This window comes from Ipomoea nil, unplaced genomic scaffold, assembly GCF_001879475.1.
Source record: "Ipomoea nil cultivar Tokyo-kokei standard unplaced genomic scaffold, Asagao_1.1 scaffold2662, whole genome shotgun sequence".
In the NCBI taxonomy this organism is placed as follows: Eukaryota; Viridiplantae; Streptophyta; class Magnoliopsida; order Solanales; family Convolvulaceae; genus Ipomoea; species Ipomoea nil.
The window spans coordinates 2,469,496-2,541,584 of NW_017619090.1; the positions used below are offsets into that span (position 1 = coordinate 2,469,496).

Sequence of the window (72,089 nt, forward strand, 5' to 3'; positions counted from 1 at the left end):
CTCTAAAATTGTGAACATAGAGCTTCGAAAATTATGAATGTACAATTATGGAGTTATGAATGTACAGTTATAGAGTTATGAATGTACAGTTATGGAGTTATGAATGTACAGTTATAGAGTTATGAACGTACAATTATGGAGTTATGAATGTATAGTTATTAACATATAGTAATAAAATTATGAACATATACTCTTACAATGAAGTGGTCTGAAATTTAAAAAAAAAAAAAAAAAAAAAAAAAAAAAAAAAGATAACAGTGCCTAACGGCACCCGTGTCCAGCAAGCATGCTGGACACGGGTCCAACGCATAACGATTGCCAACTAACCACAATTAGTTTAATTTTAAAAATTCTTTTATTAGCAATTGTTTGAAAATCTAACGATCTCACCATTCAAAAATTTCAACATTGACAATTGGTGTTACTGACCATTTTGTTTAGTACTCCGTAATTGATAATACTATAATTTTTCAGATCCCAAAAGTAATTAAAAATCTTTTTTTTATCGTAAATTATTAACTTTAGACCACTTTTTGATAAAAATTCTAGATATTCCGGTAATGACGACCTCTTTTTATTTGGACCCCTTGAGTCGGCCGTAACAATAAAAGAAGGGATAAAATGAGACTTGGAAAGGTAATTAAGGTGGACTACTGGCTGATTAGTTTGACTTAACAATAAAGAGGGGAGAAGACATAAAGTAAAACAGTTAATTAAGGTTATATTACGTTAGTATTGTGTTTTGTGAACATGTCATTAGAGCATAATTAAAGACAAAACCGCAAAGGCATTGCCCTTTATATATATCTCTTACCTCGGTTATTTAATTTAAAAAATAAAAATAATTGCAGAGAAATTATTGCGACAGCAATACGTCAGCTGACGTGGTGCCGGTTCCCTCCCGGCTCTGCTTTCAACAGTTGTGGTTTTAAGTTTATACATTTGGATTTATTCCCACTTTAAATGTATTGTATATATATATATATATATATATATATATATATATATATATATATATATATATATAATGGATAAGGTGAAAAGCATTTTTTAGTTGAAAAATAGGGTTTAATTTTATCCATTGATTCAGTCTAAATCAAAGGTTCATAATGGAGATATCTTTTTAAAATGTGATGATATTATGGTAATTTTGTGTAAGTTATTTTTTTTGTTAATCAGCGCATTTTTTTAATATAATCTTGCACAGCACAATGTTGTACCTTCCAGAGCACAATGTTGTGTCTTTCAGAGCATACCGATGTGCCTTCCAAAGCACACTGATGTGTCTTCCAGTGTGCATTGTTGAGTCTTTCAAAGCACATCGTTGAGCCTTCCAGAGCATATTGTTGTGTTTTCCATAGTACATTGTTGTGCCTTCGAAGTGCATATTATTTTACTTTCTAGTGTAGATTTTTGTGTCTTCTAGTGCATATTTTTTAAGATTGTAGGTGGCGAACTTTTTTTTGTTTTAAATAGATTTGTTAATCTTGATCACTAATTACTAATTTGATTTGAATCGTGTTTGTTCGTTTATTATTTATAGTTATTTATGATTTTAATCGAAGATTCTATATTAAATTTAGTCTTTTCAATAATTGTTTCAAATTTTTGTGCATTCCAGTACAAATTTTATCTTTCAGTGCACATTGTTGTACCTTCCAATGCACATTGGTGTGCCCTCCGATACTAATTTTTGAATATCGTAGGTAGCGATTTTTTTTTTTTTAAAGAGAAGTTATCTAAAGCTGGATTTATCCACATGTTTCACCTGAAGTCTTCTTTACACCAGAGCCTAAGCCTATATATACATATATACACATATATTTTTCAGAATAACAAGTATAGGTCAATTAGTCTTGTGTCCGATGTATTTTGATGAACACTTTTGTTTTATGTAGAAATGATTATGAGAATAATAAATACAAAGATTGATCGAATTCCCATTTAATTACAAATGATTAGATACTTTAGTAATGCTAGATATTCTTCATATTCTTCCCTTGCAATTCATCGATCATGACATGATAATATTTAATTGCTAACTAAATGTTGTTTTTAATTAGTGGTGGGTTATCAATTCATGAACACTAAAATAAATAGAAACTATATCAAAAAGTAAAATTTGAGAAAAAAATTAGGAGGAGAATAAAATGTTTTCCTAGATATTTATACAAGAGTGAGGAAATAGGAGCGTGGCTAACAACCGTTTACCGATTTGTGATTGATGGCCACATCCATCAACCCTTTACCTCTCTAGAAAGGAAAATACAATGTGTACTCTTACTTTATACTCCCAACTTTTACTCTCACATACATAATTTTAATTTTGATGTAGACACTTGTATGGGGACGCACATGAAAAAATAGTTTATCAGAGCCCATCACATTAGTGAGTAAATTAAAATGGAGGGAGTAAGATTTGGGGTACATATAGTAGAACTCCTCTAAAAAATGGACCTAACTTGGCTCATATGGCCTATCTAGCAGGCACTAGACCTCTTTGGCTTGAGCTGTTATACCATGGATCAACAAGGTGGACCCCGATCTTAAACGACGTATAAATTGTGTATTCTTAGTATTGGAATGTGAACTTTTAGAATATAAATTGTGTTTCTAGGTCAAAACACAAGGAATTTGTGAATACAATACAAGGTCATCAAATCATAATCTGTTAATATTGTGTGACTGTAGTATTTGAAAGGAACTTGTAAATACAAAACAAGATAATTAATTACATATATGTTAACATTATATGTTCGTAGTATATAATTTGTGAATTTTTAAAAGGTAAATTGTGAACATTTGAATTTGGGTTCAACTTGGTTCCACAAAATAATTTGCGCTTTGGCTTGTGTTGGGCCAAGAATCAATAATTCACCTCACCAACGATGATCTTTTAAACTTATGATAGAGTCTTAGTTGTAATTAATGTTATATTGTTTCATTCTTCCCAAGTTGTAATTAATGTTAGTTGTAATTAATGTATATTGTTTCATATTGGTACTATTGGGGTCATACCCCGATCCATTGGGCCTAGCATACTAGAAACAACTTAGGAAATGAAAAAGTGTATGTGCAAGGTCATTGACAACTCATGAATATGTACTCGAGTAATTGGGTAAGAATATGTACTCGAGTGACTTAGACCTAATTCTTAACTCTATAATTAAAGATAGATGTAGAGAGCATATTACTAAAAAAAAAGTTTAAAAAAAATTGTTATTGTTATTAGCTAAAGATGTAGAAGGTATATTACTAATAAAATAAAATCAATGCTAACATGTCAGAATGTTAACAGTAACATAGATGCATTGTCTTCCGAAGCGGATTCACCTACAGCCTCTATAATGATACCGTCAACCATCATTTATCATTTGTAATGTCATCTATATATCTATCACATATATTTTATTTCCATTTGGAGATAAGTGTAAAAGAAAGATTTTGGCTCTTTGTAGAGGACTAAGAAGCTTTCAGATGGCAACAATAGTGATTGATTGATGGAGTAAATGGGCTCCTATCACCAAAGAACCAAGCATGGGGCAAATACTTAATTAGCTAGTGTTCCCTCTGCTGCAGGGTCGTTTCAATAAAAATTGAAGTCGGTGTATATTTTAATTTGGGACATTTTTTCAAGTAATTTCTATTTCTATATATAAATAATAGTTGTTTAAAAAATTGTATCAAAATATAATATTGTATAAAAATACATCTAAAATTTCATTTAAAAAGTGAGATGCGCTAGCTGTGCACATTTAGACGCAAAATCATCTACCAAACTTTTGATATCAACTTCTTCCAAAAGCTTATTTTCAATAGAGACTAAAGCTATTTCATTGAGTCACTCTTGCAACATACTTGATCGTAAGTAAGATTTCAAACAATTTCAACTTTGAAAAACTCCTTTCTGCAGAGACAACCATAATTGGGATAGTCAATAATATTCGATATGCAATAGTAGCATTTGGAAACCAACCCATCTATTTCAATGAATTCAATATACTCACTGCCCCTATCTTTTCTTTCGATAAAATCTCTTCTAAGAAATTTTAGCTCAATATACAATTCATTTCTATCAATATCACCACACTGTTCACTGAGATTTGGGAATTGAATTAAAAAATAAAAAAAACAGTAATTGCTAATTAGCAAAAGATCCCGATTGAAGATGCTAATTGTTATTTGAGGTTTGAATTGGGAAATGTCATTCTTAATTAACAATAATACTTATCAATTGGAACCGCCAAAAGTATGGAAGGGAATTAAGGGATTAGAAAATATACATACATACATACATACATACATACATACATACATACATATATACTTTTTTGGGGGTTTTTAAAGTAATTGCAAATTTGGCTTAATTTCACCATATCACAAATTGGCTCAATCTCTCTGCACTTAGCCTGAAATCCTATATACTATATATGCATATAGTTTTTTTTTTTTTTAATATGGGGCCTCCAAAAATTGAGGGCCATGTATGGTCTCACATGTTAGACATGCTTAGAATCGGCCTTGCTCTGCTGTATCGAACACTTCTTTTCTTTATTTATGTAGCAATAATTATGAGGATAACAAATGCAAAGATTGGGATCTCCTATAGTCACAAATAATTAGGCATTTATACAAGAGGGATGAATGGGAGCATGGCTAACAATCTTTTATCAAATAATTGTGATTGGTGGGCATATTCATCAGTTTTGCATGTGATTTTTCAATAGATTTCAAACTCCTTCTTACATAGCTTTTCACTTGTCTATTGTAGAGAAAATGACTCTAAATCAACTATTATGACCTTTCCAATCACAAAGTCTTAGTTGCAATTAATGTTGTTTTGTTTTGGTGATATTGGGGTCATACCCCCTGCCCATTGGGTCTCCCATACTAGGAACAACTCATGAAAAAAAAAAATCCCATTAAAAACTTGGGAGCATTGGAAATGACTTGGTAGATCTAGTTCTTAATTCAACTCTTAATTAATCTATAAAGAGAAACTTATTTACAATGCAAAAAAATACTGATTTGCCAGAAAGTTGCAGTAGCGTGAGGCAACCTCCAAAATAATGCTACAACTATCATTTGTCATTTCATATATCCATCATGTATATTTTGTTTCTACTTAATTGGGAGACAACTATAAAAGCAAGATTTTGGCACTTTGTAGAGGACTTTTAATTTTTATCTTCCAAGAGGACATGCTCAAAGTTCTACAATGAGATGAGAAACCTAGAAATATGAGATAATACTTAAAATGGTCCATTGACTATTTCATAATTCTCAAACTGGTCAAAAAACTATCAATTCATCTAAATGATTGTTCATCTATGCAAAATTTTAGTCATTTGTTATTTACACCAATGACTAAATTAAGTAAATTTTTTCTTAATTATATCGATTGACCATTTTTGGTGAATTAGTAGTCAATGATCAATTTGAGAATTATGACATATATCACTGTTAGAAATTATGCAATTTCCGACCACCTGAAAGTGATCTTAAATCAAGTCGAAAGCCTTGTTCCGACCACTTTTGGTATCCGGAAAAACTTTTGTTGCTATTTCCAATCACTTTTTGCTTTCGATTTGATTTAAGATCACTTTTAGGTGGTCAAAAATTCCTTAATTTCTAGCAATGATAGTTTTTGAACACAGAGACTATACATTTATTTACTGTGCACAAGCAGCCCCTCTCGCTTTGAGAGGTTGCTCCTACACTATCACTGGTGAGACTTGATCACTAGACATTCTTCTATATATGTGGACTCAATAGATACTATCATCTTTGTATATGTAGATGTAAAATAATTCAAGGTAGCAAGTAGTGGTGTGTGCTATGGTGATATCAGCCATGTTGACTTTGAGCTGCAGACAGCCACATTGATACCAAATATTTGGAATTATTGATCCCTAGTGATATTACTCTTTTGTCTTCAAAAAAAAAAAAAAAGTGATATTACTCTTTTTTTTCCAAAATGGCAACTTCATCATTGAGCTGCAGTCCTCTACCCCTATCTTTTCCCATCTCTAACTAACTAATTAATATACTATAAATATTCCTATTCTTGTATGTGGCGTGCAACAAATAATCATTCTATATTCTTCAAATTAAACTTTAATATTTACATTTTATAAGAAAAAAGTATAATATATTTTGCATGCCTAAGTATCTTTAATTTATAATGTCACGTAGCTTAACATCAGTTGAGTGGAGATTTAGAGGGTCAAGTCCAGCATTTTAATTGTCATTGAAACATAGTGTTGTCAGCTGGTATGTAAGTATAAGAAAATAAAATTGTGCATTTGGCAATAGATATAATTTTTGATATAGTAATAAACGTTTAATTATGATTGCTGATAATAATTGGTAAGGAAATAAAGGGAGGAACCGAAAGCATTTTGCGCACTTTAGGCTAAAAACGTGCTCTTGTGTAATATGCAGTAAATTAAATCATACAATAGAAGTAAACCACACTAGAATTTAAAGACCCTGTATATGCAACAGGCTCGATTGAATTACTGTTGACAAAAATTAAACTTATGACATTTAGATACGAGAGTCATATTATTTTATCCACTCCACTATACTTTTTGTGACCAATGAATCTATTGTTGACGATATATTAAATTGGGCCAAAGTTGAATACTATTCTTCCATAACCATCGAGAGAGAGAGAGAGAGGGGGGGGGGGGGGGTTATGAAGTACTTAATTGTAATTAGGACTAGTCCTGCAAACTCTATATGTATGTAGGTTATGTTAATTTCAAGCTAGCTACCACATTGGTTGATGTATAAAACAAAAGATGTGTGGAGGTTGAAATGTTAATTAACATTAACATAATTAACCAAACAAAATCCATGCATACGTAGTGTATCCTAATTACAATTAAGTTTCATCACCATATGATCATCAAATATAAAATGAAAACTAAAAGAATAATATAATATTGTGAAAAGCATAGAAAATTCTTAAGTATTAAAAAGCAAGCTCAACATAAGGGTTTTTTTTTTTTTTTTTTTTTTTTTTTTTTTTTGTGTGTGGGGATTTTTGGGTATAGTGGAGCCGTAGATGGAAGATAAAATAATAATAAAGAGAGAGAGTGTGTTTTTTCGCAAGGTTTTTTTTTTTTTTTTTTTTTTTTTTTTGGGTGAAGCCCGGTGGATCCAATCTCGAAAAAAAAAAAAAAAAGTTTGTGTGTGTTTTCTGCACCAGTAGCGCCTAGTGAGCACGTGAGGGTCGCCAACTCTTTTTTTTTTTTTTTTTTTTTTGAGTTACTTCTTTTTTCGTGACGAAAAATCTCGTCAGTTGAGAATTGTTGGGGTTTTTCTAATTGACACTCAAAAAACTTTTGAGTTTGTATTGTGCGAATAGAGACACTATTCCCGACACATAGCGTTGGTACAACTCTCGAAACTTTTTTAGATTGTTCTAAGGTATCAAGTGTTGATCAATACCATATTTTTCCCCATATATAGTACACCCAGGCCAATGTAACAAGTTATACCAAATACTAGGGTTAACATAGTACCCAATACGACATATTATACTTACGTATTTATACTTGATCATACAACACGACACTTTACCGATCAATAGAAATATAATATAAAAATAAAATGCAATATAAGAATACTACATGTCTAAATAATATTATATCATTTGACGTGATGAAATTCATTTTTTTCAGTACAAGATCTGACCAAAAATAATTATAAATATAACATATATATATATATATATATATATATATATATATATATATATATATATTTTTTTTTTTTTTTTTTTTTTTTTTTTCGTGTTATACTAAATTACTAATACGTCCTCCGGTACCTACTCCGATCCGCCGGCCACCTAGGTGTTGACATCGTTGGTTCTTCTGCTTGGTCCGGAAGGGCGGCCATCTCCTTTGGGCAACCTATGCATTATCAGCAACGAATTCACGATACGTTTTCTCCTCATCTCCGTCGCCTTCTTGTCGGCGGCGGCAACGATGTTGTCGGACCTCGTTGACGGCAGCATAAGGTTGTCAGTGTTCAAGGGTCTAGCAGCGGCAGATAGCGATGATTGAGGTACGATGATGACGATGAAGAAGAAGAAGAAGAAGAAGACAAAGAGAAACGTTGGTGCCATGATTTTGTGTTTGGATGGAGACATTAAAACAGATGATGAAGCTAATAAGGTAAAGTAGCTATGATGATGGAGATGAAGATGATGATGAGTTGTGTGCAAGGAATCTTGCAGGAAATTCTGGGGGTGGGAATGGTATTTATAAGGGAATTAGAATGGAGTCTTGGCCTGGGGAAAAAATAATTGAAAAATGTGTTGTGTTACATTCTCGTCAAATTTGTTGGACAGCTAGTTTACTAGTTATAAGGTTTCAAGTTTGACTATTACTTCATTAGAGTTGTCTATTAATCTTTATTATTTGAGCCACTGGACAACCTAGATTAATTTACCTATTTGTGGTCTTTTACGGACTAAAGTTACAATTCCAAAGCATGATTGTGAATTTTTTGTTTTATAAATCAAAGTTGTTAGTTGCAAGCGTGCGCACACACACACACATATGGGGAAGGGTTTAGGTGCGGCAATGACTTCTCGTGCGGTTGTGCGGTTGGATGCACCTTAAGCATTAAAATGGCTCAAATTAAGTATTAACTTCGTGCATCTTAGTTTATAACACTGACACACCTTAAATATACGAATCATGCACCTTAAGCACACAACACACTCACTTTAAGCGCAAAACTCACGAACATTAAGCACAAAACTCACACACATTATTTCACACAACTACTCACATTAAGCACAAACCCCACGCACCTTAATTTTCAACAATTACTTAAATTAAGCACACAACCCACGCACCTTAAGCACAAACCTCACGCACCTTAAGCACAAACCACACGCACCTTAAGCACAAAACTCACGCACATTAAGTCCAAAACCAAGCACCTTAAATTTACTTAGATGTAAAATTACCAAATTGTCACCGTATTTTTTTTTTTTTAAATTTTGATAATCTTGTACATTGATTTAAGCAAGATCAATGACTCAGATTTAACCGCACAACAACATCTGAAACTGCCAATTGCACCAGAACCTAATTCTATATATACTCACCCCTCCTACGCGTATCATTCACATAGTTCTTACCGTATCAAATTGAAGAATAAATTTGCCCTTTATTAAAAGATTCATTTTAATTGAAGTTAAGAGCGCTAATAATTAGATTAGACATATATTATTTTATATATTATAAAATGGACAAGTAACATGTTGGGGATAAATAGTCAAAGAGTTTACCAAGTCATAGCAAATTAAAGCTATAAAGGATCGCGTTTGGTTTCTTCCTAGGAGTGCCCAAGTAACAAAGTCAAATGTAGTGCTTATCTTATTATAGTTTAGTATATGATGTTACACTTACACTACACAATTCAGAGGTTGCGTAGACGTTGTGTCAACACATATAGAGTAATTGAGCAAGTAACGCGCACACACAAAAATATATGTTCGTACACTTTAATTTATCAAAATTTTCACAATTATTATCCAAATGTGCATTTTTGGTAAACATACTTGCCTTGTAACTTTAGTGGTCCTAGTATTAATGTGTCATGACTATTTTTGATCCTTTATCAATAAAATTGTTTAAATTTTTAAAAATACATGGGCATTTCAGTCTTCAAATATGAATTTTTCAAAAAAGTAAAAATAAAAATATAGCGGATCAACACACTTTGTAAAAAAAAAAAAAAAAAGATAAAAATGTTCTTGTATTTAACGTCATTTCAACAATTTTGTTGATGGAGGACCAAAAATGGTCATGTCACAATAATACTAGGACAAAATGTGAATGTTCTAAGAGCATCAATATCAGTTGGGATTATTGTAAGAGTAATTAGGAAATAGAATGTGGGAGGGGAGAGAAAAAAGAAAAAAAAATTGAATTTTAAAAACAAAAAATTATATTTAAACCATACTCTCAGGCGCGCCGCCAGGCTTTGGCCAAGCTATGCGCGCAACGCGCACATCGTTTCCCTTTTTCTTTCAACTTTGCGTAGTAACACTGTTCCAGCTCCTTGCAAGAGAACCCTTCCACTCTCTCTCCTACTTTTGCTGATATTATCTCCCAAATAACTCCTATGGCGCGCTGGTGGTGATGCTCTAATAAAAAATGAGTAAAAGTGGACTATCACTTATAAATATAGGACCAAAAATAGAATTAACTCTAAACAACTGCTATCTAAGAGGTAAAAATTAGCCTATGTTCGTACTATAGTATATATACGTGTTTTTTTTGAATGATTTTTTTGTAATAAAAAATTACGTTCAAGTAATATGTACAATTTTGTTTTTTATTTAGAAAATAAAAATTATTATTTTCATTTTCTTTCTTACTCAGAGTAGTTTTTCATTTGAAATGGAAGTGGGTATTTATTTATGGTCTTATTCGCTAGTTTTTTCTGTTTTTAATTGTTTTTAAGAAAATAAAAACAACCTTTTCAAATGTGACCGACTAACTTTAATGTATATATAGGATAATGGAAATAGAAAACTAGAACGAAAAAGGTGAAAATTAGAGTTAAATAAAAAAAGAAATTTCTTTGAACGAAACAAGTCAAATAATCTCAAAGCCTTGTCTAAGTGATAAGAATCTTGAGGGTAGAGTAACGCCACAAGAGATGTAATTAAAATGTGTCCGTACTATTCAGCAGTGATTATATATAATAGCTTGCAAATCATATAAGAAATGTAACTACACCTTACAATTACTTCTCGTGTAAACTCCGTTTATATATACTCCGTAATAGCTTACAAATCATATCAGAGAAGTAAATCGCATTAAAAAAAATCATATGTCACGAGTTTAATTAATCAAAAAAGTATTAATAAGAAAATCAAATTTGTAATCTTTTTATATAAGAATCATAATTTACTTACACCGACCAATCGAATTCTGAACACTACTTGTAAGTTAGCTGACGATAATTTAGGCAGCCAATTAAGGCCTATGGCATTACAATCAACGACCATCATATAGCTCCGATCCTAAGGGGTTTGGAGCCAATTATGTGCAACATTCTTCCCACTTCCACTCCACCATCATATCTCAGCCGGTCACCGTCACAAACTAATCAATGCCGATGATGCAGCAACCACTGTAGCCGGTGAAATTTAGAGTTTTTAGTTTTTTGGGTTACACCACGAGGTGTCTTGAATAGATCCTAACTGTAAGACACACTTTTAAGTTCGTACCATACTTAGACGGTAAATTATATCGTGCACCGCGCTTTTAAATGACGTCGTTTTGTTTAATGAAAAGAAACGACACTTGTTTCGCGCCGTTCCGTAAAAAGTAACTCTGTTATTCAGTTTCATTTTGTATACACTGCAGTTTCAGTTCAACACAACTTCAGTTTCATTTCGATATAACTACAGTTTCATTTCAATATAACTACAGTTTCATTCGATATTTATACACTCAAATATGTAAAAATGTTCTTTAATTTTATTTTAAATACACTATAGTTTCATTAAAACACAACTACATTATCATTTCGATATAACTAATAGTTTCATTGCACAATATACACTCAAATATGTGAAATGTTATTCAGTTTCATTTTATATACACTACAATTTCATTTCAACACAACTATAGTATCATTTTGATATAACTACAGTTTCACCCATAGGCAGTGTCAGTCTATCGTTCGCACAAGGACGCCCCAATTAAGGGATAAAGATGAGATTCGAACTCTCAACCTCTCTTAAGGGATAAGAGTGCACGGCTACTCACGCCAACAAAACTGATTTTTAGAGTTGAAAATGATTTTTCTAGTTATTTACTAATCACTTTGGGAATGTGAAGAATTTTAATTTTCATTGCTATTATTAATTGCTCACGGATTAAAAGTAGTTGAAAATTCATATCACTTTTTTTGGCAATCGAAAAAATTGATCTTTTAAATTTAATTAAATTCTTTGATTTACAAAAAAAAATCTGCAACTATTATTCGAATATGTTATCCGGGTGAAATCAACCTTGTAACTCAATTAAATGAGTTATCATGGAAGAATGTTAGGTTTATGCAATTTTTTAAACATAGAAAAATCAAATGTGTGTTCAAGTGAGTGTTATTATTTATTTAATAAATGAAAATTAATATTTCATTTGTCAATTTAAAAAAAAAAAAAGAATTTAAGTAGTTTTTTCCTTTGAAAAATAAAGTGGAAAGTTTCTTGAATTGAAATTGCTGTATGTATTAACCAATCGATTCTTGAAAGGCTTGTAAATTAAGGTGATGAATGATATGATGATGATAGTTTAGCCCAATAAAGGTCTATGGCATTACTATCAACGAGCATCACGCTAGTCACCGTCGTAAACTAATCAACGCCGGGGATGCAGCAGAAGGTGGACTTCTTAACCTCGGATTACGTCGCCGATCAACGACGACCGCCCGCCGGTCAGTTTGGTCCATCTTTGGAAGCTCTCCATGCATGTCAATTGAGAGTTAACCTCAGCTCACGGTGGAAAAAACTAGCTTTCTCTTTTCGATAATAGTCATTTATTCATGAATAGTTAAGAATATCTCCAATTGTTTGGTTTTTGCACAACATTTTAAGAAGCCCATAGGAGAGAAAAGATAGGATGGGAGGGAAAAAGGAAAAAAAATAAAAAACAAAACAAAACAAAATCTGGAGAAAAAAAAAATAGTCGCATTAACAAGCTCAGCGGGCGCGTGCCGGCAAATTATACCGTGCACCAGGGCACATCTTTTCGCGTGTCTACTGTTAACTCCTTAAAAAAGAATTTCATGTTTCGAATGTACAGAATTATATAATAGAATACACAGAATTTTATACCTGAAAATACAAAATTTTATAACTGAAAATTTTCCATGTTTCGAACGTACAAAATTTTATAATAAGAATGCACAAAATTTTATACCTGAAAATACAGAATTTTATACCTGAAAACACATAATTTTATAACTGAAAATTCCCATGTTCAGAATGTACAGAATTATATAATAGAATGCACATAATTTTATACCTGAAAATACAGAACTTACCAAAACGACGTCGTTTTGGGAGGCGCGGGGCGTACATTGCTATGTGCGCCCTGGTGCACGGTATAACGATTGGCGCGTGCCATGACTGGGCGCTCCTGGTGCGCCTCACACACACCAAGTGAAAATTTTATGCTTGTTTCTTTCTCTTGTTTGAGGCAAGCTGTTAATCTTGAATATTGTAGTCCCGTCGAGATTTCTTTGAAACTACAACTGCCCTTGCCAAAAGAAACTCAAGGGCCTCCTCTGAGAGTGAGACATTGTATTGTGTCTATGTGAATCTCGTTCAATCCATAAACTATGCAATCCCATCTCCAATTGAGACCACTCGACCGATCTCATCCACTTGAAAATTCGTGTAAAAGTTTTATTTGAATTCTTTAAAAATTTGAATGTCACTTTTTTATTGACGAGCGGCTTCGCATTCTTCATAGCGGCAAGAGGCGGTCTGACTGATGTGGTATTTTGCCGGAAAACCGGGGTCCCACCTCACCACTCCCCTTCCCCTCGCCGGCCCTAAGCAGGATCCAAAGACGTTTAAGTCCAGTTCCAATCTGGATATCTTCGAAAATAAATTGACCCTAGCCGTTCCGATAGAGAAAAATGTGGAAGCTGCTTTACTGAGCTACTGAGGAACGGACTTAAGGAAGCAGACTCTCGTTCTTTGGACCAACCTATGACCGAAAAAAAAGGAGTTCGTCACTCTTTCTTCTTCGTCAATATTGCCACCACTATAAAAATCATTATTAGAATTATTCTATTTTTAAGTGGGGCCCAAATATGAGATAAAAAATTGATTTTCCTGCAACACTCTCAAATTTTTCTCTCCTTCTCTCACTTCCACCTAAGGTATATGGCCTAAAAAATCGTGCAAAAATCATGCAAAAAATACTGATGGAGATGCTCTAATGAAAAAGATGTGAAGTCATGTCAACATGTTCAATAAACATATTCTATATTCATAAATAAATTAGGATATAGGACAGTTCAACTGATTGAAAAATCTATACTTTAATAAGGTCTAGTATGTAGAACAAGCCTAAGGAGCTAACCCAAAGAGCTACTCGGTCGAGTTCTTTTTTTTTTTTTTTTTTTTTTTTTGCTACTTTACTTTTGATTAATTTAAAATCAAGTTATAGTCCCATTTTATTTAGAGAGTTGTTTTGATGCTCCATTGTTCCATTTGATATGTCCAAAATTGATACTTGTTTAAAAAAAAATCAAGTCTTTTTCACTTGCATCATAAGTCATTGATGCAAAATTGATCTACATAACCATTCACTTGAAATGAAATATCCAAGATCAAACACGTTTCAAACTAATACTAAAAGCCCATTTTTGTACTTACCATAAAATGAGTAGATGTAGATTAGTTTTGGCAAATTATGCCCACGGGTCCAAAACGACGTCGTTTTAAAAAAAAAAAAAAAACGCGTCATTTAGTTTTTTAAAAAAAATCGCGCGTGTTTTGCCATTAACGGCGTTAACGGCGTTATTTTTTTTGGATTATGAATGTACAGTTATGCCATTATGAATGTACAGTTATGCAATTATGAAATTATGAACACAGAGCTCTAACATTATGAACTTACAATTATGAACGTGATAAAATTATGACCATGGAGCTTTAAAATTGTGAATATAGAGCTTCAAAGATTATGAATGTACAGTTATGGAGTTATGAATCTACAGTTATGGAATTATGAATGTACAGTTATTAATCGAATTATGAACAAAGAGCTCTGACATTATGAACATATAATGATAAAATTATGAACATAGAGCTCTAAAATTGTGAACATAGAGCTTCGAAAATTATGAATGTACAATTATGGAGTTATGAATGTACAGTTATGGAGTTATGAATGTACAGTTATAGAGTTATGAATGTACAATTATGGAGTTATGAATGTACAGTTATTAACATATAGTAATAAAGTTATGAACATATACTCCTATAACGAAGCGGTCTGAAATTTAAAAAAAAAAAAAAAAAAAAAAAAAAAAAAAAAAAAAAAGATATAACAGTGGCTAACGGCACTATTACCCGTGTCCAGCATGCATGCTGGACACGGGTCCATAGCATAACGATTGATTAGTTTTGGGTAGAATAAAGCCTAGAAGGGTCAGGTCTGAATATTACAAAAAAAAAAAAAAAACAAAAAAAAAAAAAAAAAAACAAAACAAAACAAAAAAAAAAAACAACAAAACAACAAAACAACAAAACAAAAAAAATAACAAAAAACAAAACAAAACAAAACAAAAAAAAAAAAACAAAACAAAACAAAACAAAAAAAAAAAAAACAAAAACAAAAACAAAAATTTATTAATCAAACAATATGTATCATCTTTCGGAGAATCTTTAGATGTGGTTCAATCGAGACTCAACTAGATATTACCCAAGATGCAGATCAAAGCAGTCTGTAAAAGAGGCAAAATGACAAAGATGTAGCTTCAAGAAAATAACAAGACTTGAAGAATAACAAGACTAAATATATCAAATGTTCATGATACCACATTTTCACTGTTTCACTTCCAGCTAAAAGCATATATATAAACAGAAACTGATATACATAGTACAGATTGCAAAAGTGTAAAATTTAGCAGATGGAACAAAAAAAAAATTGTATACCTTTTTGTTTACAACTAAATAGTGTTATGATAAAAATTCAACCAATAATACATATGTGGAAAAGTGGGTAATTCTTGTTACTCACATGATAACTCTTACACAACAACAGCCTCCTTTATGCTGTGCTTGTGCGACACTGCAACTCGCCAACTTCACCATAGCGCAAATAGTTGCAAACGAATTCGGTTTGTATAGTAGTTGCTTCAAACACGCAAAACTTCAAGCCTGAAGATCTTTCCCGGAAGGAAGTTTAGGCGCAGCAATATCGCTTATAACACCGGTGCCATTTTCTAATTGTACTAGCGGCAATTGGTCTTCCTTTTGCTGTAGCAATTGCAGGGAGAGAAGTTAGGAGAGGTCGTGATTTGTATGTGGTAAAGAGGAGTAGTGTTAGATTCGCACCTGGAGTTGCAGAGATGCTTCCGTAGCTTTTCTTTGACTCTCACGAGTGCAGTAATACGAGTATAGAACCATCCCCATTAACGCAACCATGATGCCCGTAATATTTCTCCAGCTAAATGGGTCGCGTAGTAAGATATAACCGAAAGCTAGTACTAGACAGGTTTTAAGATGGCCGAGAACCTGGTAGGTGACGGGGGATGTCTTTCCAATCACGAGGAATGTGCTAAAATTAACGGAGACGGATATCAAGCAGGACAAAACAATAAAAACCTGCAATTATGAGAATAAATTAGGAGTTGAACATAATTAAAACAAGAGCTTGTTCTAGAATTCAAGAGAACATAGAAGCAATAAGTACCAGAACTTGCGGTGTGTACTTGAAGGCGAAAACGTTTTGTTTAGTCAGAAGCTTATCCAGAAACGGACCAGAGAAGAATAGAGTCATTGCCTGGTAAGGACAAGATTGATACAACAACTGTGTCGAAGAAACCTTAAACTTCTTTTGAATGGTATTTGTCATCTGAAAGAAGTTAAGTACGAACTTAACAAGAAACGATGACAGGACACGTGGTAACATGTCCTCTGGACATTAGCTCTTAAGATGATCATTGAACCTCAGGTTTATGATATCAAATCGCAATTATTATAGACCGACAGTTTTAAGGAATTGGGCTTCTGGACTTACTCCCAGTTCCAAAGAGTGAGCATTTTCACTGTATTCAGATTTGAGAGTTGAAGTTAAAGGTATAAGAAACCACATTAAAGGATACAATTTGAGCAACACAGGTTGTAAGCACGGCCAGCAGTGACAGGACAGAGCCCAGCATATTTAGCTGCAGATCAGTTACAGTCGCAATCCCGACGCCAAGAAGAAGAATGAACAAAGAAAGCTGAATGCTCCTACTGTAGTAATAATGAGGAAATATCAAGTTCAATTCATGTACGCACACGAGCAATAATTCAATTATATGTCATAATAAAAGAAATTATTTTCTAATTGTAGTATAGTACTAAAGCAGAACAGAGGGACAAAAGAAACATATGTTCAAATTTCCTAGAAGCATGGTTGCAAGCTCGAGCTGGTGGTAGATTAAAGATTCCAAACTGCTATATAAGATAAAATGTACTCACAGCTTAATGCAAAAGATCTTAATACTGATTAAGCACTGGGAATTAGGGTTTTTAAATCCAATCGGGGAACAGAACCGTGAAGCTTAGAATGATCTACAAATTAAATTATTCAGCAAGTCATGTAGCTTCAATAAATAATCCAACAGAAAGAATGTGTTGAAATCTTAGAGCTTTCATCAGAAAAGGCACATTATGAATAGAGTACATAATGCTAGCTTCAAAATAGCCTTTTTTTAAAAAAAAAAAATAAAGGAATATTGAAAACGAAGCAAACAGAGAATCCAGTAACCTGCTTAAAATATTAAAAAGACTGACCTGAATTTTTTGCTAAGGAAAAGTGTCTCAAGTATTACTGTGCAAGGGATAATGGCAAGCTTTGTCATCTAAAACATGTTGTAACGTTGAATTAAGAAACAGAATGGACCTATGAAACTTAACTGAAGAAGAAGACACGGAGAAATAGAGAAGAAGCTATACCTGATAGAAACCTACTGAATTGAAACCGAGGCTAAGGTTCAGTAATCCAATCGAGATCCCATTGAGAATGCCAAATCCAATCACAGTTCTTGGATCGAAAGGTTTGTGCTCAAATAGTTTCATCAATAACGCTACATGGAGGGAACAAAAAGTAACTAGCAGATGCCAGCTTGTCAGAGTTGTCGCTGCATACAGAAAAATTAGAACAAGCATTAACGTTTTCTTCACCTTTAAAACACGCTTCAAATAAAACCATTAACCACCATTAAAGCATCCTCCTTGAGCACCTAAGCAATAACCAATTCCTATACTATTCATTATGTGATTCTGGAAAAAAACTCAAAGGTAGCAACTTCAATTTTACTACTGTACAACTCTTCCAACTATAGTTGCCAACCAGAAAAATGACTCGAAAACAATGAAACATTAAGATCTAAGCGGGATCCGGGATACTGCAGTCTTGGTTAAGATCCTAAAGATGAAGTCTATCTTCATCTATTTGTTAGTTCCAAACCAAAATTTCTCAATGTAAAAAACAGCACAATCTGAGCAGAAAAAGAAGAGTAATTCTGAACTTCAACTCACCGAATTTGAAACCTAGAGTACTCATAAGCGCCTTATTGCAAATGACGATCGATACAGATGAAACAACAGACAGAGACAAAGCTCCAATGGTGCCAAGCTGAAACTGCTTCCCCTCACTCATCTTTTCCCCTTCACCTTCTCAATCTAGATCGAAACAGCACTGTAAGCAAAGGAATCTCAGAGTCCTAAGTTGAAACGCGAAAATTCAATCCACACCAGAAAGTAGACAGACAAGATCAGCAGAAATTCAATTGCAACGACCAAATTCAAGCTTCAAGAACTCATATAGATCCGACGATTGTGCAGAGAGTTTCTGTATCTATGTATGTGAAGTCGTAGCTCTCCAACTTCAGGAACTTGGATTAATTAATGTGAACGTTTTGATTATTTTAGGGCAAAAAAGATGAGCAGTCACTTTAGTTTATTGGCCAGTTCAACTACAGTCTGGTGCAAGCGTGTAAATGCATCAAAGATTCAAAGCTGTTTGCACATCTCCATTCCATTATTCCATATAATATCATAAATTCATAAATTCATAATAACAATTAACAAATATGAATATACAGACTTACAGTCAAAATCTGTGGGAGAGAGGGAACTGACGGAGACCTGATTTGGGTATCTTCTTCACCGTTTATCTGTTAAGACGCGCAAAGAGTTTTTTTTTTTTTTTAAATAATTGAAAACTCGGGGAGAGTGAAGCGCACTGCCCTAAATGCGCGTGAACATTTCTCTCGCCATTGTCGTCGCGACCCTCCTGCACCGACGTCGTTTCTAGCATCGGCGTATCCAATTTGTTCGTTGAAGATTCCAAGTCAAAAGAGTCTTCGGAGAAACTTTAACTAGAAAAGTAGAAGCGTTCCATAATCGCACTCGACTATAGATCGATTTTCAGGTCTGGATTTTTTCTTTTAATGATTTTCCTGGGAAAGTTTATGTGGATTTTGATGGATTACTCTGTGCAGCGAATTTTGATGGAGAATTCCGACGATCTATGTAGCATGGAGGGCGACGGAGACGGCAGAAGAAACAGCAACAATGCTTCCCGTGCTCCGTCGACGTCGACTTCTCCGGCGTCGAGCTCTCCGTACAAATTGTTCCGCCGGCAATCCTCGTTCCACCAGATGATGGGAGGTGGTAAAGGTACTCTTGCTTCTTTTTAAATCATAAAAGACATTTATTGATTTTTTTCATTCATATATATAAATGTTTGAGGCAATTTATGTTCAATATATAACTCTTCAGTCTTCACTGTCTTGTGATCATTGAAATTTAAAGCATGAAATCGCAGCTATGCAACTTAGAGAACACAATGCATTTGCAGGCTTATCTCAGTGAAAGAGTTAGAATGTACTTTACCAAAATCCATTCATGTAATTAACCTAGCATTTTTGGATAGTTGGTAACCGGGCTGCTAATACAACCGAATTATAAGGTCCTAGTGAAGTTGAAGTCGATAGAGAGTGTGATCGATCATCGATGTTACAGTTGAAAGAGTCGGTTTGTATATGTCCTAGAGATCATTTTCGGTGGGTGACGAGGAAACCTGCAGCCACTCTACCCGAGGGTGTGTACTAGGTAAACTCCGCCTTGTGACCCTAACCGACAAAGGACCAAGGAGGTAAACCAGCCTAGGTTGCCCATAGCTGACCAGTTCAAACCAAGAAAGCTAGGATTTGAACTCGTGACCTTGTGGTTACAAGTCTATATCCTTAGCCATCTTGGCTGGGCCCCCGTCCTAGAGATCATTTTGTTTCCATATATGATTGTTGCTGTATATTTCTTCTCACATTTGTTAGAAGTGAATAAAGTAGGGATATGAAGGGCAAGGCATATGAAAAGCCAAAGGATGTGAAGGGCCATGGATAGTAAAGTAGGGATGTGAAGGGTCTTCTACATTGTGTTTAACATGTATATATATATGGCAGTGTGTAGTTAAGGGAGAAGTAAGAAATATATAGAGAGTTCTATTATTTAACAACGTTTTCGACAATCTTGTAGACTGACTCATTATTTCACGTTGATTTAAGCTGCTGATGTAATATTGTGGAGGTGGAGACGTGGTTCGTTTGGTATAATTGTCATAGCTACTGTTGCGTGGCTCTTGTTTGAGCACTCGGGGTTGCCTTTCTTATCAGTTTGTTCCGACATCTTGCTGGTTTTAACCGTCCTACTTTTTCTTCGTGCCAACTATGCTGCCTACAAAAATAAGTATGGCCGGTCTATCCTATACAAAAACCCGTGATTTGTGTTATGAATATATGCGTTTTTCCAATGTTTACATTCGATATCGAATGAAATTTCTGTTTTGTTTTCTGCAGACAACCTCAGACATTGCCTCAGCTAGTCTTGTCGGAAGAAATGGTCAACAATGCAGCTGCATCGTTTCGTGTCAAAATCAATTATATGTTGCTAATGGCTCACGATATCACTCTCGGGAAAGATTTGAAACTTGTTTTCAAGGCGAGTTGCTAATGAATGTATTAAACCCTTAATACCCCCACTTTTCTTGAATATGATACCTATTCGGTTACCTTTTATGAGGCGCATTTACAGATGATGTCCATGTCAAGAAATTTCTTGAATATGTCCATGTTATGTATTTGCTAAATTTTGTCAAAAATGCAGGTTGTGATTGTTCTGTGGCTTCTGTCTACCATTGGCAGCATGGTCTCTATTTTCACACTCACCTATATAGGTATGCACTGTTTTCTGTTCCAAAAACCAATTTTCACTTTTCGTGCGCAGCATCCTACCTCGAGGGACAATCGTTATGCTGTGGAACCATGTCCACCTTGCTATGTTCATAATTATTGAACTATATGTTCATAATTATTGAACTATATGTTCATAATTATAAAGCTATATATTCATAATTTTTTATCTTCATATTCATAATTATTGAACTCTATATTCACAATTACAGAATTCTATGTTCATAATTATAAAGCTATATATTCATAATTTTAAACTTCATATTCACAATTATTGAATCTCTATATTCATAATTACAAAACTATATGTTCATGTTCATAATTATAGAACTATATGTTCATAATTTTTGAACTATATATTCATAATTATGAACAGTTTTGAAACAATGTCCACCTTGCAAGGTGGACAGGGTTCCACGGCATAATTTGCCCTCGAGGGATTGTTGGACCTGAAGGGCCAAAGTCCAGCACCTTGCCTCGGGGGATTGTTGGGCGGAGGCCTGAAGGGCCAAAGTCCAGCACCTGCCTCTCGAAAATGTGGCGATACAGTAAGGAAATAAAGTTGCGTCTTCGCTACGAGCTATAGCTTTTGGCGTAACAGTAAGCGCTTGATCCTAACACTTATACACCGAGCAATATACAAAAAACAGAAGCATTGTCATTCACGGCTTGATAAGGATTGTGCTATTCGTCTTATCAACGTGCTGGGAGAATTGTATATCGGGAACGCCTTCTCTGCAGATTCGTAATGCAGTCATTGATCTCCGAACTTTATTCCTGTGTTGTTGCAGGGACTATTATGTTCATCACAGTGCCCGCGTTGTACAGCAGATTCGAAGCTCATGTTGATCGATGCGCTGGAAAGCTACACCAGCAGTTTTCGCGGCACTACAGAATAGTGGATGAGAGCATCGGCAGATTACCTCGGAATGTAGCCAAGGACAAAGATCATTAAGGTTTTGTCCTATAAATCTCAGGTGCTAAACTTCATCACCTCTTAGCTCCATTTCTTCCCACATTTGACTAACGGCTTGAATCAAGTCTCGTTAACCCATGTATGTTTGAATCAATTCTCGTTAACTGAAGTAAGAGAGTTATACTTCTGTGTTCCTTTGTTAGATTACGTAAGAGTTTTTTGTCAGTTTTGGTCCCTCAACTATTATTCACTGTCCATATTGTTAAAGTATGTTTTTGTTACCACATCTGATTCCGCTAACCAAATCCCAGGCAACTACTGACTGACAAATGTAAATTTTTTTCTTTACTACAAGGGAAAAATCATTCATTCAAATCTAAATGCACAGCTATTTCTAAACAAAATATAATGATCTCGAAAAATCGAAAATAGGAAAGAACTAGGATATAACATAATTCAAATCATATTATTAAATTGCTCCAATCATTCCCACACACCAAATTGGGATTAAGTACACACTCTATTGGATATTGTTGACTTGGTTTAACCATTACAACCACCAATCAATTATGTTTTTAGTACATTGAGAATAAAAATTCGAAATCTCTTATACAAAGGTTCAGTCATATAAGGTATCTCTTAGGAATTAACTTATTTTTGTGAAAATTGAACCTTCCCATCTTATATAATTATATATTATATATATAGTAAAACCTCAAATTAAATATCATTTTTTAAAAAATTAAATACACACGCTTATATATATAATATATAGGCCTAAGCGGGTGGTAGCAGCCACCACGGCTATAGAGCCTCCTTGGGCCGTTTCACCCTTTAGTTGAGTCGAACGCACTGTAAAAATATAAAGTTTTAAAATTTTAAAATTAAAACTGAGCCCCTTCGTAAGTTTGACCGAATTGCCAGTCAGAAGGTGCAGCATTGAAGCTGGTGACGGTTCTTCCATCACCTGTGGTGACCTGAAATGAAAGACTTTGGCCATTCAGAACGGAGTTGCTTTGCCAATTTTGCCCCCAATTCCGTGACATTTGTTGCCACCCTGTCCTCGACCCCTTAATTGCAACTGCATGAACATCTCCGAACCCTCCAACGTTAGTCACCAACACTAGGTTGAAGAAGATGTGTCCGTTAATTGTAAACCTTATTCCTCCCTTCTTCCTGCAAGGCACCCTGTCAAAGATTCAAGACGTAATTCGTTAGCAATTACGCACTTACTACCAAACATCTTCGTCTCTAATGGAATCAAAGCAAGACCCGACTGAATTAGTCCCGTGCTTCTACACACAAATATATTAATCCCCTTTACCTTCGGTAATTTACGGGCACAATTCCAGCACGATAAACGCCAATTTGTAAGTAGGCAGGCTCGGCCATGTCGAAGTGTGGGCGGGGAGGGTTGCACCAGCCGCCGTTGTCATTGGGCAAGCCGGGGTTGGGCGGGCAAAAGTCGGTGGCGGTGATGGTGACGGAGCCAGGGAGGCAGTAGGGGCCGGTGCACATGAGCTCGTAGCATGAACCGCAAGCCAGGCCATTGTTGAAGAGGGCAGTGCTTAGTGCTGCAATGTTGGTGCCATAGCCTGTCCTATACAAGTTGCCATATCCGCAAGCTCCCCCTGCATTCCATTGCTCATTTTACAATTTACACCTTAAAAAACCACTCCAAATCCTAAATAACTATGGGGACATAAATGTAATTTGCTACATGTGACTTCAAAAACACTCAGTTTACTCATTTTCCCCTTTTTATATGGTTTGTAATCAACTAGTAATATGCCTCACTTTAGTTCTCACTAAGGACTAAAAATGACACATTTTGAATAGTTCAATATTAAATCTAGTTGATTTAAACTCAATGACAAGAAGTGAGAAAAAAAAAATCAAAATAGTCAATGGACCAAAATTGAAACTGAACCTATATTTTAGTTCTGAATAGTTGTCAGTTTTTGTCAATATCACTTTTTAACTAAAACAATAAATAAAAAGAAGATAAAATGTTACGTCCTAAATAACTATACGTGTCTCGAGAATAAAATAGCGAGAATCGAAGAATCAAAATTGATTGAAATGTAACCAGCTTAGTTGGCATGAGTGGCCATGCACTCTCATCTCTTAAAAGAGGTCGGGAGTTTGAACCCCTCGTATGGAAAAATCAATCTGGATAGCACTTTGTCCCTTAATTGGGCCGGCCCAGTGCGAATGTGGATGAGTCTAAATATGGTACGGGCTTAAAGGTGTCTCCTACAGTTAGGGTCTGAGGACAGACACCTCATGGCCTGACAAAAAAAAAAAAAAAAAAAAAAAAAAGTTGATTGAAATGTACCCATTGTGCCAGAAGCATCAGAACCACCATAGAAAGTAGCATGAGCAGTTTGCCATCCTCCATAGTCACCAAAAGCTAGATGAACACAAAAGCTTGAGAAGAAGAGTAGGAGAAAGGGGATTGAGAATGTTGATGGAACAGCCATTTAAGAAGAGAAAGAAATAAAGAGAGAAGATGAGTGATATGAATTTGTGGGGAGTGAGCTAGCTTGCTTGGTTCTAGGAAAAGGTGTGGGTGGCCTTATTTATACAAATACTTGTAAGGATAGATTTGGGAACTAGACATATGATATGTCCAAGTCCTATTAGAACAAACAATAAATTCTTCTTTAAATTTTTTTTTGTTATTATTATAGTTTTATTTTATTTTTTTTGGAAAATATTATACTATCTCGTGCTCTTTGTAAAATTGTACATTATACTTTGCAAGTTGTACTATTTGGATTCTTCGTAGTGAGACATAGACATTGATATATTGTACGCTCAAAATGAGTCTTTTACCGTCAAGATCAGTATAGAACGAGATTTATGGGATATATATGTGATTAATTTCAACTTGATACATTAGTATTAATTCAGATTTTTGTGATATAACACAACCATGAATTAAATTACTTTTGTTTGACGAGTTCATTCCTTTAAGCCGCGATTCCTGGCAAGAAATAGTGATTGCTTACATGGACTTGAAGGTCATAATAATTAACCTTGATGTGATGCATTTATTGATATAATACCGAAAGTAATGATTAAATTCAGGTATCTCAAATTCCTCTTCTTTATGTGTGGAATGAGATTAACGTGATATTATCCATCTATTTAAACTCAAAATGTGAGTATTAATTTAGATTTCCGGTATATAATACAATCATGATTTAAATTGCTTTTGTTTGATGAGTCAATTCATTTAGATCGCGATTCCGGGGAGAAATAGTGATTGGTTGTGTGGAATTGAAGGACGTAAAACAACGACCCGATTTGCACATGCACTTGTTATTTCCAACTTGAAGCACCAACCGCTAAGCTCAATCTCCCGACAAAAGCACATGCATTTTTAAGTTGTTTCTATCTCTCAATTTCCTCTTTTTGTTTATTATTATTTTTTGGATGACGAAGAAAATTTGTAGTCACTATTTAGTAATGAGTAAATACCAATTTTAGTCATATGAGTATGCAAAATGACAATTCTGATTCACGTGTTTAATTCTTACCAACTTTTCATTCACGATTATTGTTTTAGGGTGCCAAAATTCATCGTGGCAGTCACTTCTCCGTTTAAGACCTGCTGAAATCAATGGTTTAGTGGGCAGTATTTGGAGTAAGAGACCAAGGTTCGAACCTTGGCGGCGGTAGTGTGGGAATTATGTCTAAAGTAGGCAGATTCTTTGTGCGCACCGGCATTTGGCCCTGTCTACTAACCCATTGAGTCACCGTGATTTACATCCTCCCACATGCTCTGTCGGGTCGGAGTGTGGGGCCCTTAGGGTTGGGGATTCAGTCTTTTGGGGTAAGACATGCTGAAATCTAAAATATTAAAGGGTATTTTTGTCCTTTTCAATTTAAAATCCTAATTTGAGCATTAATAAATGAATTTAAAGCATAAGATCAATCACAATTTGCAGCTTTTTTTCCTCATCATACCTTAATTTGAGGAGGAGAATTGCACATTTAGATCGATCTTAGGGCTTAAATCTATTTATTCATGCTCAAATTGATATCTTAATTTGAAAATGATAAAAATATCATGAATAATTTTATATTGGCACAAGTGTCAAATAGGCCCATCTACTACTGCGAAGTGCTCAATTTCCACCACGAACTAAATTAAGTGTCAAATAGGTCCATCTACGAGTTAAATTTGTTCAATTGGCTTTTTTTACAGGTTAATAACAGGTTACCTATTTAATTATTAAAATAAATAAAATAAAATAAAATAAAATAAATAAAAAATAGAAAAGAATACAGCCACCGGTTGTCCGGCGAGGACAGCCGGTGGCTGTATTTTTTTTTTTTATAATAATTTTTAAATTATTTTGAAATTATTTTTTTAATAATTGAATTGGTAACCTGCAAAAAAAAAAAAGTCAATTACCTGCAAAAAAAGTTAATTGAACAAATTTAGTAGGTAAGTGTGGTTAATTAGCCTTTAATTTAGTTCATGGTGGAAATTGAGCACTTGACAATAGTACATGGGCCTATTTGACACTTCTCCCTTTTATATTTCAGCATGTCTTAAACGAAGGAGTGATGGGGCCCGATGAATTTTGGCACTAAAACATTAGTCATCGATGAAAATTGATGCTAAAACAATAGTTATTGATGAAAATTGGTATGAATTAAATATGTGGAACAAAATTGCCGTTTTATTAATACTCGTGGAACCAAAATGTATTTGCTCGGTAGTAATTAATACCTCCAACATCATTCAAGTTCCTCTTTAATATCTCCAACATCAATTCAATTACCTCTTTTTTTTCACTATCAGATAATGTGTATAGGATAAATTTCGCTCATCTGTAATAGCTCGCAAATCATACAAAAGAGAATTAGGAATATCATGTGTGTCGAGTTCGACCGAGAAGAGTTAACAAGAATCAAACTCATGACTATTAGATTCTACATACGTGTATCATATTTCACCCATTCGACTAGGGATGGCAATGTGCCCCGTCCCCGTTGGGGTCCCCGCCCCCGTAGGGGATGGGGACGGGGATGGGGAATTTCACAAACTCCCAGGCGGGGACGGGGATACCACTCCCCGCCCCGCCCCGTCCCCGAAAATAAAAAAAAAATTAAAATAAATAAATAAATAATATATATAGAATATTATTTTAGGATTAGGAAATAGAATATTTGAATGTGTATACATTGAATAATACGTCTACTGCACTACTGTGTATATAACAACAATAAGTAACAACAATAAGTCAATATAATTCATAATGTTTGAATGTTAAACTATTTTTAGTATATATTTGATCTTTCGGATTGGAATTTGAACTTTATTAGTTCGTATGTTATTAAAAAAAGTTGAATTTTAATTGTCATTTCATTTTTTTTCTTTTTATTTCTACTAGTTTCACACTTTGACTATGAGTTGACCGGGGATGGGGATTCCCCGTCCCCGCCAAATTTCCCGCGGGGACGGGGAATTTTTTTAAGTCCCCACCGGGGACGGGCAGTATACTCCCCACCCCCGCCCCGTTGCCATCCCTACATTCGTCTATTCCTTTTGAAGCAATTTCCTCTTTATTTTTTTATTACAAAAGAAGGGCATACCCATACAAACTATGCCTACAACAAGGCTCAAAACCTAGACCTCCCACATAGGGGAGCAATCCAATACCAATGGCCAACAAGCCACTTGGTAATTTCCTCTTTATTTATTCATACAGGTCACTATAGAATAAAAATTCAATTTTATATTTATAGAGTCGTGTTATATTTTTTTATTATTGGTTAAAATCATTCTTTAATATTTATCTAATGACTGATTATCAATATGCTTTATTTTCTTATTTTAATTTGATATTCAACCAAACATTCCGATCAAATTGTTAGACAAGATTCCAACCGGAGGTTAATATATTATGCACAAGGATATTTTTAACTTGATCTAAATAAAATTTAATCCAACTTAAATTAATTAAAATTTTGTAAAATAATCAATTGAGTTCATGAATTAAACAATCCCGGCCCATTTGTTGTTTCATTCTTTCAAAAGGTTGAACCCCAATCCTAAGGGCCCATTTGTTGTATCACGGAACACCAGCAGATGCTTGGTTGCACCGAATACTGGCAATTTATATCGTGCGCCCAGGCACAAAACGCACGCGTTTCAATTGCTGACGTCACTCTGTCCGTCCAAACCCCATTATGTATATTCAATTAAAAGTTTCTGTGTATTCTGTTATGAGTTTCTGTGTATTCAGTTAAGAGTGAGTTTCTGTGTATTCAGTTAAAAGTTTCTATGTATTCAGTTAAAAGTTTCTGTGTATTATGTATCATGTTAGATTATGTGTATTTAGTTATGAGTTTCTATATATTCTGTTATGAGTTTATGTGTATTCGAAACAGAGGATTTTTTTTTTGACAATGCACCAAAACGACGTCGTTTTGGGTAGAGCGAGACGCACAATGCATTGTGCGCTCTGGTGCACGATATAACGAGGGCCGAATATTATAAAAATAAATATGGACAATACGTACAACCCAAATGGCATATATTGTTATATCTTGTACAAAAAGTATGGATTTTATTCCGCACAGTAAAAAGTTTCAATTGTAACATATGAATGTTACATATATATTGTGTTATAGTAATTTCAATGTGGTTTGTATGTAAAATTTTGATGTCATTTTCAACTTTAAAAAAATCATGTAAGATATGAAGTAATTCAAATTACATTTTTTTATTTTTTTTTTAGGGATTGGATTAAAAATGAGATAAAATAGTACAAATATTTCAAATTTTAGTACTCGGTATTAAATTACCAACTTCAGAGAAACCACAACAATAATATCTAAATGTGGATTTTTTGTCAGATTTTATTGAGTTGGAGGGTATAGAAAAGTCATGCTCCATATTGTGAAAACTGTGGTCTAATAATATATGTCATTAAATTTAAACAATGCACGGCTATGATCAAATCTTCATAATCATCAAATAAGCATTGATTAAGGCATCGTTTAATAAGAAAAATTGCTTTGAAGGGCAATTTGGTCCGAACGATACCGTGAACACGCGATAAAATAGTGAAACTTCCCCACTACCCTTTTCGAACGCACTCAGACTCTCTAAACTTCCTAGTGTTCTACCTTACTAACTGACGACTCCAACTGCTCAAGCCACCATATCGACGTCCAAAAAAAAAAAAAAATTAAGTATAATAATATGTCAAAAAATAATAATAATAAAGAACAATTTTAGAGAACAAATTTACTCTGACTCAATATACATGTTATTTTTGTAATTTCCCTCTTAAAATTTCCCATCCAAACTGCACCCTACATCTGCAGTTTACCTCTTTTATGTAGCTTGCAGGTTATTATACATGAGAGAATTTTACTCAATATACATTCTCATGTAATATAATGACTGAGTAACTGAGTTTTTCTTGTCAACCAAAAACAAAAGTTTTTGATACATTAATATTGTGTATAAGGCTATAGTATCTTAACCAAATAATATTGTGTATGGGCTATAGTATCCTAACCAAATATTATACCTTACAATAATGTCCATATCATTAATTATGTACTTGTGAATTATGCACCGTCGATTAACCAATCATACTATATATCATTAAAAACAAACATAATTGAATTTAAGAAATCCTTATCAGTAAATAATTAATCATTCACTAATTTTGTCTTTATTTTGAATGGCATAAAAGTGCACTAGATTCCTATCTAAAGTATTGATATCAGAATCATGAAGTATAAATGAAATGGCGAAAAGTTAACAAGATATTTAAGTTTGAGCTTTGATCTGAGAATGCAACTACATACGTCATACCATAAAACTTACTAGGAAGTGTGTCTAACCCGAAAATACAACTATCATAAAATTGATAAGGGAGTATGTTTCGATATGTGGTTTCAGTTGACTTATTGAATATAATTAAACATTTTAATTGTTTCATTTAGAATATAAAAATATTTATAATAATAATTAAAAAAATGTTATGTTTTAAAATTAATTTATTAAAAAAAATTATGGTTTCCGACGAAAATCAGACCTGCGAAAACCAATGTCAGAGATAATTGTGAGGTCTGTGGAAAATGACTTCCGCCAAATTTTGACGGAAGTCATTTTCCTCCAAAATGGCCATATTTTTCAAAGTCAACGGAAAATGACTCGATTTTTCAGGCACATCCAAACACTAAAAATCTTTTAAAAAAAATTTAGAAATCATTTTTCGGATTTCCAAACACACCCGAAATTTACTTGTTATACATAGTGTCTTTAGATTGATTGTTACGGATAACGTACTTACGTTGTATCAAACTTGGTGGGTATAAACAGAGGCACTACAATATAAGGGGATAAACCAAGAAGGGATAAAAGACAAAGAAAAAGAAAAAGAACCAAAAAGGAATAATATAATATAAAAGAGTAAAAACACAATTCACATTAAATCATAGTATTATTAAATTGTCCAAATTTTTCTTGCACACCAAATTGGTATTAAATATACAAAATATATAACATACTCAATGTGGCCTTAGTTTAACTATATATGGCCGGCTCGCAACTAAACATATATATATATATATATATATATATATATATATATATATATATATATATGTAGTACATTAATGAAAAATGAAAATAGAACCTCAAATCTCTTGTTTGAAGATTCAGGAGTACAAGATTCTTGTTTTGATAACTAAATATATATCCTTCTAAACTATATATATAACACTAATCCTTAATATAAACGGAGTAGTTTTTTTTTTTCCAAGGAAGAAAAGAGCACTTATATTTACTATAGACTATAGGCTTAAGCGGGTGGTACCAGCCACCACGGCTATAGAGCCTCCCCCGACCGTCTCACCCTTTGAAATGTAAAGTTGTAAAAAACACTTTAAACTTCTTTTGTTTCTATTGGGTGAAACTTTTGGAATTAAAATTGAGCCCCTTCAAAAGTCTGGCCAAAATGCCAATTTGCAGGGGCGGCATTGTTGCTGATGACGGTCCTCCCGTCGCCCGTGGTGACTTGGAATGAGAGGCTTTGGCCATCCAGAACGGAGTTGCTTTGCCAATTTTGGCCCCAATTCCGTGACATTTGTTGCCACCCGGTTTTTGACCCCTTGATCGCAACAGCATGGACATCCCCAGAACCCCCAACGTTAGTCACCAACACCAAGTTAAAATAGGTGTGTCCGTTGATCGTGAATCTTATTCCTCCCTTCTTTCTACAAGGCACCCTGCCAAGATCAAATACACAAGTCATTAGCGAGGCTACACATTTATATTATATTTAGTATTAAATGTCAAGGGATTTGTAGTCCAATGACATAAATTTAAGATTCTCGAGGTCAATTCTTACCTTCGGTAAGATACAGGGACAATTCCAGCCCGGTAAATAGCGATTTGCAAGTAGGCAGGCTGGGCCATGTCGAAGTGCTGGCGGGGAGAGTTGCACCAGCCACCATTGTCGTTGGAGAGGCCGGGGTTGGGCGGGCAGAAGTCGGTGGCGGTGATGGTGATGCTGCCGGGGACGCAGTAGGGGCCGTTGCACATAAGCTCGTAGCAAGAGCCGCAGGCCAAGCCATTATTGAACAGAGCAGTGCTAAGAGCTGCAATGTTGGTGCCATAACCTGTGCTGTACAAGTTACCATATCCACAAGCCCCCCCTGCAACATTCAAACCCCACACTTTAGCACAAAATCCTAAATTTCCACCCACTTTTCCAACTACTCAAAAAGAAAAATATAGGACAATCTTAACCGAGTTAATTACTTAAACTGTTTGACTTGATAACCACAAGGTTAATTACAAGTTCGTTTCAGCCGGAGGTTTGAGCTGATCTAGACTGGTTTAACTACTTGTGACCATTTGACAGCTAAGGTCACAAGGTCAGATTTACGAAAGTACACACTTTCAAATAGTGACTGTAAATTTTTCCTGATTAGTCAAAAAAAAGAAAAGAAAAATTACCCATTGTGCCAGAAGCGTCACCGCCGCCATAGAAAGTGGCATGAGCAGACTGCCAGCCACCATAGTCACCAAAACTGAGATGGAAGCAGAAGCTTGAAAAGAAGAAGAAGAGAAGAGAGAATGCAGTTGCCATAGCCATTGAAGAAGAGAGAGAGAGAGAATGGGGGATTAGTGGTGACTGGTGAGTTGGGTCTATGGGAAGAGATGTGGGGCTCTATTTATATACAAAAAAATTGCAAGTAAAGATTTAGGGGGGGTCAATAGTAGTGTGAAAGTGACAATTTAGCACATATTTATGTCCTAGTTTAAACCATAAAAACAACAAAATAATCTTTATTTTTTTTGGAGAAATATGATTCATGTCGGGTAAGATACCTCAATTTTTTTTTCTATTTCTTTTGTTATCACACAATAATATAGTTTTGACATTATATGCCCTTCATTTTGATACTATATAGTACCTTTGGTGGTATGCCACTATCTTCTAAAATAATGTCCTAGAATACCAATTTAAAAATATATATATATATCAAACTAAAATGGAAAAAATGTGAATTTTAATTCCTCAATTATGCAACTCTAGTTGTTTTAGTTTATATTTTTCAAACATTGTAATATACACCTCTAATTTGAACCAAAAATAATTGTAACTTCATTTCTCGAGTAATGAAACTAGAAATTTATGTTATAATTTAACTCTTACTCCGTGTATGATGAGTATACGTTTTTGGTAAAATTCAAAATGGCCTATGGGCTGCTCCCATTAAGAGTCAAACTTGTAATTTTATGGTTACCAAATAAACAACCCAACCAACTTGGCTGGAGTTGTCTAAAATTCTAAATCATGATAACTCAGCTGAACATAGAGGCTAGACATTTAATTTGCTTACTGTGGCCACCAGTCTTGACCACAAATCTAGCCCGAACTGAGGACCTTGGAGCCTAAACCCACAAGGAGTCCTCTCACTTTGAGAGATTGTTCCCACACTGTCGCTTGTGGCTGGTGAGACTCGATCCCTGATCATTCTCTCAAACTTCACCCAACCCTGTGACTAACTGAGTTACCCATGCGGACATTTTCTTTACTAAAGGTCCTATTTTATGTGTGGAAGTCTATGTAATAGAACTCTTGTATGTATTTGTATTGTATCTAGGCGAGATCAACTCCGGTTTTTGTTCCTCCTCCGTTCATTCCGCCGTTAAAGCGTTGAAGGTCGCAAAGCAACAACTAACTAACCCCATTTCCCACATGGACTTTGGCTTCTTCTTCAACTATACCAACTGCTAATCTCTCTGGGCCCCACCCCGCACATGCCTGCATTTTTTTAAAACTGTTTCTATCCATTCTTTTTCGTATTTGTCGATATGGTATTACTTCAGTTTTTTGTCTTAGTGTTCTTTTGATCACCCTGAAATTACGCTCTTCGTCGGTATAGAGATGGGGAATGGAAAATTAAATGACATTATTACTTATTAGTACCTTTTAATTATTTGTGTTATGGATGCAGCCACTAATTAATTACTTAAGTATTAATTTAGATTGTGCGTCGCGAATTCAAGTTATTTATGTCATGATGGCACCTCGCAAGTGCACTGATTAGTAATGCATTGTTGGAAATTATGGAATTTCCGACCACCTGAAAGTGATCTTAAATGAAGTCGAAAGCAAAAAGTGGTCGAAAATAGCAACAAAGGTTTTTCCGGATACTAAAAGTGGTCGGAACAAAGCTTTCGACTTGATTTAAGATCACTTTCAGGTGGTCAAAAATTGCATAATTTCCAGCAGTGATGCTCCCTAGTTGATTGTTGTAGTTAATTATCCAAATAGCAATGGGATAGCATATTGAGATATAATCTAAGTTGTTTTTGCTAGCTACTATAGCACCTTGCGAGTTTGTTTGGATAACTATCGTTGGTTGATTGTTATGGTCAGCCAATCAGATGATGTGATAGTGTACTCAAACAGCTATGGCAGCTTATGGTAGTACTATTGCAAGCATAAGTACGTTGGGTGGTTTGGCTGTTGCGGGTAGGGCTGTTAACGAACTAAACATAAACGAACGAAGGTTGTTTGTGTTCGTTTGTTAAGGTTTTTGGAGTATTTGTGTTTGTGTTCGTTTGTTAAGGTTTTTAAAAATCTTGTTCGTGTTCGTTTGTTAAGCGTTCATTAGTGTTTGTTAACGTTCATAAACACGTTCACGAGCTTACAACTGTTCATCTTCTGTTCGTTTATAAACCGAGCTCTAAATTTTGTTTGTTAATGTTCATTTACCTTAATAAACGAATATAAACGAATGCTTACCGAACACGAACATGAACACGAGTAGTTTACCGAACGCTCTGTTCGCTAATACCGCTAGTTGCAGGCTTAATTGAGATGATTTATATATTTTTCAACCAATCTTGCTCGAGTTAGACTTTAGAAAGCTAACCCTTCAACCTAAGAAACTAAGCCTATTATATTATTCAAATTACATTATTGAACTAGTTGAGTTGCCTTATGTATAACCCCATTAGTGTTAATTTGTAAATAACTTGTCCTTGTAATTGAACACCCTTGATAAATCTAGTACTACATGACAACCAAGAACTAGTCTTGCATTGTTCCACTTTCACTCTACAATTTTAACTTGTTACATATTTAAGGGCATCTTAGACGACATTATATATTGACTAAAAGTGTAAATTAAAGCCTCGAATAGGGTGACTCAGTGGATAGGAGATGTTTTTCATACTCAAAGATCACGATTTTAATTCTTATTAATACTCACCTACTCAAGCCAAGATTTTCCTCTCAAAGATCAACAATAACTTCATATTATATTAGTTGTGAAAATTAATATTTTATAGAATTGAATTAATTATATTTCATTTTGTCCTAAATTTATGTGACAATCCATTTTAGTCCTTTTTTAGAACATCTCCTTTAATCCTAGTATTATTGTGCGCTTGTGGCATAACCATTATTGTGCGCTTGTGGCATAACCTATAAGTGAAATTAAATTTAAGATCAAAAATTAAATTAATTCTATAAAATTTTATAATGTATTTGGTGAAATTGTAAGGTTAACTTCACTAGATGTGTACAAAAGTATAATTTCACCCGACATTAGAATAGGAAAATTCTTGAATTTGTCAAAGTCGACATTGAAAAGTTTTATGGCGGTATCTTTTGAAGAAGTTCGTTGTAGTATGTACGCACATAGTCAAGCATACATTTGACTATAAACAATGTTTCTAAGGATAAAATGTATACAGTCAACACTAGTTTAAGAAAATCTATGCACGTTATTACTCATGTAAATCTTTTTTGTGTTTCCTTTTTTGACTTCTTTACTTGTGGTTTGCATGAGGTTGGTGAGATGGAGATATTCTTAATTAATGCCCTTCGACTAAAAAAAAAAATTAAATTAAATTAAATAGTAATAGTACAATGGTGTAAATTTTTACGTGGTATTTGGTTTAAGATATACAACATAATTAAGAAACTATGATCTTTGAAATAATGTTACATTCTCATGTTTGATTTAGGTTATATTACTCTTCCTCGATAATATAACATTTGTCAAAAAAATGTAACATACCCTCTAAATTAGATTTTAAAGGAAATGTGATATCCTCACAAATCTTAGGTTTTACAAGATTCCCAATCATATGTATTTTTGTTGCTCTAATTCTAATTATTAGGATACTGGGATAATGCCCAATATTATTATTTTTTTAAATAAGTACTTTAAAGTATATCAAGGCAAAATTATATTGGAATTGTTCATGCATAGATAATTGAATGTTAAATTTGCGTATTTAAATAGACAATTCTAAGTTTACAAATGCAAGATAATATAGTCAAGATTGATTATAGTTGTCAATAATATAATTGTATAGGTATGGTTGAAACCAAATACGGGACATAAGGGAGAGCAAATAAAAATTAGGGCATAAAATATTAAATATATACTAATATTGAAGAGCTAACGACTGATTGCCAAACAAGGACTTTGAGAGATAGTTTCACACTTCAATTTGTTGTGTGGTTTGAATACTCTTTTTGTCAATAAATCCCCAAGTAGTTAATATGATTGGCTTAATTATATTTTGTTATTTTGTTATTTTTTAAAACAATTATTATTATTATTATTATTATTAAATATATGTATACCCTTAGGTCATTTTACATGTTAATCTAAACAGCTTTTTTCAAATATCTTTTTACCAACCGTTGATATAATTCGCTGGTCAAATTCGCTAATATAATCCGCTAACGCTAATCGCTAACTGCTGATTGTCAAACAAGGGCATTGCGAGATAGTTCTTGCTTCAATTTGTTGTGTGATTTGAATACTCTCTTTGTCAACAAATCCCCAAAGTAGTAAATATAATTGGCTTTATTAATTATATATTTTTTTTTCATGGTATTAATAAAATACTTGGTAAATAAACATATAGCATTATTTTGTATTATAACTTTAATATTTAATTAAAAAATAGTGCACAAAAAAGATAATAGACAATGTAGTGAATATAATCAATTGATGAATTTGAATGTAAAGAATTTTTATATTGGAGAAATATAAAGACAATATAACTAATAAAATTATTTCTCTTAATTAGTTTATTGATAATGAATAATTTTTGTTAATAAAGACATTGTAGGGACAATGTAGCGAATATAATTAATTGATGAATTTGAATGTAGAGAATTTTTATATTGGAGAAAAATAAATACAATATAACTAATGAAATTATTTCTCTTATTTGATTTATTGATAATGAATATTTTTTTTTTTAAATAAAGTCATTGTAGACACATAACTAAATTAAAGAAATGCATATGTATTATTTTTTGTTGCATCTACTAAATTATTATTTAATTTAATAAGAGTAAAATAGAGTACTAATTATGCCAACTTTGATTGGGATGTGGTTCGAACCTAAGACCTTTCTTATTGAAATCAATGAGTAAGTTAACGGTGAACTAACCAAAATTAACGGAAAAAAATAATATTTAACGGAAAAGTTAACGAAAAATCATATTCATTAAGGATAAATTAGTAAATCTTAAGGAAAAATTAAAATCTGATCAATCTGAGCCATTCATTTGATTAAAAAATTTGACCGCCATTTTTTCTACCCATTATAGGCCTAACTCTCTTGGGCTCTTATTAGTATAGTAGATATATGTATATATAGTCGAAGTATCTGTCAGCTTCTTGTACTGTAATGTTTTGTTCAATTTAGTCAATTTTTTTGTTCAATTTTGTTCAATTTAATCATGTGCTTTAAGATTTATAACAATTAAGGATAATACTTAACACCGTTTGGATTTTTTTATTCTTATTTTTGTTCAATTTAGTCAATTTTATTCAATTTAATTCATGTACTTTAAGATTTAGAACAATTAAGGATAATACTTAACATCGTTTGGATTTATTTTTTCCGTTAAGTATGCCCACATGGCGTTGGCAAGTGGCATAAAACAATATAATTGTAAGGAATCAAAACCACAACCTCCTGCCTAAAAAAGAAAATATATATATATATATATATATATATATATATATATATATATCTTCACCACCAAGCTACACATTAAACTTGTATAATTTCATGATAGTTAAAACTAAATAATAATAGTAGTCTGTTGGAAAATAGTCGCAACGTCAATGCGCGATCTGGAGGCCTTTTAAGAAGCACGGACACTACGGGTGTATTGTTGAAAGGAAATATGTGCCCGTGTTATAATAACACTACCTTAAAAGAGTTATTTGCCCGATAACGCTGCAGTTAGAACCCTGGCACGCTTTCGACAGGCTACACGGACCTACTACGGATAGTTTGTACTAGCAATCACGTAGGCAAACCTCACTATTACTTAGACGAATGGAGAGAGAAGGAGAATAGAATAAATAACTCGAATTCATGTGTGTTCTAAAACGATGTTGGGAGCTGCTATTTATAGTAAGCAGCCCCCTCCATCCCACCCACAAAAAAAGGAAAGGATGAATATAGTCCATAACTTAGCACAAAAGGTGTTGTCCACATAAAGAGAGCAAGATGCGCTAGCCACACAAATATTCTTCATCTTTTAATTTTTCCAACAATCCCCCACAAATTTAAAGAGGAAAGGAAAAAGATAATGTCTGAGCAATACAAATGATGAGTTGGTCTTAATGTCAGTGTTTGGGAACTTGAATTGACACGTAGTGACACTGAGTAATTTTCTTCCGGAGAGTGATATGAATCTTGAACTCACCGGTTAGATAAATTTTGAACTCTAATGCACACACTAACTCAAAAGGTATGTTCTACGAAAGTCAAACTCTTTGACTTCTTATGAACACCCTTAGTATTAAAGAATGTTATGTTTGTCTCAATATAGACTTCTATACCCTGTCAAAGTCTATCTCAACATAGACTTTTAACTCTGACAAGTCTTACCGCATTACAAATTTTTATGTCTTGTCAAGTCTATCTCAATATAGAATTTTAACTCTATCAAGTCTATCTTAGTATAGACCACCATTAAAGGCTTATAGAGTAATTAATTAAAGACATAAATAAGTTGTAAGTCTTTTCTTTCTATCATAGGCACTGTTATTTGCAATGCAAACGACAGTTTGTGAATCACAATGTAGTGAAGGTGTTGGACACCCCCCCAACTGCATGGTTACCAATATGTTTCTTAGCGACTCAGCTTCTTGGGATACCCTCATTATCTTTCATAAGAGGTGGTTAACTCTTTTCCACTCAAGTCAGTGATCCTTTAGGTCTACCTCAAAATAGACCACCCCAATGAGTATAAGTCACCAAGAGCACTTTTGTACTCATGTCATTATGCGGTGAATTCATTAGGTTTGTCTCAACAAAACCACCCTTCTTAAAGAGTTATGAATTCATTAAGAGTTGTAGCTCAACCTCACAAGTACACACATTGTAGGAATGACCAACTAGTGTACTATTTTGTAACTCTTTTCATGGCTTCGTTTGACCACAAAAGTGGGAGCCACCACGAATTCATTACCACTTGGACTTTAAGTCCTTCCAATGATTCAACGACTAATCCTCATAATTAGCCTTCAAGTAAGTTGATTCTCATTATCAAACTTACATGCACTTTGATGAGTACTTCGTTTACTCGTAAATAATCTCTTGAGATTTTCATGCTTAACATGAAACATTCTTTTTCATCATTATTCTCAATACCACAGAGAAACTTTTGGTGAAAATATAAAGAGTTAATCACCCCCACAATGCAACACTTACAAATATTTTTCTCAAAAGTATTTGATCTCTTACCCAGATTGATCTTTGGTGCCCAACATTAGCTCCTTTGTAGACTGAGTTTTGCCGATTTGCTTTGTGGAGCATTATAGTAGTTTCGCACTTTGCCTGATACATACTCAATAGTTGAATATATTTAAACAAACTTGGTTATCTCAACTCATCATAATTACCCTTTAAACAGGAATTATAGGTCTTTCAAGATGACTCAACCAAGAATTATAATAATGTATATATATTATATACAAATGCTCATTGTTAGTAAGCCATAGAGATAATATTGTCCACATTCTACATCAAGTTAAACAACATAATCACAAGTTTCACATCATATTCTTACAAGAAATTAATATCATACACAAAGAATATGTTCAAACTCACATTTATTATGAAATATCTCTCAACAAGGAGACTTCAGAGTTGCCACCTGCACAACTTTTCCTTCACTTGAGAAGATTAAAACTCATATAAAGCATTCATATGATGCAGATCAATATTACTATTGCAGTACTTCAACAATTTCTATTGCAAGGCTTTGATTGTTTAACAACACATGAAAGTCAACCTCATTTCAGGCGGAGATCAAGTGACGCTCTAACTAGCCTGCATGATCAACACCCTACTTCTTAAGCACTCCCAGGTCAAGTGGTGAAACCGAAGTTTACTTAAAAACCATCTTCCTAGACAGAGTGTTCAAGAATGATGATGTTTCCCTGTTCTCATTAAATTGCAATTGGAGCCTTTGATATATGCTCTTATTTTATTTTAGTAAAATATTTGAGCAATATTTATGCACAAATCATTTCAATTGTCATTAGTATTCAACATACTAAAGAAATAACTACTACTAAGTAATCAAAATCTAGGCAACTCAACTAGTATTTAGTACTAAGAAAATCATACTTCATGCGAGCCCTTAGAGCTAGAGCAATTATAATTACTCAAAATAACTACTTATTTAAAGAGACTCAATATTCATCTTGCTTTGTCAGATTGACTTTTGCTAGTTTTGCCCTTGCGATGGTAGCACTGGTATACTCAGGGTCCTTGCTTTCCGCACACAAAACATCTTCCTTTGAACTTCTTGAATTTTCCACTCCTTTTGTTGTAGACGGTTCTAACACTTTGATTTTCAGTTTCATTGGCACCGTACTTTTCTGACAGTAATTCCCAAATGACTTTTGCCGAGTCTTGTTTGAAATAATAGATGTCGAACAAATTGTCATTCATTTGTGACAGAAGGTATCCCCTGGCTGCCGCATTGTCATTTCTAAACTGCATCAGAGTTATACCCGGTTTTTGACCCAGAATGTAATCTATTTCAGGGCTGCTTTCTATCGATTCTTCACCCGGAGTGTAATCAGGTTCATGGTTAGCTTTTGTAGCACCAAGAGGAGAGAACACTGTTGGAGTAGGTTCAGGTGCAACTGAATACAACATGTAAACCAACTTTAATTGTTCAAAGAGGATACGCATTCTTTGAGCCCACCTATTGTAATTTTTTCCATCAAGCGCAGTGATCTTTGATAGATCAGGTATGACATAAGGTGCCATAACGCTAAAGGTTAGTTGACTGTTGCACCATAACGCTTTTAACTGTTGGAAAATAGTCGCAACGTCAATGCGCGATCTGGAAGCCTTTTAAGAAGCACGGACACTACGGGTGTATGGTTGAAAGGAAATATGTGCTGTGTTATAATAACACTACCCTAAAAGCGTTATTTGCCCGATAACGGTGCAGTTAGAACCCTGGCACGTTTTCGACATGCTACACATACCTACTACGGATAGCTTGCACTAGCAATCACGTAGGCGAACCTCACTATTGCTCAGACGAAGGGAGAGATAAGGAGAATAGAATAAATAACTCGAATTCAGATGTGTTCTAAAACGATGTCGGGAGCTGCTATTTATAGTAAGCAACCCCCTCCATCCCACCCACAAAAAAAGGAAAGGATGAATATAGTCCATAACTTAGCACAAAAGGTGATGTCCACATGAAGAGAGCAAGAAGCGCTAGCCACACAAATATTCTTCATCTTTTAATTTTTCCAACAGTTATGTGTGTGTGTGTGTGTGTTGTTGTTGTTGTTGTTGTTGAGGGTATTACAGTAAAATGATTAATGTATAAAAGATAATATTCAACTAAACAAATAAATATTACATACTCTCAATATTAACCAACACAGTTTGTACACGTTTCTAGGAATTTGACATTCTCACCCATCTAGCATTCTCTAAAATAATCTATCTTTTCGTAAACCAAGTGCCCTTTATTGCCAAATATGATCATATATTAATATTCTCAATAGCCAATTTGACCAAATTATATTTTAAAAGCAAATAAATTAAACATTCACAAAATGTAAACTATACATTCACCATCAAATTTTACTTGATTAGTAAGAATCGATCTCATAACTTTTAATTAGGTCATACGTGCTTCCGTGTAAGTATGTAAACATGGTTAATGTTCATTTGTTGCTATTTATTTATTTATTTGTCTCGCTCAGTATATATTTAGGCAGTCAACTTAGAGTCTGTTTAAAAATCTAGAAAATAACTTCTAAAAGTTTTTTTTTTTTTGTGAACTTTTCAATGTATGGCTATCTAAAAAGTGAAAGTCAACGGAAAAATATAAATTTTGACCAAGTGAAAAAAAAAAAAAAAAAAAAAAAAAAAAAAAAAGAGACTCATTTCGTCCCAGGAAAAAAAAAAAAAAAAAAAAAAAGTCTTCCGAGATTTTTACTCAAAAGACATTTTTTGAATTTCTCTCTCACACAATCACACCCATCTCGATCTCTCTCTCACTAATGTCAAATGAACAAGTTGCTCAGCTATATACCTACACCTTATTACTATTTGAGATGGATCGAGTTAGTCAAATTAAAATTTAAATTGGACTAAACAAAGTCGAATAGTAAAAAGATAAAAAAAAAAAAAATTAAATAAGTAAAAAAAAAACATAGTCTAGCCCAATCCTCAACTTTTTTACTTTTTTTTCTATTTCTTTTGTTCATAATTATTTCATTATCAATTTAAAATAATTAATATTTTATAATATATATTTTTGTAATAAATTTTTGTTTTAAAAAAATGAACCAAAAGAAGAATGTAATTTCCTAACTTTTAATTAAACATCAAAAAATAAAAATATTTATAAAAAATGATTCTTTTTTTTAATTTTCAAACAAACAAACACTTAATTTATTTTTATTCAATTTTTTTATCGAATAATGAGGGACACCAAAGAAGACACTTAACTACTGAAAACCGCAACATTAAACCCTTATGAATCTAACTTTAGAGCATCTCACTTATACATTAAGAAACTACACATGCATTAAGTATTGCTCATCCCAAAGATCACAATTCAACATTAAAAAAAAAAAAAAAAAAAAGTTTTAAAACATTATTTCAAATAAAATTATGTGAACCGTACCCTCGGAGAATGAAATTAGACAACATATTGAAACATATGGTATATTAACACATGCTAGCTAGATATTTATATCATTTGAGTGACTGAGAAAAAGCAATTAACACCACTTGAGGGTGTATACGAAGTAAATCTCACTCATATCACAAGTACAAAAACAGTCATTTGCGTCTGTTGTAAAGGACATGCATTTTGCGTTTGTTGTACAACAGACGCAGATTAACAAAAATCGAACTCGTGACTTTCTAGTATGAAAATCACACTTCAATTACTCGGGCACTCCTTTTGGTATTTATTTATTTTTGTTATGAAACTATACTCAACTCTGTTCTAGAATAGATATTGCATTATTATATGTTGGAAGTTTGTCAATTATTATTTTTGTTACAACCCTTACTCAAAAGTTGATGACCCTTAGCTTCAAGAGTAGGTCAATAATTAAATAGCTGACCTAACCTTCTTAATCATGAAGGACCTAGCTTTGAGTACTACTTAATTAAGCTCTGGAAAAGTATTTATATATCAAGTCACATGAAAATTCAAACAAAATTTTTATTTGATCTGATCATAAATTAAAAATGTGTGTTTCTCAATTAAAAGCTTAAAAGTGTGGTGATAAAATCGAACTTTTATTATTTTATATATATTATGATTGCTCCATAAATTGTGTGTGTAAATGGTTCAGTATGCAGTATTTGATCTTGTCTACTGAGTCATTGACTTATCGTGATTTACATCATCTCAAATGTTTTGTCGAACCGGGGTGTGGGGCCCTTTGGAATTGGAGATTCAACTTTTTGAGAGAAGAAAATTGCGGGTAGATGAGTTGACAAAGCATCATGATCCTTTACAGCGCGTTTGGTTGAAAGGAATTTAAATTCCCTTCCCACTTAATTCTCACCTAACTCCAAATGCCACAAAATTTCCTTGTTTGGTTGAAAGAATTAAAATTCCATATCCCCCTTGTTATTTTAATTCCTGGGATTTTAGGAAGAAAAAAAAGATAGTGATGAGTCAAAATTACCCCTTCCTTCTTTAACCTAAAATTAATGTCTAACAACAACAATGGATATTTTTTACTTTATACTACTTATTCCCTTTCAATTTCCATGTATACCAAACATTGGAATTGAGATTCTCAATAATTCTATACCTGCAAACTAAACACTGGAATTTAAATTCCCACTCTATTTCCAATAATTCATCTCCCATAAAATTGCAATTGGTTTCCCACATAATTCCCCCCTCCAACCAAACACTCTGTTATAGTATGACATTCATTGATTTGAGCCGCCGTCCAAGGACATGACATTCAATCCATTTGACAAAGGTTTATGTAACTAATTTTGGTGAAACGTACAACAATTTAAAAACTATTTTTACTTCTTAAAATCCTTCCCTAATTTCAATCTTTGACTTAGCATTATGAAACGATTTATATTGCTCCCAACCCCCAAATAATAACTCAACTACTCAATCAACTCAAAAATAAATTTATAAACTGTGTTTTGTTAGCAGCAACATAGTGCAGGGTGAAGTATGTATTTGGCCTTGTGTGGCACTACTGGGCACTATTGTACAAGCATTCAGGGACCTTTGGCCGGCTGATGCTTATTTCGCGATTTACTTCCTCCACTAGTCCTTAGGGTAAGAACAATGAGAAGCCCTTAGTTTTGAAGTTCAAACCTATAAAACGCTTTATATTCATTAATTACATGTAAATTAACTAGCCATATAAATTACCAAATGTCATTAAATTTAAAAAAAAAAAAAAAAAAAACTCTAACAATAATTAAATACAAATTGTTCAATATAATTAATAATGTCATGTAAAAGTAGACACACTACTATATTTACTATTCACACCCACATATACATGCACACTATTCATACACACATATATACACTATTCACACACATATATGCCCTATTTAATTCATGACATTGAAAATTTTCAATGATCTCATAAGAAGATAAGTAACCAAACAAAACTTGTAATTGAACGAATAAAGTTCACAATTTTGGTCAATAAGTTGTGTAAATAGTCTATTCTTGAAGAATTATTAACTGATCTTCATAGCATTATAAAATACTTTATATTGTTCCTGGGGCACAACTCAACTAATTAATCAATCCAAAATAAGTTTATAAACTTTGCTTTGTCCGCAGTAGCAGGGTGCAGAGTGGGGTACGTATAGATGTGACATTGTGTGATACTACTATATAAACATTTGGGGATCTGTAGGCCAGTTGAGACACATCTCACGATTTACCTCTTCTACCAATCTCAGTGGTGTAAATAATGAGAGAGTCTTAATTTGGGGTTCAAACTTATAAAATGCTCAATATTCATTAATTATTTGTAAATTAACCAACCATATATATTACCAAATGTCATTAAAAAAACTCTTAATAAAAATTAAATACAAAAAGTTCAATGTAATTAATAATGTCATGTAAAAGTATACACACTATTCACACACACATATACCCTATTTAATTCATGACATTGAAAAACATCCATGATCTCATAAGATAAGTAACCAAACAAAACATGTAATGTGCAAAATAGTGTTTGACCCATATATACAAATTCTTAGAAATATGTATATGTTTCCATAAATGAAGTTAAAAACAATACTATTGAATATTGCACTTAGCATGCAAATTTTTGTCTTAATTAGTAGATGACCCATCAATTCCATTAAAGTGAATTGAAGTTGGGAATATGTAGAAAGAAGTGGCTTGTCGGCAATTATTATTATACATAATGCATCATACTTTTATATTATATTGATGATTAGGCCCTACATTATAATAAAATTGGATGAGCTGGACAGCAGAGACTCCAAGTGTAACTGTGCAGACAGATTTGAGTCATGGGATGAATTGAGATATCTCAACAGTTGAAAATTAATGAAAAGAAATTCTTGTTATTTTTGCACCAAGTATATTTCTCTAGTGCACTTAAGTAATGGTGTATGGTGCACTAAGTGTTAGTATATATATATATATATATATATATATATATATATACGGCCATGTTTGAGTAAAAGAAAGTAACCAGATGCGAAGTGAAAACGTGCGAATGGAAAAGTGCAACACACTCAATTATAGAACCGTCAAAACCAGCTTTGAATTTTATAGCCCGTATTTTGGTGGACTTGTCATGCCAGCGGAGACCTGCCAACCCCGCCTAGTATGTATACATTATTAATATTTGTGTATGTGTGTGTGTGTGTATCATTTTATATAATTACATATATAAATATATGTTAATTAATTTATTTATATTGAAAAAATATATTAGTAAGTAGTACATTGTATAAATTATTTGTTATTGTTTTATAAATTTACATATTATGTATTTGAATATTTATTAGGACTTGTTACTATATTGTTATTATTGTGCTCAACAAATTATAAATGAATTAATATATGTTTAAACTATTTAAATTATTTTAGTATAGACTTATTAACTTTTTTATATTAATTTTTATTTAAATTTAAAACTTTTTAAATTTTTCGGGCCCCCACCAAGGCCCGCCGAGACGGGACGAGACGGCCTATTTTAAGCCTATATTTTGACGGGCTTTTTAGCACGCCCCCACCCTACCGACTCGTTTCGACAGCTCTACTTAAAAGACACGAACTCTAAAAGTACATGCACTATATAAAATTACAAAGTGTATTAGTCCTTCAATTGCATTTAATGTAAGTTGTTGTGTGAGTTCTTGTTGAAACTTTAAAGTGCATGAGTTTTATGCTTAATGTGCGTGAATTTTGTGTTTAACGTGCGTGAGTCGTGTGCTTAAAGTGAGTGAGTTTTGTATTTAATGTGCGTAAGTGTGTACTTAATGTGAGTTGTTTTTAAAACTTAAGGTGCGTGTGTTTTTGTGCTTAACATGCGTGAGACTTGTGCTTAACATGCGTGAGACTTGTACTTAACATGCGTGAGGTTTGTATTTAACATGCGTGAGGTTGTGTTTTGAAGGTGTTTTGTTTGTGTGCTTAATGTGTGTGTGTTGTGTACTTTAAGTGCGTCAGATTGATGCTTAACGTGCGTCTACCCGCACAACCGCACGGGAAGCCTCAAATGCACCTGATCCCTTCCTTATATATATATATATATATATATATATATATATATATATATATATATATATCTGGTGCGGTTAGAGTGCTCATGTGTGGTTGTGTGGTTTAATTTGGGCCATTCATCTCGCTTAAATCAACGTCCAGGATTACCAAAATTTTTAAAAAAAAATAAAAAATAAAAAAAAATGCGGTGGCAATTTTGTAATTTTGAATCTAGGTCAAAATTAATGTGAGCGGTTCTGTGATTAATGTGCGTGAGTTTTGTATATAAGATGCGTGAGTCTTGTGCATAAGGTGCGTGAGTTTTGTGCTTAATGTGCGTGGGGTTGTGCTTAATGTGAGTAGTTGGTAAAACTTAAAGTGTGGGCTTTTGTGTTTAAGGTGCGTGAGATTCGTTCTTAATGTAAGTGGAGTTTGTGCTTAATTTGCGTAGGGTTTGTGCTTAATGTGTGTGAGGTTAGTGATTAATGTTAGTAATTGTTGAAACTTAAAGTCTGTGAGTTAATACTTAAAGTGCGTGGGTTTTGTGCTTAATGCGCGTGAGATTGTGCTTAATATAATGTGCGTGGGTTTTGTACTTAATGTGCGTGAGTTTGTGCTTAATGTCAGTAGTTGTTGAAACTTAAGGTCTGTGAGTTAATAGTTAAATGCGTGGGTTTTGTGCTTAATGTGCGTGAGATTGTGCTTAATGTGCGTGGGTTTTGTACTTAATGTGCGTGAGTTTGTGCTTAAGATCTAACACTTAAAGGTGCGTGGCTTTCTTCCAAACACGCGTTTTTTTTTTTTGTTTTTAATTTTCATTGATTTGAGCCGTTGATCTAGATTTGATCAACGACTCAAATCTAACCGCAAAACATATATATATATATATATATATATATATATATATATATATTGTTTTGATCACTATATTATTCAAATATATGATAATTCAAAAGTATCATCACTTCAAAAAATTGCAAAACATAATTTTTTAAATTTTTTTACTTTACAATATTTTAATATTGGGCATAGGTTTTCGCGCATCGCGCGTACAAAATGCTAGTATATATATATATTATATAATAATTTGTAAATAATACTAAGCTAACACCCACATATATGATATATTGACACACACACACACATAATTTAATATTCATATAAATATTTAATTAAAATATAATTTATAATTAAATTAATTGTTATATGATAATTTTAATAAAATGATAATTAAAATAGGAAAAAGATATGATAGATGTAGGTGTATAGTAAGATTGGTGGATATATTAAATACTAACGGTGTTATAACGGTGTAAGGGTGATTTTGTCAAATACAAATGAAATGTACAACAATTAAAACAAAATGTATATATTTATTAGCATATAAAAAAGGGACAAAAATCAAGGACATAACTTGTATTGACACATATTATGTTTATATATATATATATATATATATATATATATATATATATATATATATTCAATTTACACTTCATTCATGGGTCAAATAAATACCTCTTGATACACGTGTTCAGTCCCTAAATCACGCAATTAACGTTAAATTATGATTGAAATGATAATCGAGGTTACTTGTGAGGATTTTCTTAATTTATTTCAGTTGCTATCAAACCAACTTTGTCTGCCATGATTAATGGTTGTTTGTTTAACCGTGTAGGTTATCTTTTGATTACGTAATCCAAAAATAGTAAACAAATTTATTATTATTATTATTTTTTACACTAAAGACGACAAAGAAATAAATTATATAAATCATAATTACGTCGCACTTAAAAATTAACCAAGTCAATTAAAACCTTGTGATCACCAAACTAATTGTCCGATCAATTGTCGCCAACTGTACTGCTCCCACAAAGCGTCGAATTTGAAACCTTGTTGTCACCAAACTAACTGTTCAACCAACTTGAATGGGAGTTGCCCCAAACATTTTTTTTCAAATTTAAGCGTTTGTATAGTTATTTGTTGTATTCGATCTTTTCTTTCTGAATGACTAGGAAAACTCGTTAGACTACTTGAAGTTGTGTATTGGGTAAACATCGTTCATGTGTAATAATTAACAAATAAAGCAAGAAATTAAGGTAAGTCGTACTCAAAATGACCATGTACGATGAATTCGACTGGGAAAGATTAAACCACTTAACCAACCCTTTTAGGACGTTATTTGTTGTATTCATGAATATTTATTGTGATTGTTAGTGTAATTAGGACAAAGGAATTGAAGGGTTTAACATATAAAGAAATTGTGCGGATTTGATATAATAAATTAAAGGGCCTACCACGTTAGGAGCACATGCAAGAAGAGGACATTACGGTCCAATTGTACTCGGCTATTCGTGCGTCATTTTCATTCATAATCTTTGGAAAAATTCGTTTTCAAGTTTGAGAAGAAATGGCGATGTGATTGTAACATGCATGTTGTTAGTTGATATAAGTCCCAATTCATCATCATTATCTCAATATAATAACGATTATATTGTTCCTATTTGCGACACGTAAGTTATTACTTTCTTTGTTGAAACTAAAAGATGTAAACGAATTAAATAACTCATGGATAATTCGAGAAAGTCTCGACTCAATCTATATGATTCGATCAATTGTTACAAATTAAGTTCAGTCTGAACTCATGTAATACCACTTTTAAATCAAATCACGTTTTTTTTTTTTTTTTTTTGTAGTTAAAAGGTAGAAGAATTAAGTCACTTATGAATTATTCGAGTGGCTTTTTTTTTTGTAGTTAAAAGGTAGAAGAATTAAGTCACTTATGAATTATTCGAGTGGCTTGATTCGATTAATAGTCAAATTTGATTTAATTAATCGGGCGAGCCAAATTTGTGAATTTGATTAATCTTTATATTTTTGGATATACTCGGTATTTTATATATAATATAAAAAGAATTTATATATCTATCACAAAGGATTTTATAGTTTGGTGGGCGGTGATATAAGTTTGAAAGTTAGGCGTGTTATTTAATATATGTACCTAGTGTCAAGCTTGAATCTTTTTCTCTTGAATGAACTAAAATGTGATAAATTCGTTCATTACAATTTTGCCCTATTTTATTTAAATTTTTACACACCAAAAATCCCTAATGACAAAACAACAAAAAAAAAAAAAACAAAAAAAAAAACAAAACAAAACAAAAAACAAAACAAAAAAAAAACAAAACAAAAAACAAAACAAAAAACAAAAAAAACAAAAAAAAACAAACAAAACAAAACAAAACAAAAACTACTCTGTATTAATTTAGTAACTTTCGATCATATTAATTCTATTCGGGCCAAGCTTAAGCCCTACAACTAGGTTTCAGCTCAACTAGAACTTTGGATTTTAACTTTTAAGTTGAGATTAACTTCAAATTTGCAATACTCGATTGAAATAGAAGTTAACCACCGAACTACATAATAGAGAAACAAAAAACTAAACACAAGGAATCATAGAATACGTACAAATATAAAAGTTATACGGTGTCAATATATAACTCAAACCCCTCTCACTCCCCATAGGCGTTGAGGCAATTTTTTTTTTTTTTTTTTGAATACTACTGATGACTCTATTTCAATATAATGTAATATATGTTCATAACTACTTTCTCAATCTACTGAAGCACAAAAAGAGTCAATATCACCTCCACTGGAGCTCAAACCCATGACATCTCGTTTAGTAGGCAAATTTTTCTTTAAATATACATAAATATTAATTGTTTGCTAATTTGTTTTTAGAATATGCATTTATATATATATATATATATATATATATATATATATATATATATATATATAGAGAGAGAGAGAGAAATAATTTTTTGAAACCGCCTTTAATAGAGTTTCACTAATTATTTTGGTAGAAAACATTCCCGAAATGTTATAACAGTCGATTGAGAATTTTTATACATCATTACATCGTTTCTACCTAATATTGTGACACTTAAATTTGTGTATGGTACATTCATTGATGCAAGAATAATTATACTTTAAATATGTATGTATAATCGTGTTAGATTGTAGGTGGCTTTCCACCCACACAAAAGTTGCTCATTATTCCTATGCTTTTTGGAAATTTTGCAGAGTGTGGAGGGGATCAGGATTTATGATTGAGAATAGTTTGGAGGGGACCAAATGATGAAATCCATTGCGTCTTAAGAAGTCCAAGTTTCACAAGCTCCTAACGCTATTTGGAGTCGGATTTTGGGGTGTGCAAAATATGAGTACCGGGCCTAATATTTATTTTGACCTAGCTACTACAAAAATATATATACAATTAATCATGAAATTTATCAGTTTTTTTTCAAATCACTTTTCTTTTCTAATAATTAGGACCTAATTAATTGAGCATGCTACATGACAAAACCGTTCTGTTTCCCCAACGACGAGATGATGTCAAATCCTGAATCTGTAAAGATAACTTAAACCTATAGCAGCCCAGCAGGTAGCCATTAGCTAGTAGTTTCAAGATTTTTATTTTTTTTTAAATTCGGTTTGTTTAGCCTTTGGAGATAATAGGTTGGTGGGATTCTTATAGTTTGGTTTTAAAGATTGCGCTTATACTTTTGGTAAGGCCTTATTTATTTACCAGAACGGGGTCACAAAAACCAACTTTGACGCTGTTTGAAAGAAAACAAATCAGTTTTAAGAAAATTATGCGTGTAGTGGCACCGAGTCGTCACAAACATTATATTAAATTTATATTATAATGAAGTTAGAATTTCGAGATTATATTTGGAATTGTTAAAATTCCCTAGCTAGGGGGGACCAAATGATGAAAGGTGGAAGAAATTAAAGAATGGGAACCACAAAATGGGCATGTGAGTTTTATCTGAATGTTGCTTGGTTAGGGTCCAAAGGAAATGCAAGTGTGGGTTTGGTTCAACGCTCTTTGCCATCTGCCCTAACAATGCAACATGGGAGGGCCTATGTACTACTTACGTAGGACTGGTAGAGAGAGAGATGAGAGAAGAGGAGGGAGGGGGGGACACAAGTTTGGTTGAAAGGGTAGTTGCCATTTATTAAGGTGGTCGTATTTTGCAGGCTAGGTAGGCCACCGCAAGTGCCCCACATGATCGTCCGAGGAGGGGGCATATCAGATTATGGGTATCTCCGACGTCTGCCATGTGCATTTCTGTGGTTTGTTTACGATGTCGGCCCTCCCTCTAGGGTCCCATAATGAGGTGACCATTTTTTTTTCATATATACAACTTTGATGTTTACCCACGAGTTCTCACTAGGGTAAGATTGATCTAGATTTAATTCATATTGTGTATTCTTAAAATTTGACTCTTATACTTAGTAGAAAGTCTATTCCTTCACAATAATTGATAAATACAAAGAATTAATCTTTTCGGAGCAATCTCAACCAAATCAGTCAAACAGTTGATTTTGTAATTACAAGGTTCCAAGTTCAACTCAAGTGACATTGTTATTGGACGAAGACTGGTAAAGGGCCAAGTTGAGCACCATGTGACTAAGGGATTGTTGGGTGGAGGCCTGTAAATTAAAGGGTCAAATCTAGCACCCTGACTCTCGCAAATGTGTGGCGGTATAAAGAAATAAAATTGGGTCTTCGCTACTATTGACTTATTGAGTATAGCTTTTGGCGTAGTGATAAATGTTTGATCTTAAAAAGTGGTATAACTTTTGGAGTAGTGGTAATACACTAATACTAATCAGGAATAAAGAAATAAAATGTAATGCTTTTATATTTTTATGTAAAAGTATTACATTTTCTCTTATAAGTAATGTTGACAAGTGTTTGTTACTTATAAGAAAAAATGTAATATTTTTAAATCAAAATGTAAAAGTATTACATTTTTCTTCAAAATATTACGCTTTTTCATATAAGTAATAAACATTTTATTCTTGATTAATATTACACTTTTCAGTATAAGTATTACATTTTCATCCTAATCTGACTTGTATGTATCACGTACAGACAAGAATCCGTGATACAGTCTCACATACTATACATTTTTGCCATATATAAAAGGTTGATCATCTAACTTTACAGTTGCTTTAAATTAGTGTCACGTTTACCAAATGTTTCAAGCTGTTAGGTGGGTGAGGTGAAGAATTTTAGAGGTCCAATTCAAGTCCTCCATGCATCTATACCACGTATAGCATGCTTGTATTCATACAAGGTGTCCTTTCATTTAAGGGCGTGTCACGTGCATTTTCAACCTTAGGTTTGGGAAATGGCCCTCCGCCAGGGCAGGGACTGATAATATATATGGTAGTTGGTGTATACAATAATGTATTTCACCATATATTATCATATTTAATTTGGCTCATATGGAGAAATTTTTCCATAATTCAATTCGGGTGTGATTTGATTAGCATACTGCATACACACGGTGTGGTCTATATATCCCCCAATTTAATTAGTAAAATTCGTTTTGTAATCCTAACCGACAAAGAATTACAAAGAAATAAACTAATTTAGATTGCTCATAATTGAACGGCTCAAATCGAGAATGTCAATATAGGTACCTTTCACAAGGAGTCGAACCACCACTTATCTTTAATTGATTTATGAAAAAACTCGTAGACGCTGCCCAAAGGTATGCTATGGGTAAAGACCACCTTATGGTCCTAGCCGACAAAGGACCATAAGAGGTAAACTAGTCTAGGTTACACATAAGTTACCAATCCAAACTAAGAAGGCCAATAAACAATTCTCATGAAAAGTCAAATTTAGAACATTGAAATTACTATGCCATTACCTAACCAACTTAGTTGGGATCGTCTTCCTCCATCACTTATCTTGATTCTATTAGAAAAGGAAAATGAAATTATTAAAAAAATGCTTACTTTTTTTGTTTAGAATGTGTCATGTCAATTAAGAATTTAAAAAATCGGGTAAAAAGTAAAAGTATAATATTTTTCATATATAAAAGTATAGTATTATTATTCATCTCATATTTGCCTCCTCAATCATTCACTTTCGGGTTCTATTTTTTGGAATTGACTTAAGAGCTAATATCATAAATGGTCTTTTAATTATTTCAAAATATTATAATTCGTCATTGACTTTTAATTAAACCAATTAAATTATGTATTTAACAATACATTTGTTATTTGACAGAGAACAACTATGTTTGGCAAATTTACCTAAAAACTGAAAAGTGTCTAGAAGTTGAAAACTGAAGAAATGGTAAGCTAGCTAATTATGCTTAAAAGTATTTAGTAAAATTAATTTTTGGAATAAGGGTCAAATAGGCCATCGAACTGCACCCGATAAAACAATTAGGCCACTGAACTTAAAAAACCAACAATTAGGTCCCTAAACTAATCAATTTTTTCAATTTGAAGGTTTCCAACAGGTCATCCTTCCAAATTAATTATTTTTTACAATTTAAATTTTAAAAATTAATTAATTTTAAATTAAACTAAAAAAAAACTAAAACTAAAAAAAAAAAAAAAAAAAAAAAAAAAAAAAAAAAAAACTGGTACAGTCTCCGGCTGGATTCTTTTTTTTTTTTTTTTTTAAATTTTTAATTTTTTTTATTTAGTTTAATTTAAAACTAATTAATTTTTAAAATTTATTTTTTTAAAAAAATAATTAATTTGGGAGATGACATGTTGGAAACTTTCAAATTGGAATAATTGTTTGAAATTGATTAGTTTAGGGACCTAATTGTTGGTTTTTTAGGTTCAGTGGCCTAATTGTTTTATTGTGTGCAGTTCGATGGCGTATTTGACCCTTATTCCTTAATTTTTTGATAAGTTGATAAATGTAAAAATACTAAAAATGACATTTTCATAAAATTTAAATAGTTTTAAATTTAAATAAGTTTTTTTACATATTAAAATTTAACATTCTAAAATAAAATTATTAGCATAATCATGATTTAACATCTCATAATGAAGTAACAATATTGTTGCAAATCTCTTTTATCTTAATAGAGGTCTCATTTAAATTTTCGTTGATGGAGATATTACTACTTGAATCTTGAAGTTACTGGGCGGTATGTAATCTGGATGCGGCCCAAACACATTAAATACAATGTCATCTTGCGAATTCTTTCGAATATAATTATTTAGTGCAAATGTGACCATAATAACATCAAGTTGGGTCTCCACACAAAAATGTGGTATTTTAACAAATACTTTGTATCTTCTATCTCTTCTTCAATACTACAAACGACATTCAATACAACTTCGAAGAAAAGAATATATATGCATGCTTGAAGAATTTTATAAAACATTATAGAACTCATATGATTGTATAGAATTGGAAGGAGGATTTTAGAACTATAATCGTAGTCATACAATCAAGTAGATCTCCACCGTCCATTGAGGAGTTGAAATAAGTATAAATAATCTCATAAAACTTATTTTGTAACCATCCAAGTGACCCCTATTTAAATAAAGATGAAGGGCAATGCTTGGCGGTAGAGGAATTGCGGAACTAAGATGAATAAAAAATAAGAGAATAGAAAATATCAAAAAAAAAATTTACCAAAAAGTTTATTTTTTGTATGCTATTTCACCTCTACTGAGGCTTGAACTCATAACCTTTCAAATGAAAATTCAATTCAAATACCATTATACCACATAGTCCTGATATCAAAAAATTTATAGTTTATTAATAACTTAAAATAAATTATAAACTCTTAAATACACCTTGTCAAACAAACTCAACGTCTCAGGATTGGGTAGATGATATTCGTGACCTCCAATGAGGGTCAAACTTTGGCTTTGAACATTCAACATGGTAGAGAAATTAGAATGATTTTAATATGAAAAGTAAAAATTATTGCACCGGTAACAACTATAAAAATTTAGCACAAAATGCCTTCAAACTTAATCAGAGATCTGAAACATATAATAGTATTTGTAGCTCAAAATCCATTTTATCATTTAGTCAGGGTTTTTCCATTTTTTTCATTATAACAATACAATTCACCTTGATTTACGAAAAATTCACAACCATTATGCAAAACATGCACTTTGAGTGAAGCCCGCCTTAAACACAATACAATAATATGATACCTTCTGACATAAACATACACAATAACACAACAATCAATGTACACATCACATGAACCCAAAGAATTTTGTTGCAGATACTTGACTAAGAAAGATGGTTGTATGGTCTCAGAGGGGGTGTCTTTCATGAATAAATGAGATTGGAACGTGCAGTGCATGTGAAGACACGATGTCTGTTTATTTCTATCTCCAAAAGTTTCTTGTGGATCACAGCAGCAGAAGAAGAAGACTCATCAGCAAATGCTTAGAAGAAACCAGGCAGTTATCTGCCATTTTCAGTGTAAAAAGAACTCCACTGTCCACACAGAGACAAAGACAGACCAGAAATAAATAACTCAAATAAGGTAGAAGAAACAACCTCTCAGAGAAGCTTTCCACAAAACCCATTTTGATCAAACAGACCAGCAGCCAGCCACACAATGGTATTCAGCACCCAAAAATTGCCAATATCCATGCATTAACTCGAGAACATGCTGGGTTGGGATCAATCCAAGAAATCAACTTCGCTTTCCTGCATGTCAATGTCTCATTAAATATTAGAGTTGGGAGGGAAGAAAAGGGGCGGGGGTGGACGTTTTGGGGATATAGACAGCATTCCAGTAAGGGGATAATCAAGTACACTAGCACACAAGTCATAATCGAAAGAAGATAATCGAAAGAAGTAGGATAATGGAATAGGTTATGACGAGAGTGCTCACCTCACCTCACCTTTAGGAGTAGCCATGGGATGAATGGTAGTCTGGGAACCTTCTTGCTAGACTTGAATTAATGAAATAATGGAAATGGATTGGAGTTGAGAAAAGAGAAAGACTAATGGCACAACAGGAAACAATGTCCAGACATTGTTGGAACTACTGAGAACCTAGGACTCCTCAAATTGAATGGAAACATTAAAAAAAAAAAACAAGTTCCAAACAAAAAAATTTGAAGAATAGTGATGTTAAAAACGGTGTCAGTCTATGAACAATTTGATAAATAGGGTTGGGAGCGTCGCTCAAGAGAGCAACTCAAGAGCAGAATGTACTACTGCTGCTTTCACTTGGTGATATGGAAGGGGCTTCGCTCTTCACAATATGAGAGCCTCTGCTACTGATATCGAGACCCTGAAAGCGACCCAGAGGATCCTGCTGCACTGTGTCTGCAAGCATGGGGTGATGTGGAGTAGAAGTGCTTGGCTGGAGTGCATGAAACTGCGGGATCTGAATATTTTGGGAGTCACTTGGCCCCGACGGTGGCTGATGTGAGAAGAAGGCTGATTGATTATAAGGAATATGTTGCATTCCCAAGCTGTAAGCATCAGAAGGGGCTGCTATTTCGCCGGTAGCGATTCTGAGTCTCTCAACTTCGTTCTTTAGCGCTTCATTCAAAGCTGTATTTTCAGAAAAGATGCCAAAGATCAACACACTAATAATATCTTTTCATCACTCCTCTAAAGAAAGGATTTTTTTTCCCCTTTTCTTTGGACTAAGAGAGATTGGGTGCATTTGTGCTTTCCTCTCATCTAAATACAAGTTTTGCTCTCCAGTTTACTTACTCTCCCATTTTCTTTCCCCCATCCAAACACAGAATAGACCATTACTCAAGTATATGCCAGGAAAGAGGTGAAAATCGAGGTTATGTTGGATACATACCATCACGCAATTGAGCTTGTTGTTCCATGGCTTGCAAACGAAGTTTAAGCTCAGTATTTTCGTTACTAAGCCCTGTCGTATCCCTCTGTAGAAGAAAGAAGAGTCAGTTAACATTTGCATCCCGGTGGCTCCGCTATGTCATATGGAGGACAGACACATACACTAAACACCGAGATTGGCATAGGACACAACTCGTTAAATTTGCAGTACAGCAATAATAACATGAATGGGAACGAAAACAACTTTTGTACACGATTTGCTTTCGTGCATTCTAGAGGAACCCTTTTTCAAATATCAAACAACCCAGAACTGAGCATATTCTTCTCGAAGTAGAGCCTTCAAGTAAATATGGACTATGGAGTATTAACTCAGCATAGTAAGACGTAGAGATTGGAGAATCATAAGTACATTTCTTCAGATCCATGGATACTGCAACAAACCTGGAACAGGGTAAGCTGTGCGGAAAGTGTGGTTGCTTCTGTCTGAAGGGTCTGCACTTTTCTCTCGAGTTCTGATATGTAGCGCGCCTTCCTCTCTTTCGATCGAGCAGCTGATTGGCGATTTGCCAGAATTCTGTGCACCATTATCAACAATCAGCCAATTATAGATTTAGAGAAAGGTATTCTTTCTTTTTTTTTTAGCATGCCATGTATGCATACAACACCGAAAGTGGCAAGACAAAGAACGATATAAAACCAGATAAACCAAGTTTAAGTGATCTTGCACAAACCACCCGACAATAGAAAAAGAAGAAGAATTGCAAGTTCACAAACAGCAAGTAGATTGAATTCAAGATGCTCCGGCTAGAAAAACTAAGTAACTAAACTTGGTAAAGAAACCACAATAATTAACGAATAAATCAGATAGCAGAAATCAGCCAGGCATATCCACCTCGTCAGTTGAAAATAATGAGATCCTACTGAAATTTAACATTGAATTAAAAAGTTCATAAACCTTAAGCTACTTTTTTCAAGAAATATGTTATCTTAGAGAAACTATGATGACATCCATAATGGATCAAACATTTATGTTTAAGGTGCAACGTATAGGCAAGATGTACCAAATGTCACAGAATTCTTTTACATCAAGATCCAGAGATAACATCGATGGCTAAAATATACTCTATATAAGACTCCTCTTAAAAACTTTCCTAAGGAAACAAAACATAAACAGACCCCTACTGGTCATGAGCTTTGTATTTCATTTAAAACTAATGAAATTAAGATTTTCATATCAAAACATAGTTTTCTCATGTTTCTTTATGTGATTCATATGATCACATCTGATATTGTTGATGCTTGCTGGTTACGAGATAATATCTAGTGAGCTAAATGAGGATTTGTACTTTATAGCTAGATACTTGTGCATCTTTGATGTAACATGATATTTCATTTACCCCTCAACCATCTACAGCTGTATCTGTCACTTCACCCCTCTATTACCCGAATTCCATTAAATTTTGGTTTCTTTCGGTTGAGTAAAATATATAAAATATAAATGTGTAGTCCAACTATTAGCTTAGGACAAAACTAGTGCTACCGAATAAAAAGATTGTGCACGTGTTGCTTGTAACCCATCAAAAAAGTGTTCACTCACAAATGCAAGGGGGCATGTTGAACAAAATACAATATAATATATAGATGTGTAGTCCATCCATCAATTTAAACTTTTAGTTGAAACATAACACATCTTTTAATTAAATCCACATCAACACGTAGAAGTAATATGCAGGAAAGAACATTCACAATTTATTAGGAAAATAGGAAGTAAGGCATTACATTAAAATCCAATGACATAGTTTTTTGCATTTTAGTGCTCGTTATAGAAATAGTGAAATACTCCAATAAGTAATTCATTTTATCTTTGAAATAACAAAAGATTACGTTATCTACATCCCTAGAATAGTCTCTCACTAATAATAATACCAAAATTAACAATTAACTTTATTAAAAGGAAATTGGGCCCCAATAGGTTGATGGTGTCAAATTTGTATTTGCAATCCTTGCAATGCACCTAGATTAAAAAAGATTGGAGACAAAAAGTTGGCTTAATAACCATAAGGTTCCAAGTTCAACTCCCTATAAAATCGATTTATTTGCCTTCTTAGTTTAAACCGATTAACTATGAAAAAACTAAGATGGTTTACCTCAATCGTTATGCTGCGGAACCGTGTCCACCTTGCAAGGTGGACACGGTTCTACGTTCATAATTACTGAAATATATGTTCATAATTATAAAGTTGTATTTTCATAATTTTTGAACTTCATATTCATAATTATTAAACTCTATATTCACAATTACAGAACTTTGTGTTCATAATTATTGAACTATATGTTCATAATTATAAAGTTATATATTCATAATTTTTGAACTTCATATTCACAATTATTGAATCTCTATATTCATAATCTATATTCATAATTACATAACAATATGTTCATAATTATGTTCACAACTCTATGCCCATACTTATAGAACTATATGTTCATAATTTTTGAACTATATATTCATAATTATGAACAGTTTTGGAACCGCTCCACAACATAATTTGCCGATTTACTTGCTTGTGGTCATTTGTCGGTTATAGTCACAAAGAGAGTTTCACCCAGAATGCACATCCGATTAGAGGTTGAGGCCTGAGGGCCTTCTCAGGTATTCAAGATATCCTATTAGATTACGGATAATACATGTACTCCCATTCTATACTTCCGACTTTTACTCCCACATTTAAAATAGTGATGTAGACACTTTCACAAAGGCCCACATGAAGAAAATAACCTATCATAGTCTGCCACGTTAGGAAGTAAATTTGAAGGAATAAAATTTGGGAGTACATGTAGTAGAACTCTTTGATTATATACCTTTCATTTATATCCCTATTTTGTAGTTGTGTAGGTCAATTTTAACTAATAAATGAAAAATAAAAATAAAGTGACATGACTTGGTATCTTTCAATACATAATCCTTTTTAACTTTGAAACAGGGGAGGGGAACTAAGAAAGGAAATACGTAACAAAGAAGAAAGTTTGGGCTTTTAAGGCTTAAAGAATAATGTCAAAGTCATTGGAGGTTACAGTCATAAGTTGACTCGATCAACCCCAAGAAACAAAAAGATCTAAATCCAAGATCTTCTCTAAAAATCATAAATTCTTCGAAAATTTCGCACAACTTTCTGAATTCTCACTAAATCCTATCCAAATTCATAAACATATATATCAATTTAGCAATTCAAATCACCAATGCAGTAAGAAAAAAAGCTGTAATTAGGTAAAGCTGCTTCTACCTTTTAGCTCGCTTGGGATCAATGGTCCAAAGCTCCGCAAGTTTATCAGGCGCCATAGCTTTCTTAGCTTCAATCGTGCTCTCGCTAAGCAGCAAGCTGGAGCTATCCACCGAGTTGCTATAGCGGTGGCGCGGCCGGCCGAGGCTCTTCTCTCCATCGCCGCCGCTATCCGTCGCTACACTGTCGGGTCCGCCGCCGCCGCCGAGCTTCTCGATGTCCATGTAGGTGGAGAAGAGATCGTCCTCGGATCCCATCTCCTCGAAGCTCCCGGCCGGCGCCGCATCGAAGGGGTCCGACGCCAGATCCAGATCCTCCGGCAGCCGGAAGTTCACCTCCGAGTGAGCCCTCCGGTGGTGAGATGGCCTCAATGCGGATGGAAACGCCGGCGGTTGGCTCATCATCATCGGCTTCGAATTGGCTGGATCTTGCATTTGATGAGATAATGGATTTGTAGATAAGGCTTTGTTTCAGAGATCAGAAGGTATGAAGTATGGAGTTGGAAATAGGAATTGCAGGCTGAAGAAGATGAAAGAATGGCCGTTTAGCTTACTACAAAGAGCTTGTAAGATTATATTAATAAGAGATGGAGTTCTATTATATTTTATTCATTATCAATTTTAGAAATAATTAATTGCTCTTTATATTTGGTAGTGTGACGAGAGAAACTTAGAGTTACTATTTGAATGTATGTGTTAGGTGTCGGGCCTGGTTGACTGAGTTTAGTCATTATTCAATTCAAGAGGGTGTCTTTGTGACTTATTATGGAAGAATGTGATTAAATAGTTAATATCCACATACTTATCACCAATTGATTTTAAGTAGTATATGACAATCAAATAGCAAAAGAACTCTGTGATTAAGCGTCAAGCAACGTTAAGTAAGCACAATGCAGCACTGAGGTCCAACAGTACGTACTCGCCTACTAGATACTTCTTGTATAATAATACACAAATCAAGTAAAATGAGTAAATTACACTAGAAATATCACGTGTGACGGGCTCAATCTAGAAGATACTAGAAAAAATAGAATAGTAACATTTAAGTACTAAAATCATGTTATATGCCTATATGAACAATAATTTCTCAAAATAGACACACTTTTAAGTAATGTCCTCCCACGAGAGTTTTTGCAATGGTAACAAAATGTCTTAAATCGTTGCAAATCACTTACATGATGGAGAAATTCAGAATGAAGGAAGTTAGCAACCTATTTATGCTCGTGTAACATAGTGGACTCGAATTTCTCATTGCTTATCTAGCTCATGTTTGTATGTCTCAAGCAATTCGACGAACTAATGAACTATGAGAAATTTAACTTTTTGTTAAATATTTAACAATCAAAATTAAATCAAATTCTACCAAATGTTGCTCAATGACCCTTTGCGCAAGCAATCTAAACCTCTTTAAAGATCATCCAACTCTCTACCTCCAAATCACTACAAATCTACAATAACCAATATGAGGATTAAAAAAGATATTAGAATAATTTGATAGTATAAATAATATGTTTTCAATAGACTAATTTTTGATATACTAAAAATGATGAATATATTATATTTTAATGGTTAAGGTTTTTTACTTGTTAGTTATGCATAAGTAATTTTTACATTATGTTTGTTTTATTTGTCGAAACATAAATTTGTAAATGTTAGATGATCCGTTTTTATAATACAATTAACTATGACAAATTAAATTTGAGTTAATACCCAAAATCGTCCTCGACTATAGTGGTTTTTCTCAATTTCGTTCTAAACGGCTTTGGTGACCTAATATCGCCCTAGACTTTTGTGTTTCGCTCAATTTAGTCCTAGACTTTTGTGTTTTTGTTCAATTTAGTCCCTCATTTGTTATTCTGTCCATTTGGTGTTAAATAAATAGACAATTCAGTAATTTTAATATTGGCATCTCTTTACTCATAGACATATGAAGTGCGAAATCCTTTTTTTTTACGAATTACTCTCAGAATTACTCCTAAAACTGCGAATATAAAATTTGATTTGCAGGTCCGGGGGTAATTCTGGGTGTAATTCGTACAAGAAAGAGGAATTTCGCACTTTACAAGTTGAAAGTAAAGAGAGATCAATATTGACATTATTGAATTGTCCCTTTATTTAACACCAATTTGACGGAATAACAAATGGAGGACTAAATTGAGCGAAACACAAAAGTCTGGGACGATATTAGGTCACCAAAGTCGTTTAGGACGAAATTGAAAAAAACCACTATATTCGAGGATGATTTTGGGTATTACCCAATTAAATTTTAATACATTCTTATAAGATAGTCCAACTAAATTAATTAGAGCAATTCAATACTTAAATCGTATAAATTTCATCTTAATGGTGCAAACATTTTACAAGAACATTATAAGTCTATTTAATCTAAGCTTTCACTTTAACCATTCAAAATTTATTATTCTTCGCTCCCCAAATGAGCCTTAAATAGGCCAAATGCTAATTGAAAGAGAGATTAAATATGTTACATGAAATTGTGGCAATAGTAACTTTTTGAAAAATTAAAGATAATGGCCTATTTGGTAACATAGTTAGCTTATTAGTTAATTTTAGCCTATTTGACCATTATTAGATGTTTGACTTGGTTAACAATAGTTATGCTGTGCAACCGAATGTACCATGCGCATGGTGCATACGGTTCAAAACGGCGTCGTTTTGATTAAAAACGCGCGTCCCACTTTAAAAAAAAAAAAATCAGGTTCGACTCTCAGCAATAACATTATTGTGGATATATAGTTATGAAATTGTGGATATATAGTTATGAAATTGTGGTTATATAGTTATAAATTTATGGATATTTAGTTCATTCATTGTGGATATTTAGTTCATTCATTGTGGATTTTTACTTCATTCATTCATTCATTGTGGATTTTTACTTCATTCATTCACTGTGGATATATAGTTATGAAATTGTGGATATATAGTTATGAAATTGTGGTTATATAGTTATGAATTTATGGATATTTAGTTCATTCATTGTGGATATTTAGTTCAATTATATATTGTGGATATTTAGTTCATTCATTGTGGATTTTTACTTCATCCATTCATTCATTGTGGATTTTTACTTCATTCATTCACTGTGGATATATAGTTATGAAATTGTGGATATATAGTTATGAAATTGTGGTTATATAGTTATGAATTTCTGGATATATAAAAATGCTATTGCCGGGAATCGAACCTGATTTCTTCTTTAAGTGGGACGCGCGTTTTTTTAACCAAAACAGCGCCGTTTTGCAACCGTATGCACCTTGTAAGGTGCATTCGGTTGCACAGCATAATTTGCGCTTGGTTAAACAGCCTATATGAGTGTTTGATTAATTAACTTTTTTATAACAACTTATTGCTCTAAAACGCTAGAATTCAAAAAATTGCTAAAAGCAACTTTTTCGATCAATTTTTTGAAAAAATATAATTATTTTGCATATAATCAGCTAATTTACGAAACATCTTCTACAATATGCTAATGCTATCAACTAGTCAAACCCACTGATGAATCAACTAATAACTATCATCTAACAACTATTTACTAAACACCCCCATTATTTATTTATTTTATGAAAATTTAAGCACTTAATCTTAGTGTTCCAATGAAAATAATTGTTGGTCCAATGTTGTAATAACATCGCTTGGTATTGTGTGTTTCGTATGTTACTGAAGTGTGACAATTATTGAAGCGTAATGGAGCAACACGGAGCACAACAAGCGAAAAGGTAGACAAATAATTTTATAAATATATCATATATTAGAATTATATACACTTCTAAATCACATAAATCTTGTAATATTTTTCATTTTTGTCTTTATTCTTGATTTCTTCGTTATTCTCAACACATAGATTAAATACAATGCATTTCCATATCAATCAAAATTAAAATTTTATTTCCAACATAATTGAAAATGGCTTATCAAATAGTGGCTATGGTTCCCTATAGCATTCAACATTATTATAGCAAATGGACATGTACCACATGAAACTGTCTAAGATAGGTAACAATAATCAAATAATAAAATGAGTAACATATATCAATTTATATAATAAAATTAAGTTATGTGACATTTGCATATGCACATTGACACAATTGTTGAATTAAATATTTCGGAAATGTTCATTTGTATTTGTATTATATCTTCATTAATTATTGAACAAGTTCTTATATACAACATTTAATTCTAATTATATGTTTATAAGATTTTGTTGACTTTGCGAGTGTTTGCATTCAATCGAAATGAAATATCATGTAACATATTCACGCTTTAAATTTATTCTTTTTTTTTTTTTGAATGCGCTTTAAATTTATTCAATTAGTATCTGATCTATTATAAATTTATAATAACGTTTTCGTTAACGATGTTTAATATTTTTAAGTTAATAGAATTTGATAGTCAAGTACAATTACATATTATAAAGTCTCTTTTTTTTTTTTTTTTAAGTGATCAAGAAAATTTATAGCTTTGTATTTAAAGGTGTGCACCGATTAAACTATACTCCTAATCAATGTTGCAGAAGGAGGCGTCCGAGGGCACCTAACGCCTAAGGTCGAGTATATCGTCTCTATTATTCCCATTCAAACCTGTGAATTGTTAGACTATTATAATTCCACAAACTAATGAACTACATATGTTAGATAGTTAGTTGAGTACATGACTGGAGGAATATAGAAGAGGAACAACCGAGCAGACAAAATTACCACTCAGGCGAGTTGGGCGACGACTCAACCTAGTTGGACGCCAACTAGGTAGAGTTAGACGCCCAACTCAGCACCTAAGGTGCTTAATCGACCGATTAGTCGATCAATCAACTAAAATTTGCCTAAGACTGGAGGCGCTTAGGCAAACGCTTAGATTGATTTTTATAACCTTGCTCCTAATATGATTCTTTAAACACCTTATTTAAAGACTTCCAAATTAAATACAAAGAGTGGGCTCTCACCATCTTGTTGGTGATAGGATAGCAGATCAGATTTCTTGGTTGGTGTTTCAAGATGGGGATATAAGTCAAATAAATTTTTCCCTTTTAGTTTGTAATAGATAAATGTATGGATATAGTTATGGGCCCCAGCATATCCTTTGGATAATCAGGGCCCACAAGAATTCCACTTCGGCCATGTTAACTAAAGTCTTGATAGTCACCTAAAATGTGTCTGTTAAAGAATAGGCCCACTAAGCCCAACTATTTTCTGCTACTAGCTAATATTTTGGGCTATTGCACTACAAGGCCCATCATAAAAGTGTATAAATGTATAATATGAATATTAAAAATGAGCAAAATAAATTTTATTAAGTGTAAATTATTTTGTTAAAGTTGGACAATAAAAACTATGAAAGTATAATATATAAGCATTCATCCCATTGAGACTTAGAAAACAAAAATGCAAAATGAATTTCAATGCGCTTTAATATAGACATTGTACACTTTTGGGGAAATGAGACTAATGTGAATATCGGTCAAATTTTATTTATAGATCCAAACTCTTAACTTCATGATACTCAAATTCTCTTATCTAATTTGAAGTCATACTTGACTTATATATTTTCGAGGAAAATTCGCGGTCACTAATTAATGGTGTGTACTGAATAAATCCTACTCCTGATTAATAGTAAAAAGAAACATACAGGATAAATAAATATACTAAGGGAGTGTTTGGTAAATAGTTGTTAGCTAATTGAGTTAGTTGGTTTGACTAGTTGATGGCATTCGATGATTGTAGAAAGATATTTAGTAAATTAGTTGTTAATTGATAGTTGATTACATACAAAAACGAATTTCTCAAAAAGGTTATCGAAAAACATCTTTTTGAATTAGTGTTTTGGAGCAATAAACTGTTACAAAAAACTAATTAATCAAACATTCATATTGGTTGTTTAACCAAGTCAAACAGCTAATAGTGGTCAAACAAGCCAACATTAATTAATAGGTTAACTATTTTATCAAACCTGATCTAAAAAGATCATTATATTTGTGAAAGAGTCCACCGAAAAAGTGTTGGTAAGAGTCTAATAATTTTTGTTTATATACGTTACCGGTCCCATATCTTTATTTTGACAACGATAGGACCACTTGGATCTTGGATGGGATATTTTGTGGTTAATAACTTAATGAGTTAATACCCAAAATAGTCCCTCGACTATGTCGTAATTACCAATTTGGTCCTCGACTATCATTCTTACCCAATTAAGTCCTCAACTATACAATTTTTACCCAATTTAGTCTTTTGTCAATTTGACTGTTTGTTGACTGTCAAAAGTGGAAATAAAGTTGTAATTTTACAAGTTTTCTCCTTCCTCCTCATTTAGCAACGCCAAACCATGTAGCAATAAGCTCCGGTTGGGTTCTAAACCTGTCAGTATCGAAGTAGTGGTTATGCATCGGATAGCCCATGAATTTGATTTCCAACGATTTTTTGACGATCGAAATCTGATCGGAGTGTATTGCTGCATGGTTTGGCGCTGCTAAATGGAGAGGAAGGAGAAATCTTGTAAAATTATAATTTTATCCCGACTTTTGACAGTCAACAAACAGTCAAATTAATACAGAAGACTAAATTGGGTAAGAATTGTATAGTTGAGGACTAAATTGGGTAAGAATTGTATAGTTGAGGACTTAATTGAGTAAAAGTTACATAGTTGAGGACTTAATTGGGTAAGAATAGTAGTTGAGGACCAAATTGGTAATTATGGCATAGTCGAGGGACCATTTTGGGTATTAACTCTAACTTAATATATGGAATAACAAATTAATAATATACTCCGTAATATACCTTGAAAAAGCTAGGCAGAATTTAATAATTCAAATTTGATAGTGGGCTGACTAGAAAATTTTGGAAATTATAAAAATAATATTCATGCAGTCAAGAACCATAATAACAAGCACTACATTCACCACCTAAGCCAATCACATGATTCGCATCCACAAATAATGCAACTGCATATCTAATCAACCCCACAATTTATTTTCATAAAAAGAATGTTATAAAACAAGTGCAATTTCTATTGGACCAATCACACAAAATTTTAAAAATAGTAATATATTTGTTTAGACTACTAGTGGAAGTATAAATAAAGAACTAATGTAATGCTTCTATTTGATGTTATTTTACTCATTTACCATTTTATATTGATTTTTAATAGTAGGATGACATTTTTTTTAGAATCATTTAAATATTTGCGGTAAGAGTCAAATAAACCTGTGATTATATATTTTCAAAAAAAAAAAAAAAATCTGTGATTATATACCAAAGTTTAATTAGATCCTCAAACTAAAAAAAAAAATAAAATTTATAGACACTTAAACTTTTTGAATTTGTACAATTAACCTATTTAATAGGTTACCAAAAGATAACTTGTCAATTTTACTTACATGACATCTCACGTGGAATTCGATTTAAATTTTTTTAAAAAAATAATTTCTTAAAAATAAAAATTAGCTTGTTTTTAAAGAACGCTAATTTAAAAGAAAAATTTTGGACGCGGCGCTTTCTCGATTTGACGGAAAAGTCCGGTCTTCCCTGTCAAGCTTCTTCGTCCATGCAGGCAACTTAGATGCCATGGACAAAGAAGCCATAACAGCCAAGTTGCCATGGACGACTGCCAGGGAACTTGGTTGTCATGGACAAGAAGCCAGGTCGTTATATCGTGGACCGCGGTGCAGGTCAAAACGGCGCCGTTTCTTTAAGTAAAGAAATTGCGCGCCGTTAGTTTTAAAGGAGCGCGCACTTTTTTGTATGTTAATTACCAACTGACACTACAGTATATATAAACTGACATTGCCTCACGTATTATTTTTATATTATCAAATGAAACTGCAGTTATATTAAAATGATACTATAGTTGTGGTGAAATAAAACTGCAGTGTATATAAAATGAAACTCAATAACATTTCACATATTTGAGTGTATATTGTACAATGAAGCTGTAATTATATCAAAATGATCATGTAGTTGTGTTTTAATAAAACTATAGTGTATATAAAATAAAATTAAATAACATTTTCACATATTTGAGTCTATAAATACCGAATGAAACTATACTTATATCGAAATGAAACTGTAGTTGTGTTGAACTGAAACTGCAGTGCATACAAAATGAAACTGAATAACATAGTTACTTTTTGCGGAAGGGTGCGGAAACGGATGCCGCTTCTTTTCATTAAACAAAACGACGTTGTTTTGATGCGTAGTGCATAATCGATTATGCACCACGGTGCATGATATAATTTGCCCAAGAAGCCATAGCCATCAACCTTCCATGGTTTTTTTTTTTTTTTTTTTTTTTAAATTTATAAATGAATATTATTATTTTATTTTTTTATAAAAGTATAATTTTTAAAAATATTAATTTAAGTATTTCACAAATTTAATAAGTTTAAGGATTTAATTGGAATTTTATTTTATTTTATTTTATTTTATTTTATTTTATTTTATTTTAGTTTGATGGTCAAATTACACTTTGACGTTATATAATTGGAGGGTTTATTTGATCATTATCTCTTTACATTTTATTAGAATCTCATGATGATTTTTATGTGGTGAAATATGGTAAGAAAATATTAAGTATTACTCCATATTAGATATGTCAAAAGAAGCTTAACTTGTCAGACGAGCTTGTCTTGCCACATAATAAGGTGGGGGTGGGTGGGAAATTTAGAGACTTGTCATATTATTTTTTAAAAGTTCATATTGCTAAGTGACTAATGGCTCGTTTGGTTCGCAGAATAGGCCTAGAATGGAATAATATTCCCAGTAATAGGTCTATTCCGGTGTTTGGTAGAAATTTCTATTCCCAGGAACATTATTCTTGAGAATGACCTATTCCCTTGCAAGGGGAATAGAGATTCCGGCCCCCTCCCTAGGTATTAGGCTATTTCTAAGTTCTCAAGAATAACCTACAATTGATATTTCCTATTTTGCCCCTCAACTAAATCTAAAATTTACATTTCTTTAATTTTTATATGAATTTTTCTATTTTTTTTTTTTTGTCAGAACTTGTAACCATATTGATAAAAACAGTGAACAAAAAATTGAAGGTCCAATTACATTGTATTAGCTTAGTCCTTCTTCTCAGTGTTGCTTTCCAATTCCTTTCTAAGTTGCAGGGAGTAGTCGTCATTGACATCATCATCATCCCAGTCATCTTCCCACTGTTGGGTTACTTAATTCCCCTCCTCTTTGTCCTCCCACTCTTGGTCAATTTCAAACTCGTCGTCATCTTCGAAGAGATCCATTTTCACGTCTTCAGGTGCCGAAGAGGAGGACTTGGTCCAGATCTGCTGCCATCCGTCGGATCTGCTGCTCATCGTCCAATTCACGCCGAAAAAAGGTCAACCGCCTTCGAGCTTTGCTGATCTACTCGTTGCTGTCTCGATCCGCCGTCACCGGAGCTCCACCATCGCCGCCGTCGCTGACTGAGGAAGCAAGAGAGGGAAGAAAGTAGAGAGACGGAGGGTGGTGGCTTGTTGCGTCTGGCCGTCTGCTATATTGAACGAAGAGAGAGACACAAGGAGGGGTTGAAGATGAACCAATAGTTTGGGCTAAAATTTAGGTAAAATTATGGCTTATAAAATAGTTTATTTGAGCCCAAATATTTAGGTAAAATTATGGTTTATAAAATAGTTTATTTGAATTCTGAATAATAATAATAATAATAATAATAATAATAATAATAATAATAATAATAATAATAATAATAATAATAATAATAATAATAATAATAATAAATAATTTTGTACAAAGGCATTTATGTCTTTTACCCATATATTTTATTTCTATTCCTTAACCAACCAAATGTTGGAATATAATTCCTATAGTCTATTCCATCAGCGAACCAAACAACAGAATACAATTTTTATTCTATTCCTTACCTATTCCATCCCTTATGCAATAGCATTCTTATTCCCTCCAAATTGATTCCGGTGAACCAAACGGCCCATAAGTGTATAAAATGATTTAATAGCAAACCTAGTATAACTTAATTCTAATTTTACGAAACCTTAGGGGGCGTTTTGTATCCGGAATGTTAGAATACGTTAGGGAATATTAAATTGCTAGGAATGTTAGATTACTGAGAATGTTAGATTCCTGTGTTTGGTTTATTATTCAACTATTAACTTTTAAATTAATATTTTATCAAATTTAATTTTTTAAAAAAATTGACGGACTGGCCATCAATGACTCAAGGGTCATGGCAAGGGCATGCCCACCGGCAAATTATGCTGTGGACTTGTGTCCACAATGCATTATGGACACGAGTCTAAAACGACGTCGTTTTAAGGAAAAACGTGGCTTTCTAGTTAAAAAAAAATTAATTTTATCTTGCCGTTAACGGCGTTATTCGTTTGTGGCATTATGAATGTACAGTTATAGGATTATGAATGTACAGTTATGAAATTATGAATGTAAGTTATGGAATTATGAACACAGAGCTCTAACATTATGAACTTACAATTATGAACATATACTGATAAAATTATGAACATAGAGCTCTAAAATTGTGAACATAGAGTTTCAAAAATTATGAATTTACAGTTATTGAATTATGAATGTACAGTTACGGAATTATGAATGTACAATTATGCAATTATGAATGTACAATTATGGAATTATGAACACAGAGCTCTGACATTATGAACTTACAATTATGAACATATAGTGATAAAATAATGAACTTATACTCCTATAACAAAGTGGTCTGAAATTTTGTAAAAAAAAAAAGAAAGAAAAAAAGTAGAAGATAACGGTGCCACTAAAGGCACCGTTACCATGTCTAGCATGCATGCTGGACACGGGTCCATAGCATAACGACTGATGCCCACCCCTCCCTTACCAAATGACTAGTCAACCCATTTTAATTATTTTTGAATTTTTAAAAATTTTGTGTGTGTGTTTTATTTATTTAATTATTTTGTTTCCACTTGACAAACATTGAGGATTTTCTTAACTAGTTTAAATAGTTTTACACGCCATTGCGCGAATAGGTTAATATAATATCCAATATTTATATTTAAATAAGTATTTCAAAGTATATATATATATATATATATATATATATATATATATATATATATATCAATGCAAGATTATATAGGATAAGTTCATACATAGGAAATTGAATGTCTAATTTATTTATTTAAATATGTAATTCAAAATATATGAATGCAAGATAATATAGGACATTCATTATAATTGTCACTAAAATAAATGTTTGTAACTTTGTGAAATCGATAGTCTAAATACTTAGTCTAAACACGATAGTCTAAATAAATACTACTTTTGATTTGAATTTATCTAACTTTTCTTAATTCTTTTTTGGGCAGCATTATCTTCATCTTCATCTTCACTATTTGTCATCTTCTTTTTTGTTGGTAGTGTGTCATTTGCAATTGGGTTACTAGTGTTACCATAGATGGCAACG

The 72,089-nt window shown here is 32.9% G+C and overlaps 5 protein-coding genes across 9 annotated transcripts; 1 reads left to right on the forward strand and 4 right to left on the reverse strand.

Annotated features, from left to right (window-relative positions):
* Positions 1-15,613: 15,613 nt before the first annotated feature.
* On the reverse strand, positions 15,614-18,995 carry LOC109154971 (uncharacterized membrane protein At1g06890-like). Of its 3 annotated transcripts, none has more exons than XM_019302700.1 (8): positions 18,530-18,835; positions 18,314-18,457; positions 17,729-17,913; positions 17,567-17,634; positions 16,891-17,023; positions 16,479-16,640; positions 16,121-16,390; positions 15,614-16,042 (listed from the first exon to the last, which is right to left on the reverse strand). In XM_019302700.1, exons 2-8 carry the CDS (start codon positions 18,432-18,434, stop codon positions 15,938-15,940), a joined length of 1,044 nt encoding a protein of 347 aa, XP_019158245.1. In that variant the 5' UTR covers positions 18,435-18,457; positions 18,530-18,835; the 3' UTR covers positions 15,614-15,937. The 3 variants fall into 3 exon arrangements, with proteins under 3 accessions (XP_019158245.1, XP_019158246.1, XP_019158244.1); XM_019302701.1 differs by lacking the exon at positions 18,530-18,835 and adding an exon at positions 18,886-18,995 and having other exon boundaries at positions 15,623-16,042; XM_019302699.1 differs by lacking the exon at positions 18,530-18,835 and adding an exon at positions 18,886-18,962 and having other exon boundaries at positions 15,623-16,042; positions 18,314-18,473.
* Positions 18,996-19,105: 110 nt separating this feature from the next.
* LOC109154974 (reticulon-like protein B16) lies at positions 19,106-22,227 on the forward strand. Its single transcript, XM_019302705.1, has 6 exons — positions 19,106-19,208; positions 19,279-19,456; positions 20,344-20,524; positions 20,635-20,776; positions 20,942-21,011; positions 21,819-22,227. The coding sequence occupies exons 2-6, from the start codon at positions 19,288-19,290 to the stop codon at positions 21,980-21,982; spliced, it is 726 nt and encodes a 241-aa protein (XP_019158250.1). The 5' UTR covers positions 19,106-19,208; positions 19,279-19,287; the 3' UTR covers positions 21,983-22,227.
* A 158-nt stretch (positions 22,228-22,385) lies between these two features.
* Positions 22,386-24,510, reverse strand: LOC109154972 (expansin-A2-like). The gene is made up of 3 exons (XM_019302703.1): positions 24,282-24,510; positions 23,268-23,574; positions 22,386-23,131 (listed from the first exon to the last, which is right to left on the reverse strand). The coding sequence occupies exons 1-3, from the start codon at positions 24,424-24,426 to the stop codon at positions 22,828-22,830; spliced, it is 756 nt and encodes a 251-aa protein (XP_019158248.1). The 5' UTR covers positions 24,427-24,510; the 3' UTR covers positions 22,386-22,827.
* A 6,099-nt stretch (positions 24,511-30,609) lies between these two features.
* On the reverse strand, positions 30,610-32,133 carry LOC109154973 (expansin-A2-like). Its single transcript, XM_019302704.1, has 3 exons — positions 31,947-32,133; positions 31,336-31,642; positions 30,610-31,213 (listed from the first exon to the last, which is right to left on the reverse strand). Exons 1-3 carry the CDS (start codon positions 32,083-32,085, stop codon positions 30,910-30,912), a joined length of 750 nt encoding a protein of 249 aa, XP_019158249.1. The 5' UTR covers positions 32,086-32,133; the 3' UTR covers positions 30,610-30,909.
* A 23,477-nt stretch (positions 32,134-55,610) lies between these two features.
* Positions 55,611-61,109, reverse strand: LOC109154863 (transcription factor RF2b-like). 3 transcript variants are annotated; one of them, XM_019302599.1, is made up of 5 exons: positions 60,664-61,109; positions 57,821-57,953; positions 57,381-57,465; positions 56,458-57,118; positions 55,611-56,260 (listed from the first exon to the last, which is right to left on the reverse strand). In XM_019302599.1, exons 1-4 carry the CDS (start codon positions 61,092-61,094, stop codon positions 56,757-56,759), a joined length of 1,011 nt encoding a protein of 336 aa, XP_019158144.1. In that variant the 5' UTR covers positions 61,095-61,109; the 3' UTR covers positions 55,611-56,260; positions 56,458-56,756. The 3 variants fall into 3 exon arrangements, with proteins under 3 accessions (XP_019158144.1, XP_019158143.1, XP_019158142.1); XM_019302598.1 differs by having other exon boundaries at positions 56,453-57,118; XM_019302597.1 differs by having other exon boundaries at positions 56,448-57,118.
* Positions 61,110-72,089: the final 10,980 nt, after the last annotated feature.

Coding starts and splice junctions, on each gene's coding strand:
- LOC109154974 (XM_019302705.1), top strand. CDS start 19,288: ATGGAGAATTCCGACGATCTATGTAGCATGGAGGGCGACGGAGACGGC. Junction 19,457..20,343: donor GATGATGGGAGGTGGTAAAG/GTACTCTTGCTT, acceptor CGTTGATTTAAG/CTGCTGATGTAATATTGTGG. Junction 20,777..20,941: donor ATTTGAAACTTGTTTTCAAG/GCGAGTTGCTAA, acceptor TCAAAAATGCAG/GTTGTGATTGTTCTGTGGCT.
- LOC109154863 (XM_019302599.1), bottom strand. CDS start 61,094: ATGCAAGATCCAGCCAATTCGAAGCCGATGATGATGAGCCAACCGCCG. Junction 57,954..60,663: donor GATCCCAAGCGAGCTAAAAG/GTAGAAGCAGCT, acceptor AATGGTGCACAG/AATTCTGGCAAATCGCCAAT. Junction 57,466..57,820: donor CACAGCTTACCCTGTTCCAG/GTTTGTTGCAGT, acceptor TTTCTTCTACAG/AGGGATACGACAGGGCTTAG.
- LOC109154971 (XM_019302700.1), bottom strand. CDS start 18,434: ATGAGTGAGGGGAAGCAGTTTCAGCTTGGCACCATTGGAGCTTTGTCT. Junction 17,914..18,313: donor TACTCTAGGTTTCAAATTCG/GTGAGTTGAAGT, acceptor TTCTGTATGCAG/CGACAACTCTGACAAGCTGG. Junction 17,635..17,728: donor ATTCAGTAGGTTTCTATCAG/GTATAGCTTCTT, acceptor AACATGTTTTAG/ATGACAAAGCTTGCCATTAT.
- LOC109154972 (XM_019302703.1), bottom strand. CDS start 24,426: ATGGCTGTTCCATCAACATTCTCAATCCCCTTTCTCCTACTCTTCTTC. Junction 23,575..24,281: donor TGATGCTTCTGGCACAATGG/GTACATTTCAAT, acceptor AATGGAATGCAG/GGGGAGCTTGCGGATATGGC. Junction 23,132..23,267: donor GTGCCCGTAAATTACCGAAG/GTAAAGGGGATT, acceptor AATCTTTGACAG/GGTGCCTTGCAGGAAGAAGG.
- LOC109154973 (XM_019302704.1), bottom strand. CDS start 32,085: ATGGCTATGGCAACTGCATTCTCTCTTCTCTTCTTCTTCTTTTCAAGC. Junction 31,643..31,946: donor TGACGCTTCTGGCACAATGG/GTAATTTTTCTT, acceptor TGAATGTTGCAG/GGGGGGCTTGTGGATATGGT. Junction 31,214..31,335: donor GTCCCTGTATCTTACCGAAG/GTAAGAATTGAC, acceptor TGATCTTGGCAG/GGTGCCTTGTAGAAAGAAGG.